At 39.6% G+C, this 72,089-nt stretch overlaps 1 protein-coding gene and 1 pseudogene across 3 annotated transcripts; both read right to left on the bottom strand.

Annotated features, from left to right (window-relative positions):
- Positions 1–35,666: 35,666 nt before the first annotated feature.
- Positions 35,667–47,884, bottom strand: LOC145648130 (cell adhesion molecule CEACAM3-like). Of its 3 annotated transcripts, none has more exons than XM_081695500.1 (6): positions 47,662–47,884; positions 42,861–43,178; positions 39,553–39,911; positions 38,364–38,666; positions 36,364–36,462; positions 35,667–36,233 (listed from the first exon to the last, which is right to left on the bottom strand). In XM_081695500.1, exons 3-6 carry the CDS (start codon positions 39,905–39,907, stop codon positions 36,169–36,171), a joined length of 822 nt encoding a protein of 273 aa, XP_081551626.1. In that variant the 5' UTR covers positions 39,908–39,911; positions 42,861–43,178; positions 47,662–47,884; the 3' UTR covers positions 35,667–36,168. The 3 variants fall into 3 exon arrangements, with proteins under 3 accessions (XP_081551626.1, XP_081551625.1, XP_081551624.1); XM_081695499.1 differs by having other exon boundaries at positions 39,553–39,870; XM_081695498.1 differs by lacking the exon at positions 47,662–47,884 and having other exon boundaries at positions 39,553–39,870; positions 42,861–43,284.
- A 19,774-nt stretch (positions 47,885–67,658) lies between these two features.
- On the bottom strand, positions 67,659–69,923 carry LOC145660312 (alpha-1-antitrypsin homolog; annotated as a pseudogene).
- Between the last annotated feature and the right edge of the window lie 2,166 nt (positions 69,924–72,089).

Raw genomic sequence — 72,089 nt, 5'->3', positions numbered from 1 at the left:
TTCTGGTCTGAGAGATCAAGGTGTCTGACGTCTGTTGTGGTTTCATTTCTCAAGGTTTCACGCAGTGGGCGTCCACCAGATCAGAGTCTAAAGCCCATTTTAGACCAGAAACAGCAACTCTTTCTGCACTGCTGTGGTGGAGCAGTGGTCACACACAAGTTTTTTTGTTTCAAGTCTATTTATTGCTAGAGTTTTCTATGATATGACTTTACCCTTATATAGCGCCTTTCTCAGTACACAAGAGCAATCGGCAGTCAATTGTGCCCAATCTTCAGTCAACTGGAAACCACAGCCCCCCGGGGGACTGCATCATGTACAGGAAGGGGAGAGAGAGGACAACACCCAGGACAGTGCACCATCCACCACTGAGTTCGCAGTCATTAACACCAGGACATTCTAGAGTAACCAATCAACCTAACCTCCATGTTTTTGGCGTGTGGGAGAAAGCACCCAGGAAACAAAGAGGAAACCTACGCAGACATGCAGAAACTCCTGAGACACCAATTCTGAAACGCAGACATGCTAACCACCAAGCCACTGTGCACAGTACTACATAGTGCAGTGTAGGCCCAGACTCAAAACAGCACAACTGGCTACATTTGAACTTGTAGTCCTACTGCAGTGGTAGCACCACCAGATGGCCATAACATTGTTAGAAAGTCAAGGTTCGGTACACAGAAAAACAATCCAAATAACGTTCGGTATGCATAGGACTCTAGAGGCAATACTTCACAGTGTCCTAATGTTCGAGACAGGCTTAAATAATCAAGTACACAGGGGAGTTCAATATTCCGGTAATGACGATCTGACGTGAAGTTCATGATTGGTGGAGCCCTGGGTTGGGTGACAAACAGCCTGCTGGGTGCTGTACTGTGAGGAGGAATCGGGCGAAATGACACATATCGGCTGAATGCTGGAATATAAATAATGACCAAAGCAGATATTAACACACAAAGATGATTTTTCTAATGCAAAGATGGTACAGATAAGTGTGAAAAAGTAATGGAGGGCTAAGACTGGAGAGACAACATTTCACTGAGACATAAGACAATAAGAAATGGCGTCCTTGGAGGGTGACACTCTACTTTGGTGGGGCGGTGTAGCAAGAAAGATAAAAGAAGATCCCAAATGTAAGGTCTGCAGTTGTTCTCGAGGCAACTCCTTTGTTGTAAACCATACTGGTGTCAATAAAGACATCTGTTTTTCTCTACCATCCTGAACATTGCCTGTTTGAGTGCTTTGATGTTTTGCATGACTCATCAGCTCTGTAAACATCTGAGCATCAAAGTTTCACATCCACTATTACCCTCGGTCGTCAGGCATAGTGGGATGAACAGACTACATGATCAAAAAACTGCTAGCTGCAGTTCTATGTGAAATGCATATGACTCCTAGTGCAACCACAAAAGTGGGAAGACCATTTGAGCCAACCAGGCCTCCTGCTAGCTGTTTGGCACACTCTGATTAGGTTGTACCCTCATTAAGAGCCACCAACTCTGCCCCATAAACCAACAGCCAACTGACACTGAGGAAAACATGGACGAGCAATGCAATGCACCACATGCCCCGGTCTGGTTTTGTCTGCATGCACAACTCCCACAACCCACCAATCACAATTTCAATATGTAACCTGTGACGGTCAGGTTGATCAGGGGTGAGGCACCCTGACAGACGTAACACGTGTGTCACAACAAGATTTTCTAAGAGGGGCCTTTATGAAGCTGTTATGTAGGGTGATGCCACCTGAAGGAGATCAGGCTAACCAACCCTGACTAGCTCCCGGCTTGTGGCCTCCCTCTGGTAGCCGTGAACTTGCGTTATAAGCCACACGTTACTTAACCAACATCACCTCAATTATCAACACTGGTGGATGCCACAACTGTTCAATGAACAGGTTGGTATTTCCATGACTTTTCAATGCTAAGCTGCACACCGTTGTCAGCACTCTTCAAATATCCTCTGACAAACGGTTCCATTTAAAAACAGTATAATAGCTATTTTTAAATCATTTATCTTTGCTCTGTTGCCAAGCAGAGATTCTATAGTTGTTTTAGTCACTTTATATTGTTGCCAAGCAGGTTTTCTACGTTTGTTGTGATAGCAGTCTGCCAAAACTACATTCTTCCTCTTTTTTGTCACTCATGCTGTCTATATATTCTAAGCCCTGTGTGAGAATAAGCTGGAGCACTTCTGAGTGCTTGCTGACTCAGTGTCTTGTGTGCAGCTCAGGACTTCTTTCCAGGCATCTGAGGTTCACAAAGATGAAACCGGTCTCCTCACTGAGGGTTGACCATACAAATACTTAACACACTGCATTGCGGGTAATAAGAATGTTCTGAATTTAAAATGCTCCTTAACATCCGTTCAACACTTTTTAAAAGTCTCAGCTAGCCAGTTCTTTAGCTGCTCTAATTGCATGTGCTATTTTCATTAATAAGAAGAAAAGATCCCTTTGAACCGATAGTAAAATGAACTGACCACACATGGTGGTAAAAATATTTGGTGTGTGTGTTGGGGTTAGATGTTTGTCAAAAGTTCATTTGAATATATTTCCTCTCCACTGTAAGTGTAGAACATTCAGTAGACTATGTTTCTAAAGAGTGTTTATGTTACTGTGGGTTACTATGGAGGTCAAGGCCTGTTTGATACTCAAAAAGGATGGCAGAGATCCTCATCCTGGGAATTTTGAACTGTTTCCATCAGGTGTTTTTCACAGACTGCACATTAATTTGGGGAACCAAAAGGTTCATGTGGGAGGGTCTGTTCTACTGACCTGCTCCTAGACTGAACATCACATACCACACACTCTTAAAAGAATCTTCAGAGAAAAAGAAATCGTCCCCACTGACCAGACTCAGGGTTACACAGGCAGAGTTCAGCATCTTAAAGATACTCCAGGAAATAACTCTCTACTCATATCACCCCCCACTGAGGAGGATGGGGGAGTGTCCACCATACCTGTGTAAACACTGCAGTCCACTTCCTCCCACTGTCTGGACTCTGGCTATCAGGTGTTTCCCTCTGACTCATGTTGCCTTTATCACTCCAGGACGGCACTGCCATCCTGTGGGAGAAACTGACTTGGAGAACCGAGATGGATGATGCTTGTCCACAAACTCTACTACACTGTGTAGTAGTGTTATATTCTGTGCAGATGACTTTTTGACTGGGACATATGTATAGAGAATAACATTTTTTTTTTTTAATTTCCATCAGTCATTCAGTATTTTTGTTTAAATCTTTCCAAGAGATGACATGGGGGTTTAATCATGAAGTTTGGGAATTTTCACATTTGTAAACTAATTGCTTTGAGCACAAAGACAAAAACAAACAAAAAAGACTAATTAAGAAAACCAGTCTTTAAACTGGAGTCACTGGAGTGAATGTGACAGAATCCATGCTGCCAGTCAGTTAGTGATTGACTGATTAAAACATGAAGTTGATATTTGGATCACAGCAGAACCTAAAGCCCACAAAACCAAAAAAGAAGCATGGACGCACACGTGTGTGTGTGTGTGTGTGTGTGTGTGTGTGTGTGTGTGTGTGTGTGTGTGTGTGCGCGAGCAAGCATGCATGAATGTGTTAGTGTAGGCGTGAATGTGTGTATGTGTTTGTGTGCATCAGCATTGGCTGTCCTTTCTTCTTGACCAAGTGTGTAGCGACCAAAGAGCTGCATCACAAACAATAAAACAGTGAGGAATAAATAACACAAACAGAAATAAAGAAGTGAGTACAATTCTCACAACTGTAAACTGGTAGCTACATACGCATGTACGGGAGCAGGCATATATTTGTGAGTGTGTGTGTGTGTGGGGGGGGTGGGGGGGGAGGAGTGTAGCACTTTGTACATTTAGTGTGTGTGTAAAATTATGTTTTTTTCTCCAGGTCCTTCAAATGTGGGTCTGGCCATCCTGAAGCAGCCGTATGTGTGTGTATGTATGTGTGTGTATGTTTTTGTTTGTATGAATGTGCATGGGTGTGGGTGCATGTGTTTTTATGTGTGTGTATGTATGTGTGTGCCAATTCCCCCCCAGCTAGACACATCACAGATAGTGATGTCCAACAGATAGTGGCATGTCCAACTGCTGTCAATGAACTGCACTCTACACACATTCTGCTGTCAAACTGCACCACACACACCTTCATGATGTGTGTGGTTATCAGTGGGTGTAAACAGAAACCACAACTCTCTGTCCTGCTTTGGCTCTTTATTTATGAAACAACAATAGATACACAGTGGAAGTGATGCGTACAGCCAAAAGTTTGGCATTTGACTTTAAAAGACATGATTAAGAACAGAAAAAAAATATGATGCTATTTAAAATTCAAATTTCAAAAAATCCTTCAATAGAAATACACACATAAAATGCAGGAAAAAATATTCTTTGGGAAAAATACGATAATGTAATAATAAAACGCAATACATTTTTTACAGACGCAATACATTTTTTACAGACAAGCAAAAATGATGCTTGTTGGAGTCAGAATTTAGTTCTAGATTGTCCTGCCCCTACAAGTCCTACTTTATGCTAGTATCTAATTAGCAATTAGCAAGTAATTAGCACCGGTTCCTCTCTACCGGACCGAACCACAACGCAGATTTCAGTGCCACTTAACGCTGATCAGATGTGTGTGGCAGGTCTGTTAAACAGGTGTGTAGGTCTGTAGCTGGTCTGTTGATTTCTCTTGGTTTTCTTCTCTACTGCAGACTAGCTGTTCCATCTCCACCAGCAGTGTTATAGTGAACTCTGCTCATTTCTGACACTGAAGCAGGTCACATGAACAAGAACAACTCAGTTCATTCAGGATCTGACTCTGCACATGGTAAAATGGATGTTAATGGACACAATGAGAAAACAATCTGATTATAAAAGCTTGCTAATGAGATTTTTACCTTTTTTTTTTTTAATCTTTTGGTGTAATAAACCACAGCCACAATAATGTGGAGGAAGATCACAGTGACCAAAGCAAAGGGGATGTAGGGCAGAGTCTGAGGAGAGACTGTAACAACACAACAAACACTGACCCCAGTCTTACACAGCAGCAGAATACATTTATTTAGCACAGCTGTGAACTGTTTACTCTTCCAAACACTCCCTCTTAAACTAAATGTTAAACTAAATGTCGTTTACTACTATTATTATTATTAGTATTCGTAGTAGTAGTATATAGTGGGGAATCATTTTATGGAGTTGATGGGAGAATATTATTAGACAAATGCATCTTAAATTCAGTGGTAGTTGATGAACAGAATGAATGTGGGGCCTCTGCAAGAATAGAAAATATGATGAGTTGAAAGTACTGAAGGTTCTGTGCTTTCATGCGTTTTACATGTTTACATTTATATTTTGTACTACAAAACTGATGTATGTACAGTTTGTAAAAGCAAAAGTCTTCGGTTCACTGTGTTACTGGTGGTTAATAGGATGGCTAAGTGTGAGGTTACAGGTTCTGTAGGTGCAGTGTGTCCTTCAGTCATTTTCTGTGAGTGAATGAAACAGGGACTGCTGGGTCAAGTCCTCATGGAGTGGATTAGTCTTCACCTGAGCAGAATAGCTGTCCCGGGGGGGGTCTCTCTCTCTCTCTCGCTCTCTCTCTCTCTCTCTCTCTGCAGACATGCTCCCTCATTCCTGGCCTGGCCACCTCCTGTCACATCTCTGTTGTGCTTGGACTGACACGACTTTTCATTGTTACCCTACCAGTCCCAGTGTCTGCCTTTGTCTGTTCCCATTCATATCTTTGTAACTGTCCCAATCCCAGCTGTGGTTCGGGTTGCTGTTATCCCGTCTCCTGTCCTGCCCGTCTCCCGGTCCAGGCCTATGCAGGGTCCTGCTCCTACTCTCAGACGGGCTCCCGTCCATCCCACTGCCCAAGCTGGAACCCAGTCGTCTCCTGTCCAGCCTGCTGTCAGGTCTCTGGTTGTGGTACAAAGTCCTGTTTCCACCCCTCACCCGATGGACTTGCCCCTTTTTTTCCTCCTTTTCCACCTGTCCTTGTCCAGGTTCTCCACACCCTGCTGTGTGACGCCGGGCTCGGGCTCCCTTGTCAACTGTTATGCACGTCAGGAGCCCCGTGTTAAGGAGGGTGTGGGTGCTACTATAACACCCCTCACCACCATCACACAGGAGCCCCGTGTTAAGGGGGGTGTGGGTGCTACTGTAACACCCCTCACCACCATCACACAGGAGCCCCGTGTTAAGGGGGGTGTGGGTGCTACTGTAACACCCCTCACCACCATCACACAGGAGCCCCGTGTTAAGGGGGGTGTGGGTGCTACTGTAACACCCCTCACCACCATCACACAGGAGCCCCGTGTTAAGGGGGGTGTGGGTGCTACTGTAACACCCCTCACCACCATCACACAGGAGCCCCGTGTTAAGGGGGGTGTGGGTGCTACTGTAACACCCCTCACCACCATCACACAGGAGCCCCGTGTTAAGGGGGGTGTGGGTGCTACTGTAACACCCCTCACCACCATCACACAGGAGCCCCGTGTTAAGGAGGGTGTGGGTGCTACTGTAACACCCCTCACCACCATCACACAGGAGCCCCGTGTTAAGGGGGGTGTGGGTGCTACTGTAACACCCCTCACCACCATCACACAGGAGCCCCGTGTTAAGGAGGGTGTGGGTGCTACTGTAACACCCCTCACCACCATCACACAGGAGCCCCGTGTTAAGGGGGGTGTGGGTGCTACTGTAACACCCCTCACCACCATCACACAGGAGCCCCGTGTTAAGGGGGGTGTGGGTGCTACTGTAACACCCCTCACCACCATCACACAGGAGCCCCGTGTTAAGGGGGGTGTGGGTGCTACCGTAATACCCCTCACCACCATCACACAGGAGCCCCGTGTTAAGGGGGGTGTGGGTGCTACCGTAATACCCCTCACCACCATCACACAGGAGCCCCGTGTTAAGGGGGGTGTGGGTGCTACCGTAATACCCCTCACCACCATCACACAGGGGTCCTGTGTTTCCTCTTTCACTTAGCTGGCCATAGGGTCTAGTCTCACCCTCATTATTTCCCATATAAAGCCTGAACCTTTCCAAACACTAATGTCAGTTATTTTGCATTAATCGCATGTATTACTCTGTGTATGCGACGTTCACATGGTATGTTCATGTGTGCTTTCATTTTCATTTAAAACCGCATCAAAGATAAATCACGCTTGCATCCTGCCCCGCACTCGTTAAACCAATGTGTGTTACCTCCATTGGTAGATGATGGACTGAATGTCTTCTAACCTGTTGGAGACGTCATTGTAGTAGTAGGTTTAGTTGAAGCTGTTGGACTTGTTGTGTCAGTGTCCAATGCAGTAAGATTTACAGGTTTATATGGAGCCTCTGCAAGATTAGAAAAGTGTGATCAGTTATAATAAATGAGGGTTCAGGGCTGTTATGTATTTAACATGTTTAGATTTTGTACTACAGAACTGATGTATGTACAGTTTGGCCAAGCAGACTTGAAGAGAAACTGTAATTGGTCTGAAATAATAATAATTGGAAGAAGTAAAAGGGAAGAAGTGAAAAGAAAGATAAATAAATAAATAATAAGGATGTAAAATAATAAATAGTTAATAATAATAAATAGTTAGGTAACTTTTATAAACTGTGTGTGTATGCGTGTGTGTGTGTGTGTGTGTGTGTGTGTGTGTGTATGCATGTGTGTGTGTGTGTGTTTGGGTGGGTTAATCACTGTCCCTCATCTTATGGCAGGCAGATATGCATCACCCAGCTAAAGCGCTGCTTTCCTTCTTTTCGCCCAGTAGGATGGGCAGTTTCAGTGTTAGACAGACACTTAAAGTTGGGGTGGATCGTCTCAGATTTTGTAAAGTAAATTTTCCGTATTTGGATGAATTTTTCACATTCAGTGAGGAAGTGCAGCTCTGTCTCTACAGTGTCATATTTACATTGCTGACAGAGTCTCTGGGCAGCCATGACATTTATATCAGCTGGTCTGGACGGCCAGGCTGTGTTCTCTGAGTCTGGACTTTGTCAACGTGGTTCTGTGTTTAATGTCAGTCACTGTGTACAGGTCGTCTGCTACAGTGTACTGACGTTTTAGGGCCAGATAACGCTGCATTTTGCTTTGTGCTTGTGTTTGTGTTCCAGTGGGTGATGTAGTTTAGTTTGTGAAGTGTAATAATTTGGTTTGGTCTGATTGTACTTCGGACTGGTCCTGATGTGTTAGTGTTAGTGTGTGTTAATGAACAGCACCAGCTGTGAGAGGAGACTCTTCTCTGCTCTTATTTTTCTTTTTTTCTTTTTCTTTCTATCTCTCCCTCTCCCCCTCCCTCCTTTTCTCTCTCTCCCCCTCCCTCCTTCACTCTCCATTTCTCCCTTTCTCTCTCTCTCTCTCTTTTTGGGAGTGAATGAATTAGGGGCTCCTGGGTCGAGTCTCTTCCTCTCTCCCTCCTTCCCTCCCTCCCTCCCTCCCTCTTTCTCTCCTCCCCTCTCTCTCTCCCTCTTTCTCTTTCTCCCCCTCTCTCTAGAGCAAATGAGAACAGTAGTAACTAAATAAGGAAACTAAACAAGTCGTGTGTAATATGGGTATACAACTGACTAGAACCTAAACAGGACAGAAGACAAGAGTCATTAACTACAGGCATGAAATACAAATACAAACAGAAGATGTAACTAGAAACAGACAGAAGTAGAACTGCAGATCCTGCCGCTGGATAGATTTTTTGTTTTATGTAGTACAGTAGTTATTGGTACAGATCAGTCACTATATGCAGTCAACAACATTTCATACATTAAATACACAAGAGGTTGGTTTACCTGTTACTTGGAGTTTGACCTCTATAAGATAATCACTGCTGATGATACACCTGTACTGTCCCCCGTCCTCTTTAGTCAGACCAGATATGAATAGAGAGAAATTTCCTGGAGCAGCAACCAGCTTAATTCTATCAGTGTAACGGTTTGTCTGGTCAGTTGGGTAGATGACATTAGATTCTTCTATAAAACTCCATCTGATGGTTTTTGGCTCGGCCAGCAGTTCAGTGCAGTAACACGGCAGCAGGACAGACCCTCCCACGTATTCACTCAGCACTGTGGGAGGATTCACAACATCCTTGCAGACTAGAGAGAGCAGAAACACTGACATGTTACACTACTGTTATGAAGTAACCTGTACAACCAGTGACATTATTCTTTGAACCATCATATGAAGACAAAACAAATACATTTGGGAAATGTTTAACATCCTTTTGTTACAGAATTTATGCAAGTTTATGCTCTCTGTCACATGCATTAAAATATAAATGGATTAGAAGAATCTTGTAGAGTCAGTGGTTCTAGCCCATCTGGTGTAATACACAGTTAGTGTTAACCATCCTCCAACTCCAGTCATGGTCAGTGTCTGACCACTGAACCACTGCTGGCTGGATATCTTTCACTGGCAGAACACTCTCAACCTACCAGTAGCACTGAATCCAGTAACACTGCTGTACCTGAACCAGTCATACCAGTACAACACCCACTACCAAGCCTCCAGCACTGTACGTGTGCAGAGGACTGACGTGTGCAGAATGGTTCAGTATCCACATATACTGGGACATCTGTGGTCAGAAACTGACCAGTGATGTCCTGGGTGCCGGGTGACACACAAACTGTGTAAGACACCAGGTGGACACAGTCTGTAATTATACCTACACATTCATCACTTATTAGAGGTACTGAAAGTTTTCAGTGAGGGCAGGTGAAATGTATGTTAGTTGTGTTTAACTTTTCTAGACTGGTGACAGAGGATGTCTGGTGACTAATATCTGAGGATAATGTGGTCCACATGATAGATACATAAATATGTAATGGTGTTTCTCTATTTTTAAATGTGCTGTTTTTGAATTTTAGTAAAATGTGAGGTATGTGTGTCTAATAAAGTGTGTGGTGAACGTATTTATATTACATTTATTTGTATGTTTAAAAAGTAAGTTCATGGTGGAGAGCCAGGCTAAATCGACTTACGAGGTTTTCAATGGTATTAGGAATGTGGTTGCTAATAATGTTTTACCTGAAATATAAAGTCTTAGGTATGTGTATTCATTGTCTTTAATATAACACCTGTAGTCTCCCTCATCCTCTTCAGTCAGCTGTGATATGAGTAGAGAGAGATTTCCTGGCGAATGAACAGTACCCAGCAGAACTCTGTTTCTATACTGTTCACTCTCACTGGAGATCACATTCCATGAGTTTCTGTTTGTGTTGCATTTCCTCCAGGTGAAACTCAGGTTTGGTGTGTAGGTCAGTGCAGGAACAAGGCAGCAGTACTGAGTCTCCTGTGTATGCAGTGATTTCGGAGTTCCTGTGATGTTCCAGTATACAGCCTACAGAACCACACCAATAGAAGACATTCGGTATGTGATAATAATGATCAGATGTCGCTTAGCAAGTGAGGCAACTAGTAAAACTAAACAGATGTGAGCACCTCAAACCATGCAGTACCTTCCTGTTCTTGAAACTGGGTGATGAAGCTGAAATGAAACTCCCATATGACTCTGTTGTAAATTACTTTGTACTGAAAGTGATGCGTTTGCCCTGGTCCTGAAATAAAGTGTTCCATTTTGATGTTTATATGATTGTGAATGTCTTAAGTAATGCCACAAAACTAACAGTTAAATAAAGGTCAGAGACAATATATGTAACTCTGATAGCGCATCAGTGTGGAAGCCTTCACTAGAATTCTTTATATTAAGTCAGCAATTGTCACGGAACGCTCCCCTCGCCACTGGTCACGTGGTACGGCCCACCGCCTGCAGTTGAAGTGATTTTTTGTTTTGTAACCACGCCCCCATGATGGCACACACCTGCCCCTGGTTTAATGTTGTGTGTGTCTGTGTGTAGTTAAACCCCTGTTGGTGTGTGCATTAGTGTTGGTCATTGTTTGTGTTGCTAGTCCTACGTGTATTCATGTTAAACGTATATGTTCATGTTGCCGTCATGTTCCTGCCAGTGTTACATGTATTCGTGTTATCTGTTTATGTTGTGTGAGTGCCGTCGTCGTAAGTGTTATGTGTTAATAAATGTGTGTCAAAGTCGAGGGATGTTTCAAATCAAAAAGCTAAAATAAGAACACATTAGTGATTTTGATCCAGCTGGTCCACCTACATTAATGATCTGCACACTGTGCAGTTTTCAGAACGATAATGTAACGCAGAAGCAGACAGGACTTGACGCACATGTGTAAACGAAAGTTCTTCATTTGCAAAACAGGTGGACACAACGGCAAAATTAACCAAATGATGCAAACTAAACACTGATTAAATGGAACACCAAAAAGGGAGAAAAACGATACAGGAACTGTGCAGAAACAATAAAATTGTGATGTAACATTTAATACTAAGGCATCAAAGCTCGTATCGCACTGTGTACCGAAGCCTGTATCAGTTACTATTAGCACTAAAGTGAATAATACCATTAATATTACCACTAAAGTTACTAACAACACGTGACTAATGAAGGTCAAAGCTTCAGATGTCACTGAAGCACAGGATGAGGGTGAGACTGTTTCATAAGTTTGGCACTGTCCTATAACTTGGAAGCTTTATCTTTTTACTAAAAAAAATGGAAATGCGTTAATTATAGAAGGTAAAAGTGAGAGTAAACGTTTCATAACGCCAACCTGTTGTTTTTACATAAAAGGGAAACAATGATTTTACACAAATTATTTCAGAATTTAATTACTAAACATCATTACTGATCATCCATTTTTTTTATGACATATGAAGGCGGTGCAGTGTTGTATTATTTATAGTGCTGCGCCGTTTTGAATCTATGGCTGCTATAATTTCTGAAAACCACCAGGTGTCGCTGTTTTGTCACCAGCTTTCAATTCTCCAAAGCTTCGAGTCCTTCAGCAGTACAATAAGGAAGAACCTCAAACGCTTCACAGGACTTCGTCTGCACATCATTACCAAGAAGGAAGTTAAACAGTAAACACTAGAATAACGAGCAGACTAATAACGTTACCAAACAACAATAAACTCACGGGAGGACGAGACCGCGCACGTTCAAAGACCCACAGCCAAGACGATAAAACAAGGGATATTTATACAAAGATTAACGAATGCAAACTAGACAAAGATGAAAACAGTGACAGGAAAACCAAACGAGGGGTCGGAACAGAAAATCCAAAACAAAGAAGCATGTGTGTTAAAAACCTGAGAAATTCTTACTTGAACTGCACAAGATATTTGTTACAATTAAAGGAGTATTTGACCATCACTGAACTAAACGTTACTGGTAATGTGCACAGATGACAGCACAACAACAAATATAACAGCAGAAAGTCTACAAGTAACTCAGACAACCAAGACTTTGCTAGTGTGGATACCTAAGAAAACCTTAAAGCTGGATTTATCATTTGCAGTTGGATTTGGATCAAAAACAGTGTTTTACCTTTAACGGTGAGTCTGATGTCTTTATATTTCTGGTTTGTAAGATAACACCTGTAGACTCCCTTATCCTCTTCAGTCAGGTGTGATATGAGTAGAGAGAGATTTCCTGGAGAGTGAACAGTACCCAGCTGAACTCTGTTTCTGTACTGTTCACTCACAGTGGAGATCACAGTGTGACTTAAGTCTTGGAATTTCTGCCAGGTGAAACTCTCAGGTTTGGCATGTGGGTCAGTACAGGAGCAGGGCAGCAGTACTGAGTCTCCTGCGTATGCAGTGATGTCGTCTGTCCTCAGATTCCCTACCAACATGCAACCTGCAGAAACACACCAGATAAAGGCCTTCACTATTAAACATGGCTGCACATGTACATGTAAAATGGCTATTATTACATATGACATAATTAATTATTATTATATGACATACTCCATTATTATTATATATGACATACTTAACTATTATATATGACATACTTAATTGCTGCAGGTCCAGTCACCTGATGGTACTGATGGTACCAGCCAACTGATGATGGTACTGGAAATCACTAAGAGATTTCCCAATAGATGTTGGTATGATGTATGCATGACCATCAAGTTATATGATTTAAATGTCTGATTATATTGATTATAGATTGTCTCTGCCTCCCTCTCTCTCTCTCTCTCTCTCTCGCTCTCCCTCCTTCCTTCTCTCCCTCTCCCTTCCCACTAAAGTTATTACCACTAAAGTTACTAATAACATGAGACTAATCTTCTTTGAAGCTTCAAACATCACAGATCACAGGATGAAGTTGAGACTGTTTCATAAGTTTGGCACTGTCCTATAACTTGGAAGCTTTATCTTTTTATTAAAAAATTGGAAATGTGCAAATTATAGAACCCAAAAGGGAGGGTAAATGTTTCATAACGTCAACCTGTTGTCTCCCAGTATAGTTTTGTACTATGTTTTCACATAAAAAGGGAAACAATGATTTTAAACAAATTACTGCAGAATTTAATTACTAAACATCATTACTGATCATCATTTTTTTGATGATGGAGTATTGTATAGTTCATAGTTCTGCGCAGTTTTGAATCAATGGCTGCAGTAATTTCTGAGAACCACCAGGTGTCGTTGTTTTGTCACCAGCTTTCAATGCTCCAAAGCTTCGAATCATTCAGCAGTACAATAAGGAAGAACCCCAAAGGCTTCACAGGACTTCGTCTGCACATCATTACCAAAAAGGAAGTAAAGACACATCTGCAGATAAAAAAACAGCTGCATTCCACAACACACTACACACAACTCCAGCAGTAACGCTGCTACACATCTTATACACTCTACAAAACTACAGTGTACTGAACGCTCCAAAAACTGCAGCGCAGACTACAGTCTGCCTGTGGGAATCACCACACAACTATGACCTGGAACTCTACAACTCTCTCAGTAGAACTCCACTGAAATTCTCCACCCACTAATGTCCACAGTAGAGGGGAAGTGTGTTCAAGTGCAAAATAAATTATTCCTCCCCATCTTTCTCTCTCACATACAGACTAAATATAACAGTGAAACAGTGTCTTATATTTTTCCTTTATTTTATAATTTTCTTTGGTGTCCTCTTACAATGTTTTTGTGGCGTTATCTTCCAAAAAGAGTCATAATTCAGTTTTACACAGCTATTTTCCAACCTCTCTTTATCCCTTGGAATTAAACAGGCAGTTTCTGTTGCTGTGCCTTTAAGATGTAAGATAAATGAGCTCTGTTCTGATTGGCTGCCCTGTATTGTGCTTCATTTAAAAAGCACTAAGAGCTGAAATATGTCTGAGAACTGCAATGTAGGTGTTAGGGGTTAAACTGCTGTAGGCCAAAGAGGCAGAGATAAGTAAATGAGCTGGTTCTCATGACATCAGAGAAACAGTGATTTCAAAACAGGCTATTTTTACAGATTATATTCCATATATGGACTGTAAGAAATGGGAGAGTAAACAATGTGTTTTGAAAATGTAACAATAATTACATATTACTTAAAAATTATTTATTTCAATAAAGTGAGTGACATTCAGTTTTTCATGGTAGGGGCCCAGATATGACTTTGGCAAAACCAATAAGCAGAGTCAGTCTGCACTGTTTGTATTTGGTACCTTTTGTGGTGCTGTGGTTGTTAAGGTGCAGTTCCATCTCTGAATCAGTGTCTCACCTACTTCACCTTCACTCTTGTTGCTACACTTGTATTCCACATCATGTTTGATTTACTGTTTCTTTTCAAGAACACAGAAGGTAAACACACGTGCTACAGTTTACAAACTTGATCCAAATTCATGAACGCTATACAAATTCAGAAAACACTTTTCCAAAATATAGCACACATCATTTTGAATAATGTGATGCAACTTCAGAAAACAGTTCCATTGTGTCGTGACTGAGTTTGCAGCATTTCTGAAGTTGCACTTCATTTCGGAACTGTAGCACATGCGTTTCCATTCTAATGAATTTGCTTTTTTTTTTTAATTTTTGCATTTTCTGCACAATGGGTCTTCACACCCATCATAAAGCTGGACCTGGATACCTCACTTGTCTTGCCAAATGTATTTATTCATCACTAGTCCAACTCTTTATCCTGTAGGTAGTGAGTTCTGCCCCTCCTCAGGTCTCCATGGTAACACAGAGTAGCATCGTCTTGGATATGATGAGCTTGGCAGAATACATGAGATCAGAACTCACTGTAGCCTCTCCCTGAAACCCACCCCCACTCCCCACTTAGTAAAACACACAGAAGCACCAAACCGTTACATCATACACCACACGTAAAGGACTGTACCACATATACAGTCAACCACAATGAGGTGTGACCTCTGTCACAGGCAGCTGGATACAGAAGTGGGTAGTGGACAAGAGCTGCATCATACACAGAATGAACAAGTGAGGAAAAAAATACCACTAACAGAAACAGTGTGTGTTTTGTGTGTGTGTGTGCAGCAGTAGCATGGGATGTCCAAGCCTCCTGACCAATTGATGAACAAATGAGCAATAAATAACACAACCAGAAATAAACAAGTGAGCACATTTCACACGTAGCACCCAGTGCACCCAGATTAGCAATACATATGTGAGGAGGAAGCGGTGCATGCTGGGAATTCTCACATCTGTAAACTGGTAGCTATGACTATGGTGACATCAGAACAACTTGGGACTAAATAAGAAAACAGTCACTGGAGTGAATTTATGCTGCCAGAGTCAGTTAGTGAGTGACTGATTAAACCATGAAGTTTAGAGCTGAATCTCTGTCACTGATGTGGATTTGATGACTTTGACCGTCTTCATGCGTGAGTGAAAGAAGTAAACATGTCGTTCACACACCACTCAGAGGAACAGCACAGCAGAATTTTAAGCTCACGAACCCAAAACGAAGCATGCGCATATGCATGTCTGTGTGTGTGTTATTTATGTATTGCTAAAGTGCACCAAGTTTAGTAATCCATATGTGAGGAGGAAGAAGTGCATGCTGGGAAATTGTACTGTCTTTATGGTTTTAGTTTTTTTCTCATTTGTTCATTTTTTATTTGTAAATTTTTCTAAGCATCTAAGATAAGAGGAACAACATAGGAGAACTCGAAGCCCAAGCACCCAACATGGAGAGAGAGTGTGTGTGTGTCTGTGTGTGTGTGTGTGTATGTGTGTGAGAGAGAGAGAGAACAGGGCAGGGTGGGGGAGGGGGTGTTTTTGCATCTACAAGTATCCCTTTGAATGTACATTTACTGTGTGGGTAAAATTGTCTCTTTCTCCAAGTACTTCAGATGTGGATCTGGCCATCATGCAGGAGCTGTGCATGTTTTTGTTTGTGTGTGTGTGTGTGTGTGTTTGTGTGAGTTATGTATTGTTAAATTGTTAAACAGTGCTCAAAGGAGGAAGAGGTCCTTGCTGGGAAACTGTACTGTTTTTGTGATATTACAGGTTTTTTGCAAGACACAAAAACGGGGGCATGAGACACAATAATTGAAACCACTAACTCACGTAGCCCATTTCCTGACCTGTTATACTAAACCAAAAGCACCTTCTCTGATTTACACTCATTTTGTATATCTAAAACACATTTTTTTTCAATACGCTAAACACAATTCTCTATATTGGACACATCATTCAACAGAAATACGTGTTTCTTATGGAAAACCCTCAAATGCAAATGATGCATCCATTTATCAATTAATCAAACCCAGTACTCATAGGTGAAGACATTTGACAAATTTTACTAATGACACTTAGAAATCAGAACCTGAGCACTATAAAGAGGCCACAGGCTCGATATCTTGGTTGGATATCAATGGAGGTCAGTACTGGAGAGCGAGGATGAGGAAGAGGATGAGGGGGAGGAAGAGCAACCATCACGGATGAGATCTGGGCCACTTTAGTTGACCATGTCGTTAAGCATGGGTTGTGTTTCAGGAAAGCTGAGCAGGACTCTAGCCTAATTGGAGTCACTACACTGTAGGAAGTGTCAGCAAGTACTATAGTCAGTGTCCCTGAGCAGCACGGGGGTAAACCATAATAAACAGGTAAAAAACTGTCTTCACAGTGGGAGACAGCTGTCTGGCTGAAACCCTCTGGGAAGTCCTGATAGCGGAGACCTGCTAATGGAAATGGATTTATTCAGTACCAGTCCAACTCTTTAACCTGCAGCTAGGGAGCTCTGCCCCTCCTCTGGTCTCCACAGTAAAATAGAATAATACCATCTTGTTTGACTGCTAGCTCAATAAGGGATATTATGGGTAGGTCAAAATTCATGAGATCAGAATTCTCTTTAGTCTCTCCCCCAAACCCACCCACACTCCCCACTTGGGCAAACACACAGAAGCACCAAACACATACATCACACACCACATGTACAGGACTGTACCACATACACAATCAACCACAATGAGGTGTGACCTCGGTCACAGGTAGCTGGATACAGAAGTGGGTAGTGGACAAGAGCTGCATCATACACAGAATGAACAAGCGAGGAATAAATAACACAAACAGAAATAAACAAGTGAGCACATTTCACATACCACACCATGATAAAAAAAAAAAACAAATTGTTTTTGTAAATGTACAGAGTTATAGGGCAAAAATGATGCTTGTAAGAGTCACAATACTCTTAATTTCATCAGTTTTAGTAATGTCCCTACAATTCCTATCGTATGCTGGTCTGAAGTAACTAATTAGCAAGTAATTAGCACCGGTTCCTCTCTACCGGACCGAAACACAGCGCAGATTTCAGTGCCACTTAACAAATAAAGTCAACAAAATGACTTCATTCTCCCTTAACCCAGGTGGACAAGATATGTTTGGAGTCCATATTTTTCTCCTTTAGTTTAGAACAAAAGCTGCTAACATTGCTAACAAACACTGGAAGCCAACAGCAACGATAGCTAATAGGATTTGTAAATAAGTCAGATATCGAGCTACATGTCCTCAAACCTCATCCAGGTCGCTTCCCGGTGACGTGTTTCTTCACTTGTCTACACCTGTAGAGAGAAGGTAACACTCACCATCAGCAGCGTGGAGCACAAGGAGCAGATAAACACACACACTACACACAGCTACAGCAGGACTGCTGATACACACCGTACACACTCTTCAATACAGTCTACTGAATGACTTCACAGCTACACTTATAGTGGAGAGGAAGTGTATTCAGATGAAACTCTGACGAACTTTTATTCGCATCTCTCTCACACTCACATTCACTCACACACAGATATATTTGGTACAGCCTCTTGGTACTGTTGCTTTCAGCATCTGCATAACAAAATCCTTTTCTTACCTGCAATAATGTGCTGGTTAAAAGTATGACTGTCTTTATCTCAGTAAAATATACATCAATCTTATAAAAGGAATGCTTGCCTTTTTACTTTTTAGAAATTATATCAGTCTTATCTACCGTTTTTTTTGTTTTGTTTTTTTTTTTAATTCGTGTTTCCATATAATTTAAGTGTAGTATAGGTCCACCTAGTGGATTGCGGTTTTGACAGGATTTTATCAGTGTAAAATGCACTTGGAAAAAATACCTGCCAGTATGTTAAACTGAATACGTTTTGGTTTGAAATTTTAATTACACGTAAACTCATAAGAGTTTACTGAGTTGTGCACCCAGTCACACGTCCACACCGTCACGGAACGCTCCGCCCCCCACGAGTCACGTGTGTTTTGTAACCACGCCCTCCGGGACTGCACACACCTGCGCAGGGTTTACTGTTTGTCTATTTAAACCTGTGAGTATGTGCACCGCTGTTGGTTATTGTCGCTACATGTGTGTTAATTTCGAGCTCTGTAGCCGCAAAGTTAGTTTGTGTAGTCACGTGTTAATGTATATCTGTTCATTGTTTAATGTTAAGTGTAGAGTCATGTTTATTGTGTTGTGTGTGAGTGCTTCCTGTGTCGTATGTGTTTAATGTTAATAAATGTCTTGCACCGTCAAGGAAGTCTGTACGTCCTGCTGCACTCGGGCCAGCAACATTACACACACACACAGGTCTGCAGTGCATGTGTATATTTGCCTTGAGTACCCCCACACACACTCGTCTGTTGTACGTGTGTGTATGTTGTGTGCTGTCCTCCTCTATCCTCTTTAGTGCTGATCTGTGACTGTCTTACTGTACGTGTGATCTCCCTGCAGCAGGAGTGAGACATTACTGACCACATGAAGAACTATCTGACTGCTCCTCAACAAAGCCCAACATACCTAAACACACTGTTTTTAGGACTGTGGGGTGTGAGTGTTTGAGCATGTGAGAACTGAAACCATGACAAATACTTCAGCTCACACACACTTCTCTCTTTCTACTTTTAGTGGTTCATATTTGTCCTCCCTCCCTCCTTTGGTCTGTGGTATTCTGACTTGTTCCTGCATGCAGATTGTCACCAGGCTGAATATTCATGTTCACAGGAGCAAATAAGCACAATGAATTCATGCAGAATCTAAACTCTAAACAATGAATTACAAATTTTCAGTTGTATACATTTCAAGTGCTTGTGTGTGTGTGTTAATCTGATACTAGCGTGTTGTGTTTTATCTCCATGAGCGATCTACAATGGACAGTAAAGTACATTACATCATCTTGTTGTCACACGATACCAACATACACGTCTCCAACTTCCTAACAGACAGATCACAATCAGTACGGGTGGGCAACTGTGTCTCATCCACCCTCACCCTCAGCACTGGAGCTCCCCAGGGTTGTGTCCTAAGCCCCCTGCTCTACTCACTCTACACATAAGACTGCGTGGCCACTTCCAGCTCTACCATCATTGCCAAGTTTGCTGGCGATACCGTCGTCATGGTTCTGATCTCGCACAACAACGAGAGGGCCTACCTGGAGAACTGGTGCCAGGAAAATAGTCTCCTCCTAAACGTCAGCAAGACAAAGGAGCTGCAGCAAGAAGCAGGAATGGCACTACCAGCCTGTTAGGATTAATGGAACCACGGTGGAGAGAGTAGACAGTCCTGGTCCCGCCACACCAACTCCCTGGCAAAGAAGGCTCGTCAGCGTCTTTACCGCCTCAAACATCTAAGCGACTTCAGACCGCCCTCTAAGGTGCTGCGAACCTTCTACACATGCACTATTGAGAGCATTTTTACAGGAAACATCACAGTCTGGTTTGGGAACTGCACCAAGCAGGAGAGACAAGCACTCCAGAGCATGGTGCGTTGAGCAGAGCGGAACTTCATATGGAACTTCTTGACCTACAGACCACCTACTACAAGTGTTGCCAGACCAAGGCCAGGAGGATTGTGAAGGACTGTCCCAACAATAGGCCACCTATCCCAACAATAGGCTCTTCTCTTTGTTGAGGTCAGGGAAGCGCTTTCGCTCCCTGAAGACCAACACGGAGAGACTGAAGAGGAGCTTCTTCTCGCAGGCCATTTGGGCCCTGAATCAGGCCAACTGATGGAACTGAAGGGACTACTCTGTGTATGATGTCCACAAACATCATAAAAAAAAAAAAAAAAAAAAAAAAACTGTGAATTTTAAATTGTAAAAACTGGAAATTGTACATTGTATATATGCATAGTATACATCCTGTCTTCATTCATCATAACATATTTATTTATTCATTAAACCACTCTCCATTACCCTGTATCTCTCCTCAGCCACGGACAGAGCAGTTACATAAAGCATTTCACTGCCAGTTATAGCATGTATGACTATGTACGTGACAAAGAAACTTTGAAATTTGACAGAGTCTGAGGCCTCTGCTACCAGGCCAGTGTTGAGAGGTTATTCCTTAACCCTCACACAGTGACTATGTTTTCACTGGCTTTTCGTCAAGGGAAAAAGGATGTGAGTTTTGCCTGCCACATGCCCAATGTCTCCATCGAGGGTTGGCCAGATAACCTCAGATAACCTCAACCAAAGCCCTAGTACCACGCTATTCCTAATCAGTTCAATAGCAGTGTTTTTATGAGGAACTCCATCCTTAAAAATTATATTGTAGCCTTGCATTATTCAATTCCACAGAAATGTATTTGTATAATGCGCTTCTCAGCAGGTATTATACCAAGGCAACATTACATAAATTAGCTTTAAGAGATCAAGAATCCAGGCTCATCCTCTTCTGTTCGACACGGGATGGTATGCACATTATAGTTCCCTAATTTACACACCCTTGTACGTGGACATGCCTAATAATTTAGTCTCTCTTTCTGCTGAGGTTCACCCATCCCTGATGTCATGATGTTACTGAGCCTACACCCGTCTCATCTGCCATGGCTCCTCCCTCCACCCCCTGATGTCCCCTGCTGTAGCCCAAACAAACAAACAAACAAAGAAAAACCCCACAAAAACCCCACATGCACTCTAGTTTTATATTTTGTCAGTCTTAGTAATGTCCCTACAAGTCCTACTTTATGTTAGTATCTAATTAGCAGTTAGCAGGTAATTAGCACCAGTTTCTCTCTACCGGACCAAACCACAGCGCAGATTTCAGTGCCACTTAACGGGACAGGTCGGCAAAGAATCAAATTTACTTTATTTTCCCTTAACCCGGGTGGACAAGACATGTTTGGAGTCTAAACTAAAGGAGCACATTTTGGTCCTTTAATTTAGAACAAAAGCTGTTAATGTTGCTAACAGACCATGCTTTTACTCAATATATGTACAAAATTTCATTTTAGACATTTATTATATATTTCAATATTACTTTATTCATGTATTGCACTACTGTGAACCACAGAATTTGGTAAACCTATTTCAAACACCAAAACAGTTCCCAATTAGTAAAGGGATTTTTTCACATGAGATGAAAAATGTCCATAATCAATAATATTACTTTATACAGTGATCTATGTCAGATTCTACCTCATTAGGAAGATAGCTGAGATTGTTCTGAACACTATGATATCAAACATGTTATTACCTTTAAGGTGAATTTAGGAATATATGCAGAAACAGACATTGCTCTGAGCCATCAGATGTTTAAATGATGGTGCTACACCAAAATCTGTGACCACTGAATTCTGTCACTATAGAACCTGCAGCACACAGATCACCATTTCTGACAACTGTGACCACACTGTACCGTCATAATAAATAAGTTTAACACCAATCAGAATGTTTTTTAGGGGTTGTGATTTCTGATGGCTGGGTGCTGCTGCTCTCTGCTGATCTAAAAAATTAATTGTGTTTTATTATTACGTTCATGAATTTTTCCCAAGGAATAATTTTTCTGCATTTTATGTGTATATCTCTGTTGAAGGATTTTTTGATATTTGACCTTTAAATAGCAGCATATTTTTTTCTGTTATTAATCATGTCTTTTAAGGTCAAATGCCAACCGTTGTCTGTACGCATCACTTCCACTGTGAGAGTCTATTGTGTTTCATAAGTAAAGAGCCAAAGCAGGACAGAGAGTTGTGGTTTCTGTTTATACCCACTGATAACCAAGAACATCATGAAGGTGTGTGGTGCAGTTTGACAGCAGAATGTGTGTAGAGTGCAGTTCACTGACAGCAGTTGGATGCCACTGTCTGTTGGACATCACTATCTGTGATGTGTCTAGCTGGGGGGAATTGGCACACACACATATACATACAAACACACACACACACACACACACACACACACACACACACACACACACACACACACACACACACACACGAGAAACATGCACCCACACCCATGCACATTCATATACACACACACAAACACACACACACACACACACACACACACACACACACACACACACACACACACACACACACACACAGACACACGGCTGCTTCAGGATGGCCAGACCCACATTGAAGGACCTGGAGAAAAAAGATAATTTTACACACACCCTAAATATACAAAGTGATACACAACTACTACCCCACCCACACACCCACACCCACACTCACAAATACATGCACGCTCCTGTATACGCATATATGCGTATATAGCTACCAGTTGACAGATGTGAAAATTCCCAGCATGCATCTCTTCTTCCTCACATATGCTTCCTCCTCACATATGCTCCTCCAATGCTGATGCACACAAACACATACACACATTCATGCCTATTCTAACACAGTCATGCATGCTTGCACACACACACACACACACACACACACACACACACACACACACACACACGTACGTCCATGCTTCTTTTTTGGTTTTGTGGGCTTTAGGTTCTGTTGTGATCCAGTTATGAACTTTGTGTTTTAATCAATCAATCACTACTGTCTCAGGCAGTATGGTTTCTGTCACATTCACTCCAGTTTAAAGTTTTCTTAAGCAGTCTTAATTTTTTTTTTCTTTTGTCTCTGTTTTCAAAGCAATGAGTTTACAAATGTGAAAATTCCCAGCATGCATGTCTTTCACCTCCCATAAGTATTGCCACAGCAATTGGTCAACAACTCTGAACATGTTTTACTAAAGGCCATCCTTATTCAGTCCTTTTACTGATATCTACATCTCAAGGTGCAAACTTCATGATTAAACCTCCATGTCATCTCTTGGAAAGACTAAAACAAAAACACTGAATGAATGATATAACTTTAAAAAAAAATGTTATTCTCTATACATTTGTCCCAGTCAAAAAGTCATCTGCACAGAATATAACACAAAGAAGTAGGAATTAGACATGTTGAGATGGTACAGTGTAGTAGAGTTTGTGGAGAAGCACCATCCATCTTGGTTCTCCAAGTCAGTTTCTCCCACAGGATGGCAGTGCCGTCCTGGAGTGATAAAGGCAACATGAGTCAGAGGGAAACACCTGATAGCCAGAGTCCAGTCAGTGGGAGGAAGTGGACTGCAGTGTTTACATAGGTATGGTGGACACTCCCCCATCCTCCTCAGTCGGGGGTGATATGAGTAGAGAGATATTTCCTGGAGTATCTTTAAGATGCTGAACTCTGCCTGTGTAACCCTGAGTCTGGTCAGTGAGGTAGATTTCTTCCTCTCTGAAGATCCATTTAAGAGTGTGTGGTATTTGACATTCAGTCCAGGAGCAGGTCAGTAGAACAGACCCTCCCACATGACCCTTTTGGTTCCCCCAGTTAATGTGCAGTCTGTGAAAATCACCTGATGGAAACAGTTCAAATTTCCCAGGATGAGGACCTCTGCCATCCTTTTTGAGTATCAAACAGGCCTTGACCTCCATAGTAACCTACAGTAACATACACACTCTTTAGAAACATAGTCTACTGAATGTCAACAGCAACCCAAGTATAACCTTAGTACATAATGGTCTTCATACATAAGTTAGATCACTACATGTCCACAAAGCTTTCTTAACCTGCTCAAACCTCATCCAGATTGTAGTGACGAGTTTATTCACTTTTCTAGTTCACAGTGAGTCATACTGCACATTGACTAGTCTGTGAGACCTTTATTAAGACCTGGATGCAGTTTGAGCTGGTTGAGAGTCATCTGTGGGCATGTATTTATGAAGGTTAGATTTGGGTTGCTGATGACCTCCAATGTTTGTTAGCAAACTTAAACAGAATTGCACTCAAAATAATTTTGTCTAAGGGGAAAAATAATGTAAATTAGACTTTTCACCTAAATACTCCTTTAAAGGCCTGAGCTGTCTATTAAAATATTTCCCCTCTGGTGCTCTGAAACAGACACTACAGGTAACAGAAGCGTTACTGCATGTCACGTGGTCATCACTAGTTAAAGGCCAGCAGACAACTACTGTTAGCTAGTAGGTAGTGAATAGTCAAATAAAAAAGAAATACAATTAAAAAACTTTAGTCGACTTTAGTTTTTTAGCACTGATTCAGGCACAATTTAGGTACTTGCTCAATTTTAAAAGTATTGTTTTAGCAATGACATCAGAAAAAAACCCAAATGATACACAATCCTACTTGCAGAAAGTACGAAACGTGACATATGCCGTTTATCAGTCATCAGATTCATTTTACAGACTGTTTGTTCACACTTTTTTATATGGTATGTCACGGAGACGTGTATCTGCATGGCTGTTTCTTCTGTGCATGTTGTTCATGGATTCTAATAAAATGACACCTTTTTGATAAACCATTTTGCATGACGCTGATATGACCTGTTAGGATGTTTATCTCCTGTCCCTCTCATCCCTCTAACCTTTCTGGCACTTTTCTACTACTTTGGTTGATTCAGAAGTTACTTCTGAGTGCAGTGAGGTGTCTAAAAAGGCCCAGTAGCATAAAGGTACTGCTATAGAGCAGGTGATCATAATAAAGTTATCATCAAGCATATAGCGTACACACACACACACACACACACACACACACACACACACACACACACACACACACACATGCAATGCTTAACATCTCTAGCTGCAACAGTCATAAGTGAATGACTGCTGAAAAGCCACTGGTAAACTACAGCACATTAGGCAAATAAAACTACTCTGTGAAACTACAGAATATTAAACAATTAACTGCTCTGCTAAACTACAGCATATTAGATGATGTCATACTGTCTGTTATAATTTAGCAATCAGAATCGACTGTGTGCACTGCAGTAAAGACTGTAGTGAAGTTCTCTGTGCACACAAGAATAAGGCCCTTAAAGTTTTTCCATACTTTCAGAAACACATGACCTCTCACCAGTACCTGCATGACTTTCACTGGGTCTTAACGTGCAGAAACTAATCACTAATCCAAGCTCTCACACTGTAGAACAGATCTGTGCACTGAATCAGAGTTCACTGATATTATAACATGGATGTGTGACACTCATCCATGTCTGCTGATCTCTCCTCTGTCCTGTTTGTCCCTCTCTGTTCACCGTCTGTTCACGTCTCTGAACTACAAAATTAACTCAGTGTGAGATGGACAGATATGTATGTATTTATTTATATACAGGTTTTATTATCAAGAGCATCTCACATGTTTATCAGTATGTGTGCTCTCTGGGAAGCAAACCCATGACAGTGTGTTATCAGCACTGTGCACTACCTGTCTACCAGGTGAGCAGAGGTCTGTATTACTGGATAATATTGTATAGAGAACTTCACACTGAGACGTGTTATAATTGTCTGTGAACTTGAATAGGAGTGTGTTTGTGTGTGTGTGTGTGTGTGTGTGTGTGTGTGTGTGTGTGTGTGTGTACCTCTGTATCCAGCAGATGACTCCTCCTAATCCCGTCAACAGCAGTAAACCCCCCACACCAGCTAAGATGACATGACGTGTGTATACTGGAGAATTGTCTGCATTTCCTGCATGTGGGAATGTAGGAAGCAGAATTAAAATATGATGTATTATTTGTCACTTTTAATATTATATTGTATGATTTTCATAACAAGCATTCAATACAAATGTTTTTTTTTGGCACAAAAACAAAGAGGATGGAGCATGAATGAGTCTCTGTGTATCTACAATCTGAAATTACAAATTTTGGCATTATACTTGATTGAGAGTTGACAATATTCATATTGATTATTATTGATAATATTAGTAATTAATTAAAGTTGACATTGTCAATGTCATTAAGACTACATTTGTTGTCGGAAACATCACAGATGAAAAACCTTTAACCATTTTCAGATGTTATTGTAGTAGTAGGTTTAGAATGAAGCTGTTGGACTTGTTTTGTCAGTGTGCGCTGGAGTTCCAGGCATTTGTTAGTCTCTCTCTCTCTCTCTCTGTCTCTCTCTCTCTCTCTCTCTCTCTCTCTCTCTCTCTCTCTCTCCCTCATTCCCGGCTTAGCCGCCCACTTCACCTCCTGTAACATCTCTGTTGTACTGGAACTGACAATCTTTCATTGTTATTCTACCAATCCCAGTGTCTGCCTTTGTCTGTCCCCATTCATATCTTTGTAACTGTCCCAGATCCCAGCTGTGGTTCGGGTTCCTGTTATCCCGTATCCCGTGCTCCTACTCTCTCTCTCCCTCTTTCTCTCCTCCCCTCTCTCTCTAGAGCAAATGAGAACAGTAGTAACTAAATAAGGAAACTAAACAAGTCGTGTGTAATATGGGTATATAACTGACTAGAACCTAAACAGGACAGAAAACAAGAGTCATTAACTACAGGCATGAAATACAAATACAAACAGAAGCTGTAACTAGAAACAGACAGAAGTAGAACTGCAGATCCTGCCGCTGGATAGATTTTTTGTTTTATGTAGTACAGTAGTTATTGGTACAGACCAGTCGCTATATGCACTCAACAACATTTCATACATTAAATATACAAGAGGTTGGTTTACCTGTTACTTGAAGTTTGACCTCTATAAGATGATGACTGCTGATGCTACACCTGTACTGTCCCCCGTCCTCTTTAGTCAGACCAGATATGAATAGAGAGAAATTTCCTGGAGCAGCAACCAGCTTAATTCTATCAGTGTAACGGTGTGTCTGGTCAGTTGGGTAGATGAAATTACATTCTTCTATAAAACTCCATCTGACGGTTTTTGGCTCGGCCAGCAGTTCAGTGCAGTAACAGGGCAGCAGGACAGACCCTCCCACGTATCCACTCAGCACTATGGGAGGATTCACAACATCCTTACAGACTAGAGAGAGCAGAAACACTGACACGTTTCACTACTGTTATGAAGTAACCTGTACAACCAGTGACATTCATCTGTGAACCATCATATTAAGACAAAACAAATCCATTTGTGAAATGTTTAGCATCCTTTTGTTACAGAATTTATGCAAGTTTATGCTCTCTGTCACATGCATTAAAATATAAATGGCTTAGAAAAACCATGTAGAGTCAGTGGTTCTAACCCATCTGGTTTAATACAAAGTTAGTGTTAACCACCCTCCGACTCCAATCATGGTCAATGTCTGACCACTGAACCACTCCTGGCTGGATATCTTTCACTGGCAGAACACTCTCAACCTACCAGTAGCACTGAATCCAGTAACACTGCTGTACCTGAACCACTCATACCAGTACAACACCCACTACCAAGCCTCCAGCACTGTAGTGGGATTGACGTGTGGAGAATGGTTCAGTATCCACATATAATGGGACATCTGTGGTCAGAAACTGACCAGTGATATCCTGCGTGCAGGGTGACACACAAACTGTGTAAGACACCAGGTGGACACAGTCTGTAATTATACCTACACATTCACTTATTAGAGGTACTGAAAGTGTTCAGTGAGGGCAGGTGAAATGTATGTTAGTTGTGTTTAACTCTTCTAGACTGGTGACAGAGGGTGTCTGGTGACTAATATCTGAGGATAATGTGGTCCACATGTTAGATACATAAATATGTAATCCTGTTTCTCTATTTGTAAATGTCCTGTTTAGTGTCCTGTTAGTAATATGTGATCTTGTTTCTTATAAAGTGTGTGGTGAATGTATTTATATTACATTTATTTGTAAAGTTCATGGTAGACATGTGCCAGGTGAAATCTACTTGTGAGATTTTAATTTGTCTGTGTTTCTGAATAATATTTTACCTGAAACATAAAGATTGATGTCTTTGTGTTTATTCCCTTTAGATTGACACCTGTAGTCTCCCTCATCCTCTTCAGTCAGGTGTGATATGAGTAGAGAGAGATTTCCTGGAGAGTGGGCAGTACCCAGCTGAACTCTGTTTCTATACTGTTCACTCTCACTGGAGATCTCAGTATAACTGGAGTTTTGGTGTTTCTCCCAGGTGAAACTCTCAGGTCTGCTGTGTGGTTCAGTGCAGGAAAAGGGCAGCTGTACTGAGTCTTCTGCGTATGCAGTGATCAGTGTGATTTTTGATGTTCCAGTGTACAGCCTGCAGAAACACACCCTCACTATCAATCCCCCCCTGTGCATGTACCAAAATTTGAATTTCATCTTTGGTTTTCTTTTTAACATGGCTTAACTGTCTGAAGCACACAGTGATTTGCTTTAAACATATTACTGTAAGTAGAAAGCGTAATTCTCTTTAGCGTAATTACACACTTGTAAGTTGCACTGAAATGTTACTTCCTACAACTACTAGAGTGATTGTTCAGAGTAACATTTACTATACAACCATGTACTGATTATTTACTTTACTCTGATTATTATGCTCTAGTTTGAGCACTGAATCAGATATACATGGATTATATGTAATTAGATATAACAGCACCACAATGATATATTGAGTTCAAGGTTTGGTTTATGACTGAAAGCAGCCTAATAACCAAATCTTAAATTCTACCTTACATGTTCAGATAATATATAATAGAAATATCTCCCTTGGGCTTGTACGTGCTCGTTCTCTCTCTCTCTCTCTCTCTCTCTCTCTCTCTCTCTCTCTCTCTCTCTCTCTCTCTCTCTCTCTCTCGTAACATTTACAAAGTACTGTTGCATCTCTGTAACATGTTATTTATTTAGTTTCATTATAATATCTATTCTATTCTAATGTATAACCAATTGTCTTGTATTATGCTAATTAATAAATTGAGTTCTTAACATCATCTGTGAGCATCTGGACTCCATCGGTATGATTACAAATACTACATGAAGAGCTGAGCTTCATATGAGTTCAATGTAGCAAAGGGTTAAGAGGGGAAAATCCACTGCACTGGTGGACTGAGAGTGATGGGAGGTGTAGTCTGGGGCAGCAAGCATGACAGTATTGAATGCAGATATTTAAGTACTGACTGCAGTGAAGAACCATCAATATTTTTATAGAGTGCTGACACCAGTTTCCTGTAAAGTATCCAATCTCTGCACTGCAAGTTTAGTAGATCAAATCCTATGTTAGGCTGTCTGAACCTCTGACAAAGCAGGATGTATTAAGATTGAAAATTTTAGAAAGGTGGTTATGCATATTCTCATAACACGTTAGGCTATACAGTAGAGCATTTTCTTCAGAATATAAATTGAAATTACAGGCATAATTTGGAATCAGATACATTTTGTAGTTTTATGTGCATTAAACCTTTGCCTGCACCTCTGCTGTTGGTTGTAGGTAAGTGGGACAGGGGTAAATAATTACAGTAACAGAAGCTCCAAATGTCACTTGTAATATCAAATTGACATCAACATTAACTAAATCAACTTTTATGAGGGTTTATTTAGGCCTATTTGCAACTTGTCATAGAAAAGTCTTACTTATTTTAGATGATTTACACCAAAAATCTAAAATAAGAACACATTAGTGATTTTGATCCAGCTGGTCCACCTACATTAATGTTCTGCACACTGTGCCGTTTTCAGAACGACACATGTGTAAACGAAAGTTATTTATTTCTACAACATGTAGACAGAACGTCAGAAGTAAGAAAATTATACAAACTAAACACTAACTAAACGCAACACCAAAAAAGAGACGAACAAGCTTCACAAGAACTGTGCAGAAAAAATAAATAAATCATGTAACGTTTGATCCTACGACATCGAAGCTCATATCACACAGTGTCCCGAAGATTGTATCAGTTACTGTTACCACTAATATTGCCACTGAAGTTACTAATAACATGTGACTAATGATGATGGAAACTTCAAACGTAAATGAAGCACAGGAGGAGGGTGAGACTGTTTCATAAGTTTGGCACTGTCCTATAACTTGTAAGCTATATCTCTTTACTAAAAAATGTGAAATGTGGAAAATATAGTATCCAAAAGGGAGAATAAACGTTTCTTAACGTCAACCCGTTGTCTCCCTGTACAGTTTGCAACATTTTACTGTTATGTTTTCACATAAAAAAGGGAAAATTATTTTAAACAAATTATTGCAGAACTTTAATGTCTAAACATAATTATTGATCATCATCAAATAAATCATTTTTTAATGGCATATGAAGGCGGTGGAGTGTTGTATTTCACACTTTTTAATTTATGCCTGCTATAATTTCTGAGAACCACCAGGTGTCGCTGTTTTATCACCAGCTTTCAATGCTCCAATTCTTCGAATCCTTCAGCAGTACAATAAGGAAGAACCTCAAACGCTTCACAGGACTTCCTATGCACATCATTACCAAAAAGGAAGTAAAGACACATTTGCAGATAAAAAGACACCTGCATTCCACAACACACTACACACAGCTACAGCAGTAACGCTGCTACACATCTTATACACTCTACAAAACTACAGTGTACTGAATACTCTGAAAACTGCAGCCCAGACTACAATCTGTCTGTGGGAATCACCACACAACTATGACCTGGAACTCTACAACTCTCTCAGTAGAACTCCACTGAAATTCACCACCCACTAAAATCCACAGTAGAGGGGAAGTGTGTTCAAGTGCAAAATAAATTATTCCTCCACTTCTTTCTCTCTCACATACAGACTAAATCTAACAGTGAAACAGTGTCTTTCTAGTGTCATCACTTCCTCCTGAGCTGCCCAGTGTTCAGTCCCCATCCTCAGTAAAGTGATCCTGCAGTAAGAAGTAGTGCTACACAGTGATCCCCCTCAGCACTGTTTGGTCACATCATTTCACTCCTGCACTTAGTGATCAGAGGGCCAAACTGAATGTGTAGCTTAGCAAATATTAGACAGATCAGACAGGAAGAGCTCTAGACTACATGCTGATCAAAATAAACATTGATCATTTAATCATTTAAACATGAGGTCTGATAACATTCATATTATTCATAAAGGACAGGTGGAATGCAGCAGTCTATGATCATGTTGTAGTTTGTCATATTATTATGAAAAAACTACTTAATTGAAGCTGTGAAATCCACCCACTGACACAGAACCACTAAAGGAGTCATCAAAGTAAAGACCACTTTGGATGTAGACAGTACAATGTCATCACAACCCAACAGTTATCACAGGAAGTAGAAACATTTTTTCTTACATTTTCTCTTTGTTACTTTGTTCTTTTTGTTTTTAAAGCTGTCAAAATCTGTTTAACAACTGTTTGATGATGGTGAATATCTATAAAGTATCTAACTGAGGCTGTAGGCTAGTGTGCACTGCACTGTCACAACAACAACAACAACAAAATAAAATAAAAACTAAAAAGACAAAAAGCCACAAAAAGCAAAAATAGTAATAAATAAATATATAAATATAAGAACTAAGAACAGCAATAGAGAGAGTGGGCTTCCTTGCCTAGTACCTCTATACACATTTTATGATGTTATTACATTAGTACTGACTGTGGCCTTAGGTGTGGTGTTAAAGATTTTACGCAATGTGAGGAAAAAACTGAACATTATTGGCCAGTCCGACTGCTCACTCCGAACGTGTACATCGCTACAAGGACTATTGGAACAGAGTAGTGTTTGTCGTTAGTAGTGGTATCGTCACATATTCACAATGGAAAATAAAGAGCACTTTGGTGCAACCTTGCCTCTCCCTTCCTCTGAACTGCCACCGTCACAGTATTAGGTTAAGTAGTCTACCATGTTAATGGTTGAGTGTCTCCTTTGATGAAACCAGTTTGATCAGTGATGGAATAATATGTTCTAATCTAATGGCTAATGCTTTGCTAGTTTTTTTTTTTTTTTCCATTTTTTATTTCAATGTTTCCAAGAGATTATATAGAGGTTTATTTAGAGAAGGGGTTTGTACAGAGAGATGTAGATTTCATTAAAAGGACCAAATAAGGACGGACTTTAGTAAAATGTGTTCAGAGTTGTAGACCAGTACCACAGACCAAACATCTTTCATCTCCAAGGCAGCCTGACTGCTGTCCAAGGTGCTGAAACTGCACCCTTTAGCCAAGTTCAGAACCTGTGCTGTACACAGCTGCCCTGTATATGGCTGCCCAGTGGGACCCAGACAGGAACCCCTGGTGCTTCCTCAGCTGTAGCTGTAGCCACTCACTTTCCCACCTCACCAAATACACCAAATGGTCTTTAGAGGGGGCGCATATCCTACAATTTTCCTTTGTTTTATAGTTTGCTTTGGTGTACTCTTAGAATGTTTGTGTGGCTTAATCTTCAGCAAAAGTCAGTTAATAATTCAGTTTTACACAGCTATTTTCTAACCTCTATTTATCCCCTGGAATTAAACAGGCCATTTCTGTTGCTGTGCTTTTAAGATGTAAGATAAATGAGCTCTGTTCTGATTGGCTGCCCTGTATTGTGCTTCATTTAAAAAGCACTAAGAGCTGAAATATGTCTGAGAACTGCAATGTAGGTGTTGGGGGTTAAACTGCTGTAGGCCAAAGAGGCAGAGATAAGTAAATGAGCTGGTTCTCATGACATCAGAGAAACAGTGATTTCAAAACAGGCTATTTTTACAGATTAGATTTCATATATGGACTGTAAGGAATGGGAGAATAAACAATGTGTTTTGAAAATTTAACAATATTTACATATTACTTACATTTTTCATTTTAATATAGTGAGTGAAATTCAGTTTTCCATGATAGGGGCCCTTTAAGGATATGAAACCAGATTTGACTTTGGCAAAACCAATAAGCAGAGTCAATCTTCTCTGTTTGTATTTGATACCTTTTGCCTTTATCACTCCAGGACGGCACTGCCATCCTGTGGGAGAAACTGACTTGGAGAACCGAGATGGATGATGCTTGTCCACAAACCCTACTATACTGTACAGTCTCAACATGCCTAATTACTACTTCCTTGTGTGATATTCTGTGCAGATGACTTTTTGGCCGGGACAGATGTATAGAGAATAACTCTTTTTTTTAAAAATTTCCATCAGTCATTCAGTGTTTTTGTTTCAGTCTTTCCAAGAGATGACATAGGGGTTTAATCATGAAGTTTTCACCTTGAGATGTAGATATCAGTAAAAGGACTGAATAAGAATGGACTTTAGTAGAACATGTTCAGAGTTGTTGACCAATTGCTGTGGCAATATGTATGGGAGGTGAAATATATGCATGCTGGGAATTTTCACATTTGTAAACTCATTGCTTTGACCACAGAGACAAAAAAAAAGACTAATTAAGAAAACTGTCTTTAAACTGGAGTCACTGGAGTGAATGTGACAGAATCCATGCTGCCAGAGTCAGTTAGTTGATTGAATGATTAAAACATGAAGTCGATATCTGGATCACAGCAGAACCTAAAGCCCACAAAACCAAAAAAGAAGCATGGACATGTGTGTCTGTGTCTGTGTCTGTGTGTGTTTGTGTGTGTGTGTGTGTGTGTGTGTGTGTGTGTGTGTGTGTGTGTGTGTGTGTGTGTGCGCACGCGTGCAAGCATGCATGAATGTGTTAGTGTAGGCATGAATGTGTGTATGTGTTTGTGTGCATCAGCACTGGCTGTCCAGTCTTCTTGACCAAGTGTGTAGTGACCAAAGAGCTGCATCACAAACAATAAAAGTGAGGAATAAATAACACAAACAGAAATAAAGAAGTGAGTACAATTCTCACATCTGTAAACTGGTGGCTATATACACATATACGGGAGCAGGCATATATTTGTGAGTGTGGGTGTGTGTGTGGGCTGGTAGTAGGTGTGTATCACTTTGTACATTTAATGTGTGTGAAAAATTATGTATTTTTCTCCAGGTCCTTCAAATGTGGGTCTGGCCATCCTGAAGCAGCCGTGTGTGTGTGTGTGTGTGTGTGTGTGTGTGTGTGTGTGTGTGTGTGTGTGTGTGTGTGTATGTTTTTGTTTGTATGAATGTGCATGGATGTGGGTGCATATGTTTTTATGTGTGTGTATGTATGTGTGTGTTTACATGTATGTGTGCATGCCAATTCCCCCCCAGCTAGACACATCACAGACAGTGACGTCCAACAGATAGTGGCATGTCCAACTGCTGTCAGTGAACTGCACTCTACACACATTCTGCTGTCAAACTGCACCACACACACTTTCATGATGTAGTTGTTTATCAGTGGATGTAAACAGAAACTACAACTCTGTCCTGCTTTGGCTCTTTATTTATGAAACAGCAATAGACTCACTGCATACAGACAATGGATGGCATTTGACTTTAAAAGGTATGATTAATAACAGAAAAAATATGCTGCTATTTAAAGGTCAAATATAAAAAAAAAATCCTTCAATAGAGATAAAAACATAAAATGCAGAAAAATTATTCCTTGGAAAAAATACCATAATGTAATAATAAAACGCAATACATTTTTTACAGACTCATAGAGCAAAATGATGCTTGTAGGAGTCAGAATTTAGTTCTAGATTGACAATATTTAAATTGACATTTAAATTGACATTTACAGCATTTAACATGTTGATTTAGCAGTTAGCCTCCTCAAGTGTACCAAAAACAAACAAACAAAAACCCCACAAGTTCTCTGGTTCTATATTTTGTCAGTCTTAGTCCTGCCCCTACAAGTCCTACTTTATGCTAGTATCTAATTAGCAATTAGCAAGTAATTAGCACCGGTTCCTCTCTACCGGACCGAACTACAGCACATTATTTCAGTGCCACTTAATGGGACAGGTCGGTGAAGAATCATATTTACTTTATTTTCCCTTAACCCGGGTAGACAAGACATGGTTGGAGTAAATTAAAGGAGCACATTTTGATCCTTTAGTTTAGAACAAAAGATGCTAATGTTGCTAACAGACCATGCTTTTACTCAATAAATGTACACAATGTGATTTTAGACATTTATTAGACATTTTAATATTACTTTATTCATTTATTTCACTATTGTGGTAAACCTATTTCAATCACCAAAACAGGTTCACAAGAGTAAAGGTATTTTTTCTCATGAGATGAAAAATTTCCATATTCCATACATTGCTTTATGCAGTGATCCACATCAAATTCTACCTCAACAGGAAGATAGCTGAGATTGTTCTGAACACCGTGATATCAAACATGTAAGTACCTTTAAGGTGAATTTAAGAAAATAAGCAGAACAGACATTGCTCTGAGCCTTCCGATGGTTAAATGTCAGTGGTACGACAAAATCTGTGAGCACCGAATTCTGTCACTATAGAGCCTCAACACACAGATCACCATTTCTGACGGCTGTTGTAAGAATATGTGACTACACTGTACTGTCATAAAAAATGAGTTAAACACCAAACATGTATTTTAGGTGTTGTGATTTCTGATGGCTGGGTGCCGCTACTCTCTATTGATCCCAGATATAAATACCTTTGTGTAAATGAATGTATGAGGATGACAACACCTGTAGAGAGAAGGTAACACTCACCATCAGCAGCGTGGAGCACAAGGAGGAGATAAACACACAGCTGCATTCTTACTGAGTTTCACACACACACACACACACACACACACACACACACACACACACACACACACACAGCAGGACTGCTGCTACACACCGTACATACTCTTCAAAACTACAGTCTAGTGAATAACCTGACAGCTACACTTACAGTGGAGAGGAACTGTATTCAAATGAAGATATTCTGATAAATCTCTAACGCACAAACTTGGTCAGGTCAGTGGGTACAGCTGATCAGATGTGTGTGGCAGGTCTGTTAAACAGGTGTGTAGGTCTGAAGCTGGTCTGTTGATTTCTCTTGGTTTTCTTCTCTACTGCAGACTAGCTGTTCCATCTCCACCAGCAGTGTTATAGTGAACTCTGCTCATTTCTGACACTGAAGCAGGTCACATGAACAAGAACAACTCAGTTCATTCAGGATCTGACTCTGCACATGCTAAAATGGATGTTAATAGACACAATGAGAAAACAATCTGATTATAACAGCTTGCTAATGAGATTTTTACCTTTGTTTCTCTTGGTGTAATAAACCACAGCCACGATAATGTGGAGGAAGATAACAGCGACCAAAGCAAAGGGGATGTAGGGCAGAGTCTGAGGAGAGACTGTAACAACACAACAAACACTGACCCCAGTCTTACACAGCAGCAGAATATATTTATTTAACACAGCTGTGAACTGTTTCCTCTTCCAAACACTCCCTCTTAAACTAAATGTTAAACTATACTACATGTCATTTACTACTATTATTATTATTATCATTAGTAGTAGTATTCGTAGTAGCAGTATATAGTGGGTTAACTGGAGAATATTATTAAACAAAAGCATCTTAAATTCAGTGGTAGTTGATGAACAGAATGAATGTGGGGCCTCTACAAGAATAGAAAGTATGATGAGTTGAAAGTACTGAAGGTTCTGTGCTTTCATGCATTTTACATGTTTACATTTATATTTTGTACTACAGAACTGATAAATGTACAGTTTGTAAAAGCAAAAGTCTTCGGTTCGCTGTGTTACTGGTGGTTAATAGGATGGCTAAGTGTGAGGTTACAGGTTCTATAGGTGCAGTGTGTGCTTCAGTCATTTTCTGTGAGTGAATGAATAAGGGGCTCCTGAGTCGAGTCTCTCTGTGTCTCTCTCTCTCTCTCTCTCTCTCTCTCTCTCTCTCTCTCTCTCAGTTCATTTCAGTTCAGTAAGCTTTACTGGCATGACCATATACAACTATAGTATTGCCAAAGCAGAATTACAACATGAACATTACACAACATTACAACCTTTGCAATTATGGAAATTAAGAATTCTGTTATGATAAAGAACTTGAAGAGAAACTGTAATTGGTCTGAGATAATAATAATTGGAAGAAGTAAAAGGGAAGAAGTGAAAAGATAGGGAAATAAATAAATTATAAGAATGGAAAATAATAAATAGTTAATAATAATAAATAGTTAGGTAACTTTTATAAACTGGGTAATATAGTCTGTTTGTGTGTGTGTGTGTGTGTGTGTGTGTGTGTGTGTGTGTGTGTGTGTGTGTTTGGGTGGGTTAATCACTGTCCCTCATCTTATGGCAGGCAGATATGTATCACCCAGCTAAAGCGCTGCTTTCCTTCTTTTCGCCCAGTAGGATGGGCAGTTTGTCAGTGTTAGACAGACACTTAAAGTTGGGGTGGATCGTCTCAGATTTTGTATAGTAAATTTGCCATATTTGGATGAATTTTTCACATTCAGTGAGGAAGTGCAGCTCTATCTCTACAGTGTCATATTTACATTGCTGACAGAGTCTCTGTTCTCTGGGCAGCCATGACATTTATATCGGCTGGTCTGGACGGCCAGGCTGTGTTCTCTGAGTCTGGACTTTGTCAACGTGGTTCTGTGTTTAATGTCAGTCACTGTGTACAGGTCGTCTGCTACCGTGTACTGATGTTTTAGGGCCAGATAACGCTGCATTTTGCTTTGTGCTTGTGTTTGTGTTCCAGTGGGTGATGTAGTTTAGTTTGTGAAGTGTAATAATTTGATTTGGTCTGATTGTACTTCAGACTGGTCCTGATGTGTTAGTGTTAGTGTGTGTTAATGAACAGCACCAGCTGTGAGAGGAGACTCTTCCCTCTGCTCTTTTTTCCTTCTCTCCCTCTCCCTCCCTCTCTTTTTCTCTCTCTCCCTCTTTCTCTCCTCCCCTCTCTCTCTCCCTCTTTCTCTTTCTCCCCCTCTCTCTAGAGCAAATGAGAACAGTAGTAACTAAATAAGGAAACTAAACAAGTCGTGTGTAATATGGGTATATAACTGACTAGAACCTAAACAGGACAGAAGACAAGAGTCATTAACTACAGGCATGAAATACAAATACAAACAGAAGCTGTAACTAGAAACAGACAGAAGTAGAACTGCAGATCCTGCCGCTGGATAGATTTTTTGTTTTATGTAGTGCAGTAGTTAGTTATTGGTACAGATCAGTCACTATATGCAGTCAACAACATTTCATACATTAAATACACAAGAGGTTGGTTTACCTGTTACTTGAAGTTGCACATCTATAAGATGATAACTGCTGATGCTACACCTGTACTGTCCCCAGTCCTCTTTAGTCAGACCAGATATGAATAGAGAGAAATTTCTTGGAGCAGGAACTAGCTGAATTCTATCAGTGTAACGGTTTGTCTGGTCAATTGGGTAGATGACATCAGATTCATTTATAAAACTCCATCTGACAGTCTTTGGCTCAGCCAGCAGTTCGGTGCAGTAACAGGGCAGCAGGACAGACCCTCCCACGTATCCACTCAGCACTGTGGGAGGCTTCACAACATCCTTACAGACTAGATAGAGCAGAAACACTGACATGTTACACTACTGTTATGAAGTAACCTGTACAACCAGTGACATTCATCTGTGACCCATCATATGAAGACAAAACAAATCCATTTGTGAAATGTTTAACATCCTTTTATGCAAGTTTATGCTCTCTGTCACATGCATTAAAATATAAATGGATTAGAAAAATCTTGTAGAGTCAGTGGTTCTAGCCCATCTGGTGTAACACACAGTTAGTGTTAACCATCTTCCAACTCCAGTCATGGTCAGTGTCTGACCACTGAACCACTGTTGGCTGGATATCTTTCACTGTCAGAACACTCTCAACCTACCAGTAGCACTGAATCCAGTAACACTGCTGTACCTGAACCACTCATACCAGTACAACACCCACTACCAAGCCTCCAGCACTGTAGTGGGACTGTTGTGTGGAGAATGGTTCAGTATCCACATATACTGGGACATCTGTGGTCAGAAACTGACCAGTGATGTCCTGGGTGCAGGGTGACACACAAACTGTGTAAGACACCAGGTGGACACAGTCTGTAATTATACCTACACATTCACTTATTAGAGGTACTGAAAGTGTTCAGTGAGGGCAGGTGAAATGTATGTCAGTTGTGTTTAACTCTTCTAGACTGGTGACAGAGGGTGTCTGGTGACTAATATCTGAGGATAATGTGGTCCACATGATAGATACATAAATATGTAATGGTGTTTCTCTATTTTTAAATGTCCTGTTTTTGAATTTCAGTCATAAGTGGTGAATGTATTTATATTACATTTAATTGTATGTTTAAAAAGAAAAGTTCATTCTGGAAAATGAACCAAGCTAAATCTACTTATGTGATTTTCTTTGCATTAGGACTGTGTTTACTAATAATATTTTACCTGAAACATAAAGTTTGATGTCTTTGTGTTTATTCCCTTTAGTTAGACATCTGTAGTCTCCCTCATCCTCTTCAGTCAGGTGTGATATGAGTAGAGAGAGATTTCCTGGAGAGTGAGCAGTATTCAGCTGAACTCTGCTTCTGTACTGTTCACTCTCACTGGAGATCACATCCCATGTGTTTCTGTTTGGGTTGTATTTCTTCCAGGTGAAACTCTCAGGTCCGTTGTGTAGTTCGATGCAGCTGCAGGGTAGCAGTACTGAGTCTCCTGTGTGTGCAGTGATGAGTTTTAGCTCCCTGTTGTGTTCCAGTACACAACCTGTAGAAACACACCCCACTGTCAGACTCCACCACATGTGCCTGTAAGATTAATACATATTTACTTTATTATTATATGATTTTTGGCATTGTCCTAATGACATTTTTATCCTTATAACCCTGATAGTTAGAAGGCGTAACTGAATAATTCAGTTTCTCCATTTAGGTAACAATTTGAGGTATGTTTGTTTGTTGGTAAGCAGAAATATAACACATTTTTAATATTTGATCAAAATCTGCATTTCAATTTTACTAACACTTTCCTTAAAACTGGTCTTCATAAATCCTTCGTAACAGCTCATGCAAACCTACATATGACTTTATAAAGGCTGATTCTGACAGACATTAACTGTTATATAGGCTTCTCTTGGTAACATAATACTATCGGTTGATTAATTTATATAACACCTCAGTCAGGTGAGTTAAAATAACATATGTTAAGATAACAAACCTTTATAACTACTGTAGTAATAAGGTTTGCACATTTGTAACTCAGACAGGTCCATCATGTGATATTAATATTGAGACTTGGTGGTGAGGCTGAAATGAAACTCCCATATGACTCTTTTGTAAATTACTCTGTATTCAAAGTGATATGTTGCCTATTTTGCCCTGGTCCTTAAAAAACTGTTCAATTTTGCTCTTCATAAGATGTTTATGTATGTCTAAGGTAACGGCATAACATTAATAGACAGGGAAAGGTCAGAGACAACATGTATAACTGTGAAGCCTTCACTACAATTCTTTATATCAAGCCAGCCATCCACTGCCACATACAACACGATACTGATCACATTCTTCAAGTGCTCGTGTGTTCAGTTTTCCACCTCATCTCACTTGGTATGTGTGTGTGTCTAGTTGTGTCTATACAGGCAAAGGTCTGAGTAGGAACCATTCTAACAGAAATGGGACCTTATAGAGATGATCCAGTTAGATTCCCATTCTAATTACATTCCCATCACATTCCTATTAAGACTTAAGCGTCGGTCACATCTAACTGCCACCTTGCTAATGTTTTCACATGGGTGGAGCAAAATCAGGTGACTATGTGCCTTGATAGTGTTCTTGGAGGGAAATTTGGAGGAAACAGTCATTCAGAAAACAACTATCACTATCTGACTTGTTAGTCTGGTTTTTGAGACATTGTGTTAATAATGAGTATAAAGATAACAGCTATTTTTTTCTTTCAGAAAGAAGCAAGTAAAGCCCAGTCCTCTAGTTTTCCTCTAGTAAATTTAAACTAGATTAACTTGACACAAACATTGATCTAAATCATAGATCCATATATTATAGATTAGTGGGTGCAACATGAACTTACTCACTACCGCAAGCAAATTCCCGCAGTTTTCGCATTTTCATCCATGCTCATTCAAGTCAAAGGGTTTATTTGCCAGGCAGATTTTACTTGCATTCGGTGTGACCGCTGCTTTTTTACCGCAGATTCAGAGTCCGATGCCACCTTCAAATTTAGCCTAAATAAGATGCCTTAGCAGGCAGCATATTTCAGGGGGTGAACAGTGACCACACTTAATCAACAGTCTAGGATTTAGAAACATATTAGTTATGGCTTCCATAGACATTCCAGAAAATTATAAAACAATAAATTTAAAGCCTCATGTCAACCAGCTACAAGATTAAGCAAAAAAAAAATTAAAAATGCTGGGGCAGAGCTGGTGGACTGAGGAGGTACATTTGGAGAAATTTGGATACATTTGGTACATTTGGAGATGAACATGCTTCATAAGAACTGTGCAGATATATATATATATATATATATATATATATATATATATATATATATATATATATATTTTTTTTTTTTTTTTTCTGATGGAACCTTTGATACTAAGGCACCAAAGCTCATATCACAGTGTACCGAAGCTTTTATCAGTTACTATTACCACTAATATTACCACTAATGTTTCTATTACCACTAATATTACCACTAATGTTACTAATAACATGTGACTACTGATGGTGGAAGCTTCAAACATCACTGAAGCACAGGATGAGGATGAGACTGTTTCATAAGTTTGGTACTGTCCTATAACTTGGAAGTCAAAAGGGAGAATAAACATTTCATAACGCCAACCTGTTGTTTTTACATAAAAGGGAAACAATGATTTTAAACAAATTATTGCAGAATTTAATTACTAAACATCATTACTGATCATCCATTTTTTTAATGGCATATGAAGGCGGTGCAGTGTTGTATTATTCATAGTGCTGCGCAGTTTTTAATCTTTTGCTGCTATAATTTCTGAAAACCACCAGGTGTCGCTGTTTTGTCACCAGCTTTCAACGCTACAATGATTCGAATCCTTCAGCAGTACAATAAGGAAGAACCTCAAACGCTTCACAGGACTTCGTCTGCACATCATTACCAAGAAGGAAGTTAAACAGTAAACACTAGAATAACGAGCAGGCTAATAACGTTACCAAACAACAATAAACTCATGGGAGGACGAGAGAGCGCACATTCAGATACCCACAACCAAGAAGATAAAACAAGGGATATTTATACAAAGACTAACGAATGCAAACTAGACAAAGATGAAAACAGTGACAGAAAAACCAAACGAGGGGTCGAAACAGAAAAACCAAAACAAAGAAGCACCGGACACGAGCGAACAGAACCAGGAAGAACACCTAAACAAAGCACGCGGGAAAGCGTGACGTCAGGGAGGAGGTGACGGTGAAAGATGAGCTGAAACCTGCATAGGTGACGATTTACAGGCCATGTGTGTTAAAACCTGAGACATTCTTACTTGAACTACACAAGACATTTGTTACAATTAAAGGAGTATTTGACCATCACTGAACTAAACGTTACTGGTAATGTGCACAGATGACAGCACAACAACAAATATAACAGCAGAAAGACTACAAGTAACTCAGACAACCAAGACTTTGCTAGTGTGGATACATAAGAAAACCTTAAAGCTGGATTTATCATTTGCAGTTGGATTTGGATCAAAAACAATGTTTTACCTTTAATGGTGAGTCTGATGTATTTATATTTCTTCTTTGTAAGATAACAGCTGTAGGCTCCCTCATCCTCTTCAGTCAGGTGTGATATGAGTAGAGAGAGATTTCCTGGAGAGTGAGCAGTACCCATCTGAACTCTATTTCTGTACTGTTCACTCTCACTGGTGATCACATCCCATGTTTGTCTTCTTGTGTTGTGTTTCCTCCAGGTGAAACTCTCAGGTTTGGCGTGTGGGTCAGTACAGGAGCAGGGCAGCAGTACTGAGTCTCCTGTGTATGCAGTGACGTCGTCTGTCTTCTGATTCTCTGCCAAACTGCAGCCTGCAGAAACACACGAGATAAAGGCCTTCACTATTAAACATGGCTGCACATGTACATGTAAAATGGTTATTATTACATATGGCATAATTAATTATTATTATTATTATATATGACATACTCCATTATTATTATATATGACATACTTAACTATTATATATGACATACTTAACTATTATATATGACATACTTAGTTGCTCCAGGTCCAGTCACCTGATGGTACTGATGGTACCAGCCAACTGATGATGGTACTGGAAATCACTAAGATATTTCCCAATAGATGTTGGTATGATGGATGCATGACCATCAAGTTATAAGATGTAAATGTCTGATTATACTGATTATAGATTGTCTCCCTCCCTCCCTCCCCTCCCTCCATCTCTCTCCACTCCCTCCCTCCTTCTCTCCCTCTCCCCTCCCACTAAAGTTACTCATAACGTGACTAATCTTGTTTGAATCTTCAAACATCACAGATAGACAGGATGAGGTTGAGACTGCTTCATAAGTTTGGCACTGTCCTATAACTTGGAAGCTTTATCTTTTTACTAAAAAATTGGAAATGTGCAAATTATAGAAGCCAAAAGGGAGAGTAAATGTTTCATAACGTCACCCTGTTGTCTGACAGTATAGTTTTGTAGTGCGTTTTCACATAAAAAGGTAAACAATGATTTTAAACAAATTATTGCAAAATTTAATTACTAAACATCATTACTGATCATCATTTTTTTAATGAAATATGAAGGCGGTGGAGTGTTGTATTGTGCAGTTTTGAATCTATGGCTGCTATAATTTCTGAAAACCACCAGGTGTCGCTTTTTGTCACCAGCTTTCAATGCTCCAAAGCTTCGAATCCTTCAGCAGTACAATAAGGAAGAACCTCAAACGCTTCACAAGACTTCGTCTGCACATCATTACCAAAAAGGAAGTAAAAAACATCTGCAGATGAAAACACACCTGCATTCCACAACACACTACACACAGCTACAGCAGTAACACTGCTACACATCTTATACACTCTACAAAACTACAGTGTACTGAACACTGAAAACTGTAGCCCAGACTACAGTCTGTCTAGTGAAACCACCACACAACTATGACCTGGAACTCTACAACTCTCTCAGTAGAACTCCACTGAAATTCACCACCCACTAATGTCCACAGTAGAGGGGACGTGTGTTCAAGTGCAAAATAAATTATTCCTCCACTTCTTTCTCTCTCACATACAGACTAAATCTAACAGTGAAACAGTGTCTTTCTAGTGTCATCACTTCCTCCTGAGCTGCCCAGTGTTCAGTCCCCATCCTCAGTAAAGTGATCCTGCAGTAAGAAGTAGTGCTACACAGTGATCCCCCTCAGCACTGTTTGGTCACATCATTTCACTCCTGCACTTAGTGATCAGAGGGCCAAACTGAATGTGTAGCTTAGCAAATATTAGACAGATCAGACAGGAAGATCTCTAGACTACATGCTGATCAAAATAAACATTGATCATTTAATCAGGTAAACATGAGCATTGTCTGATAGCATTCATATTATTCATAAAGTACAGGTGGACTGCAGCAGTCTATGATCATGTTGTAGTTTTCATACTATTAAGAAAAAACTACTTAAGAGAAGCTGTGAAATCCACAAACTGACACAGAACCACTAAAGGAGTCACCAAAGTAAAGACCACTTTGGCTGTAGACAGTACAATGTCATCACAACCCAACAGTTATCACAGGAGGTAGAAACATTTTCTCACCTTTTCTCTGTTACTTTGTTCTTTTTGTTGTTAAAGCTGTCAAAAGCTGTTTAACAACTGTTTGATGATGGTGGATATCTATAAAGTAACTAATTGAGGCTGTAGGCTAGTGTGCACTGCGCTGTAACAACAACAACAACAAAATAAAATAAAAACTGTAAAAAGACAAAACCCCCAGCATGGGCTGTCTAAGCCTCCTGGCCAATCGATGAACAAATGAGGAATAAATAACTCAAACAGAAATAAACAAGTGAGCACATTTCACACGTAGCACCGAGTGCAACCAGATTAGCAATACATATGTGAGAAGGAAGATGTGCATACTGTGAAACTGTACTGTCTTTATGGTTTTAGTTTTTTCTTATTTGTTCATTTTTTTATTTGTAATTTTTCTAAGCCTCTAAGATAAGAGGAACAACATAGGAGAACTTGAAGCCCAAACACCCAACAAGAAGAGAGAGAGAGAGAGAGTGTGTGTGTGTGTGTGTGTGTGTGTGTAGCAGCATGGGCTGTCCAAGCCTCCTGACCAATTGATGAACAAATGAGGAATAAATAACACAAACAGAAATAAACAAGTGAGCACATGTCACACGTAGCACCCAGTGCACCCAGATTAGCAATACATATGTGAGGAGGAAGCGGTGCATGCTGGGAATTCTCACATCTGTAAACTGGTAGCCATGACTATGGTGACATCAGAATAACGTAGGAATAAATAAGAAAACAGTCTTTAAACTGGAGTCATTGGAATTTATGCTGCCAGAGTCAGTTAATGATTGACTGATTAAACCATTAAGTTCAGAGCTGAATCTCTGTCACTGATGAGGATTTGGAGACTGTTTGACAGTCTTCATGGGTGAGTGAAAGAAGTAAACATGTCGTTCACACAACACTAAGAGGAACAGCACAGCAGAATTTTAAGCTCACGGACCCAAAAAGGAAGCAATCGCATATGCATGTCTGTGTGTGTGTGTGTGTGTGTGTGTGTGTGTGTGTGTGTGTGTGTGTTATTTATGTATTGCTAAACTGCACCAAGGAGGAAGAAGTGCATGCTAGGAAACTGTACTGTCTTTATGGTTTTATTTTTTTCTTATTTGTTCATTTTTTATTTGTAATTTTTTCTAAGCCTCTATAAGATAAGAGGAAAAACATAGGAGAACTTGAAGCCCAAACACCAAACAAGAAGAGAGAGAGAGAGAGCAGGGCGGGGGAGGGGGTGTTTTTGCATCTACAAGTATCACTTTGAATGTACATTTACTGTGTGTGTAAAATTGTCTTTCTCCAAGTCCTTCAGATGTGGGTCTGGCCATCCTGCAGCAGCTGTGCATGTTTTTGTGTGTGTGTGTGTGTGTGTGTGTGTGCGCGCGTTTGTGCGCATGAGAGAGAGTGTGTTAGTTATGTATTGTTAAATTGTTAAACAGTGCTACAGGTTTGCTAGGAGGAAGAGGTGCTTGCTGGGAAACTGGACTGTCTTTGTAATATTACAGTTTTTTGCAAGACACAAAAACAGGGACATGTGACACAATAATTGAAACCACTAACTCATGTAGCCCATCTCCTGACCTGTTATACTAAACCAAAAGCACCTTTCCTTATTTACACTCATTTTGTATTTCTAAAACACATTTTTCAATACATTAAACACAATTCTCTATATTGGACACATCATTCAACAGCACAGATTTCAGTGCCACTTAACGGGACAAGTCGGCGAAGAAACAAATTTACTTTACTCTCCCTTAACCCGGGTGGACAAGACATGTTTGGAGTCCGTATTTTGCTCCTTTAGAACAAAAGCTGCTAACATTGCTAACAAACATTGGAAGCCAACAGCAACGATAGCTAATAGGATTTGTAAATAAGTCAGATAGCGAGCTACATGTCCTCAAACCTCATCCAGGTCGCTTCCCGGTGACGTGTTTCTTCACTTGTCTAGTTCACAGTGAGTTATACGACACACCGACTAGTCTGGGAGACATTTATTAACACTTGGATGCTGTTTGACCGGCTTGAGAGAAGTTTGTGGACATGTATTTACGAAAACAATATTTTAGTTGCTGTTAACTTCCAGTGTTTGTTAGCAACGTTAGCATTTATCATCTTTTGTTCTAAACTAGAGGCAAAATTTATTGGTCAATAGACCGAATCTGGGGTAAGTGGTTAGCTGCTGCTCTCTGCTGATCCCAGATATAAATACCTTTGTGCAAATGAATGTATAAGGATGACAACACCTGTAGAGAGAAGGTAACACTCACCATCAGCAGCGTGGAGCACAAGGAGCAGATAAACACACACCTGCATTCTTACTGTGTTACACACACTATACACAGCTAAAGCAGGACTGCTGATACACACCGTACACACTCTTCAATACAGTCTACTGAATGACTTCACAAGAACACATAGTGGAGAGGAAGTGTATTCAGATGAAACTTTGACCAAATAACCTCAACACAACACACACACCAAATATAGAGATGCGGTAGGTTTTGTAAGTTGTCATGTGGTATGTCCTCTTTCTTCTTTATCAGTCAGTGATCTATCAGATATTCTCACATTGTCAGTGAGGACGGTCTCATTCTTAGTTAAGTGGCTCCGTCCTTTGTCACAGAGAAACGATGTAGAAGCTCAGGGGGTGAGACCCAACATAAGCTCCCTCACTGCTGTTTGGTGATTTCATTTCACTACGACACCCAAAGTACTTTAAAGGCTTATTAATGAAAATAGTGTAACGCTTCCTACCTGGAGTGAGGAACAGGTGCTACGGGGTAACCACGATGCATGGATTTAACATGGAGTGACACACACACTGGTGTGCGTAATACGAAAGACTTTTATTCTCTCCTGGACCACATCAAGCCAGGTCACACGGCTATCATCATTCTACTTATATGTAAAGGAAACAGTAAAAAGCACCGTACAGCGTTACCAAAGAAAAAGGAGTGTTGAGAGGGTGAGCAGAAAGGTGACGGTTTTCTCTCTCTCTCTCTCTCTCTCTCTCTCTCTCTCTCTCTCTCTCTCTCTCTCTCTCTGTCTGTTACTCAATCTACATAATCATAAAGCTCCCTCTTAAAGGCGCAGTACAACTGTGTCTGTTACAACAGCATGTGGAATTACAGCAGCCACAAAACTGGCTACCTGAGACTTTCAAAAAGTTTGAACAGATATTTAAAGGAGCATTTAATTTCAGAGCATTATTTTTACCCACAATGCAGTGCATGAAACATAAGTCAGGTTGAATTTTAATTGCACATTTTCATCTTGGTTCAGTTTCAAATTTGATGTGGAATTTGTTTGCAGAAGTAACGTGTTTGTTGGCCAAAAAACTGGTCCTCACTCTGTAAGAATGTCACTCCACCACTAGAGATGTGAACTCTACACACACCACAAATGTACTGTTGCTTTCAGCTTCTGCGTGTGGGTTTTATATATATATATATATATATATATATATATCTATCCACCTGATAAAAAGAACTGCCAAATCTTTATCGAATTTATCAACTTTTACAATACATTTTCAGATCATATCTAAAGCTGCACTATGTAGAATGTATGTTGTCCACTACACTATCTGACAGAAACCTTGGCCTCACCATTAAGAAACAATGTCATTGTGAGGACTTACTGTGCCCTGGGCCTATGAGGCACTGTGTTTACCATCCCCTCTGCCCTGGTGGCACAATGTTTACCATGCCCTGGGCCCTGGGTGGTGCTGTGTTAATGTGCACAAACTCAGGCATCTGAATGGTAATAAAGGTTTTCAGTGAGACCTGAATGGGTCTTCATTTGTTTTGACAAAACAATCATAGCAGTCTCTAACACATCAATCAGGGGCAGGGGAGTTATAATATCAGGGGTGTTGGTGATATTTGTCATTGTTTCATACACATATTACTTAAGTCATGGAAAATATGTAATTCTAAAACAGACATGGCAATGTGACAAATATACATTAACCTCCAAACTCTCTGACTGACCTGTGACTCATTTATAAATCAATTTGGAGTTCTTTCAAATCAAAGTTTATTTATATAATGCTTTTTTACAACAGATGCTGTCACAAAACAGCTTTACAAATGTCCAAGTCCAAGCTACCAGTGAGCAAGCGAAGGGCAACAATTGCTAGACAAATCTCCCAAGAGGAAGAAGTAAGAGGAAGAAACTTTGAGATGAACCAAGACTCAAAAGGGGGGCCCATCCTCCTTTGGCTGACAATGGTCACCACAATAATAACAATTTAAAAAGAAAAATGAATTTAATAAGTGAAAAAATAAGCAATTAATGTCTAGTCCAACTTTCTAGAGGTCCTGTTCTTGTCCCGATGTGTTGTCTTGTATGTTGATTCACTATGATGATCTGATCACAGCAGTTGGTGCAACATCCAGGCCCCTCTGAGTCTGTCAGGGTTCAAAATCAGATTTATCACCTCTGGTTTGGTGTCAGATAAAGTAATAAGAATTACAGTAACACTGCTTCTAAGGCAGTAACTAGAGGAGCCATAATTGTAAAAATACGTATACAGTTCTGCTTTGTCTGTTTGAGCAGTGACTGAGTCAGAAATCAGACTTCAGAATGCTATAGTGATATTTGTCATTGTTTCATACACATATTACTTAAGTCATGAGAACTATGTAATTCTAAAACAGACATGGCAATGTGACAAATGTACATTAACCTCCATACTCTCTGACTGACCTGTGACTCCATTTAAAGAATGTACAATGTATGGTAGCTAGGTCTGACATTGAGGATTTTAGAGGGGATCTAATGTTTTTTAATGTTGGTGCATTAGAGAGTAAGAATTTTAGTTCTTTTTTCAAATGTATTTGATCTTATATGACAATGTCTGTACTGGATCTGAAAATCCCCTTGTCCTGTAACAGATAACTTTATTATATATCTCTAGGATTAGGTAAAACCATGCATATTAAATGTAATATGTTTTAAACCATTTTATTCTTAGATTTAGTGCTTAGATTTTTGCCAAGGCCCAATCCCCTCTCATTTTTCCTCCTACCCCTTGTTTTCAAGTGTCATCTTGCCCCTTGGGACTGAGTTACAAAGGGTAGTGGTTGAAATCTTCCCCCTTGCTTCTGCATCCATTTATCAATGATTCACAAGGGAGAAATTTCACACTCAATTTGGAGTGTGACTCTGAAAACCTTCAGTTTGGAGGGCCATTTAGCACTAACAGTGCACCCTAGCCCTCTATCGGACACCCAACCCTTACTTATGAACACCGCATATGGAGGCCCAGGGTTAACTGGTAGGGTCAAGGGGTGAAATGTGATTGGGCCCAAGTGAATGTGTATGAGGCAGAGGAACATGGGAAATAATGATGTTTCTCTGGACCACAGTGACTGGATTTAGGACATCTGTGCTAGCTGAGCTGTTTTTAAAAAGAAACACGTGGTCTGAGCGAGCTGTTAGTCGTGCTTTCAGTCCTTGCTGTTTTAACCAGCAGTTTTTAGTATTAAGTGTAACGGCTCATAGCAAAGGCAGAGTCTAATTATAACTGATCACCCAGGCTCTGTTTAACTGATGTTTGCTGTATTTATGTATTTTATGTTTATAAAGTGTCATGGCTACACTATAAGTAGCTTATGCAGATTTTGTCCATCAGTAGACTGGCTGTGTTACATGGCTGCTTTAACGGTAAGGTGTCAACAAGGAGGCTTTTTGAGCCTTCTGGTGGTTTCTCAAGCCTCCTCTTTCTTCCCCCCACACTGAAACCACAACATGCATGTCTAGTTCACAGAGGCCCTGTGGGCTCTGTGAAACTACACAATGAAAAAACAGACTTCAGGTGTACTCAGGACTCACAAGACACCACATTACTGTAGTGAAGTCCTTGTGGACTTCAGTGAAGTACTGCTGAGAGAATTCTGGACTGATCTCTGGAGTCAGTGTGTGTCCACAGTGGTAGTGGAGTTCTGGGTGTAGAGTTGTCAGTGTGTGCTGGTGTTTCCATAGTGACAATTGTGCTGAGTTTGTGTCTTCTCTTCACTGAAGGTGAGTGTGAAATTCTCTTTTAATGCTGAATTGCATGAAATTGTACATTTATTTGTTAATATAAAAATGTTATTTAAGCAAGCTGACTTTTTTCGGGTAGAACTGGAAAAATGTTTTACATAACAAATAATTATTAAATATTTCTGCATATCTTATGATTCCATCTTATGAAGTCTGTGTACTTTTTAATATAGTTAAAATATAATTGTCCTATATTTCCAGGTATACGTTTCTATAGGCTACACTGTAGTAAAGAGTAGAAGACAATTACATGTTATTGCTTTAGTACGTCTTTGTCTCCATGTGCTTTTGTATGTTTTAGTTTGCAGCTCCTCCCCTGCTCTGCCCCTTGACATGTGTCTCATGTGAGTTTTGTCTCTTACCCCTCCCAGTAATTGTTCCCAGATATTCCCTGTTTGTCTCCTGCTGTATAAATACACTAATGCTAATGTCTGCAGTCATGGTAGTGTATGACCCTACTTTCATGTAAATACTTGTGTCATGAAATAACTCAGCTCAGTGAATACATCAAATATAACATACAGGCTCCACTTTTACAGCAGTGTTCTTAATCTATTAGTGGTGTGAGAAAAATATGGTTTGTGGTAGAAAAGTATTAGATATGTGTATGCATTTTAATGTGGTCTGAGAGCTCAGGATGTCTGACGTCTGCTGCGGTTTCATTTCTCACAGTTCCAAGCAGTGGGCAGTGGGTACCAGATCAGAGTCTAAAGCCCATTTTAGACCAGAAGTGACAACCGTGTTGCTTCTGCCCCTCTGCAGCTGAACTGTGGTCACACACTCACAAGCTCAGTTTCCTTCTAGTCTATTTCTTGCCTTATGCCATGACAGGCTTATCAGTGGTTTCTAGCTAGAAATAGTACAAAATACTACTTTTATTCGGTAAAGTGTAGTTTAATAATCAAAACAGCACAACTCTGACTGCTGGGTCTATTCTAATGTGAAATTGGGATAAAGGATGATGTTTTAAACAAAGACTAAAACTATAACTAGGCTCCAGTGTGTTCTCAATGGCAGGTCTAGTTTGAATTTAATTTAGTACAAAACAGGTTTAGTATGAGTAGGACTGGTATGGTTACTGATAATTTGGGTAATATTGTGTACTGTGAGGAGAGATGTCAGTACTTCACTGAGAAAAGGGACTGCTCATGTACTACCCAAACCATGTCCATGTTCAAAGGCTGATTAATAGAGTTTATCAAAGTTCAAATAGCTTCTTATTGTGAGTAATGCAGGTTTTTGTTGTTTATTTTTGACTCATTTAGTAAATCCAGAAATGCATATTACTCACAAAAAATCTTAAAGAACTTTTTTGCATAAGCAATGGTCCACAACAAATTATTGTGATGTGGAAACTGAAAAAGCAAACAAAAAGCAGGTCCTCTCACTATCTAGAAATTCTTGAATGTGTGTGTGTGTGTGTGTGTGTGTGTGTGTGTTTGCATGCTTATAGTCTCTGGAGACATAAAGCAGACAGCATTCTGTAGTGACAGTGCATAATAGTTCAAAGTATATTTACCAATAAAACAAATTTGATACAATGAATAAAATATTAAGTACACAGGACATCATAAGACAGTGCAAACCTAAAATATATCAAGCCATGAAAAAATAATGCAAAAATTTGTATGTGCACAAGCTTTGAAGTGATTAACTCTATAAACTGCATTTTAAAACTATAAACTTAGAAGGAGGAGTTTGAGAATAAGAGTGAGGGGATAATATGTCTGTTTGTTTCTCTCCTCTACATCAGACTCTACCCCCTTTGCTTTATAATGAGCATGTGTGTCTCCTATATGGTTTCACAGATGCAGCATCATGGTCAATGTGGGGTTGTGGGATACATCACAAAGGAAGAAACAACCAGAGTCCTCACAGGTCAAAGGACATGATGGCACTGAGTGTGGTTTAGTATGTCTCCGTAAAGCTGGTGATGTGAACTTGAAAAGAAACATAAGAGCTCTGGCCAAGTTCATTTGTTCCCAGTTCCTCTCTGCTGGGTGGACATTAGGGTCTGGAGTACTGAAGTAATGCTGTGAGAGTTCTGGAGTCAGTGTGTGTCCACAGTGGTAGTGGAGATCTGGGTGTAGAGTTGTCAGTGTGTGCTGGGAAGTCAGTGGTGTTTCCATAGAGACAAGGATGCTCAGTTTGTGTTTTCTCTTTACTGTACTTCCTCTCACTAAAGGTGAGTGACATGAAACTGTACATATATGTGCTAATCTAAAAATGTTATTAAAGTGAGTTGAATCATTCAAGATTTATTTGGCCAAATTAGAATCATAACCTGGCTGGTCTTAGAATGAAAAATATGATTAAAAGGTCCAGAATGCAAACAGACTATATCTTTGCATGAAGTAAAGTTTATTAATCAAAAATAAATCAAAAAGTCAAAAGATGTTATTTCAGAAAATGAAAAGACAGGTTGGGGAAATTGAAGGGAAAAAAGAAATACAAAATAAATTGGTAAAAAGAGCTGGGAAAAGTTAAAGGGTAGGGCTAATTTTGTTGGAGCGCCTGGCACATGACAAGGTGCTTTTTATAGCCTGCCATGCTCGTCTGAAGAAGATGCGTACTCTCTTCAACTTCTTGCATTCTGAGCCTTTATATTTGAAATAAAAGTAGAATTTTTAAACTGGTGTCCATGGAATGAATGTATGTAAACACTGATTATTGATGTGGTGCTTTGATGCTACTCACCAGCTGGGGTGTTCTCCACTTTGACTGCCTCTGTAATAGATTCTGCTACTCCACCCAGATCCTCTCTTACATCTACAGATGTTTTTTTTTTTTCCCAACAATCAATACAAATGCAATTACATAATAAAGTACAGGCACATATTTAAAGTGAACAAAGATCATATCCTACTGTGTGTTCTTAATGGAAAGCTAGATTTATGCAAGAAAGTACATCTGCACCTTCTACATGGGTGCTGTGGTCCAAAGAGCAAATCTCTCCCGTTGACTCTGTGATCGTAAAGTGTTCAGCAGTTCTGCTCCGGATGGTACGAACCTCCTTACAGTCCTCCCGTTTCTTGGGTGAGAAATGAGAAATAATCAGTGATGAATTGTAAAGGAAATGAATCATCCATTGACCCCACCTGGGCAGTGGAAACTCCACTAATGGACAGCATATTTTGGATTGCTATCTGTACAAGTCAGGAAAGTGTGAAGGCTAAATAAATAAAACTGTGGATACAGTCTATATAAATCATTAAAATTATAGTATAAAATGATCTAGACACTTACACTTTCTCCCAGAGTGGCCGAGTAATGCTGCTTAAACCCAGCAATGGTAGCAGGGTCTTTATGACTCTTGTATCTTCTGGTAATGATATTAGTAATGAAGTTGTCCCTTGGCATCTAGAAAGGACAGAAGAAAGCTCTATTGTATTGAACGATAATAAAGCCATTTTATTTCTTTTAAAAAGTGAACAGTTTGTATGTGTTTTTTGACAACTAAAAAAAAAAATTCAAATTAAAGATTTATTCCTAAGAAGTAATTGAATTTGAACTGAAAATTAGGCTTTGATTACAACACAATTTTCTATAAAACAAGGCTTATTTTACATGCATTTGTGCACAGGATTACTTTTGTAGCCTAGTTTCATAACTCTATGGAAATGAGAAATCAAAGCTTATAGATTTTATTGTTTTATATAGTTATATAACAGAACAAATGGCCACCCGTAGCTCAATTTCTTCTACAAATGTTAATACATGTGAAACAAAGTTTGCCTGTTGTCCGACAGTGCATAATGGCCACACTCGTGGTCTTACAGAGGCTTTTCTAAAACAAGCGCAGAAGTCACTTTCCCTTGTCTCAGTCAACGCATTTCATCTAATGGAGTTCAGTTACGCGAATATTTTCAGCTACTTCCCCTTTTATCCATCAACGTTTCCTTTTAGTTAGTTCATTCTTTGCTCACTTATGCCGCAATATAATATATTTGTGCGGTCCGTTAAATTAACCAGCTGTGAGGGCCCGGGTGCCGGAGGTCCCACAAACTCGCTTGACGTTGACAGACGTTTATTAGACGAACACGAATAACGAACACAGTGGCGCTCACACGAAACAGGCAAGATGAACATGAGCAACGTTGAACACAGCTTACAAACATAAAGTGCACCACGTACGTGAACATTAGCGAACACAGACCGACAGGGACGCACACACCAACCGGGGTTTAAACACACACAGACATTAGGAGAATAACCCGGTGCAGGTGTGTGTGACTACATAGTCGTGGTTTCACACAAGACCATGAACTCCCACTGCAGGCGGCGGGCCGTACCACGTGACTAGTGGGGCGGGGAGCTCACTATCAGCCCACTAATTAGTTCTCTATCATTAAAATTTATGTTCTCATTTTAAATTCGCATATTGGCTACTTGTTTATAATACGATTCCGTTATCAAATATTTAGTATCTACCTTTGTAGATAAAATTAAATTCTACGTACGTTTCGTTTTCGTTCCTCAGTACCTCTTATGCGTGAAGAATTGTTTGTAGTCTCTGTTGATGTTTTGTCTAAAATGATCGTCATCGGCAAATCCACTCAATAAACTGATCTGGGGTCAGAAATAGAATGACACACATTATGACATAATGGAGCGCTAAATTCTGTTCAGTGGCTGTTTAGAACAATGGCAGAAGTGCAGCTGAAATGACATTATAGTCTCATATTATAAATCACATTTTAAAATCATTTCTTTCTCTTTACGCTATCATTTTGTTACCAGGCTCAGATTAAAAAATCTAAATAAATAAAGTAAATATAACCTATACATGTAAACTATATATTAATTAATTAGTAATCATTCCACATAGGTACAATTCACTCGCTCTGTATTCGTTATAATCCAAAGTCATTTGAACACTCATTAAGGATCAAAATGCAACCTAAACAACAAGAACAACAATAATATATTCTTAAGAAATTATACAATTTTAACTGAAAATTAGGCTAATTGATCACAATACAATGTTCAACAAAACAAGGCTTATCTTTACTTGGGTGTTTCAGTACCAAGGCTACGCAGTTATGCTAACACTTTCTTGCATAATATATGCTTATATTATGAAATTGAGCAACTAGACAAACAGAATTAAATGCTCCGTTCATTACTGATTCAAATGGTTTATTATTTTTAAAAAATATATTTTTTAAAAGTGCAGGATGGTAGCCCCAAAATAACCTGCACATGGTTTTACAGGGGCTATTCCAACATGTGCTTTATCACACAACGTTTTGATCACATCTTCACAAAGGTTAATTACTGCTGAAAAGAAATAAGGTTAGCATACATTTTTTTATTTTCTTATAGCCTATAAAGAACACCCAACCAAACAACCTAGCTACAAAGAGACAAGGATAAAAATGTCATTACATGTATTATATAGGCATACAGATTTGAAATTAATGTGGTAAATGCAGACATACATAGACAAACATAATTAAATGTCCATTCATTACCGCTTCAAATGGTTTATTATTTTTTAAAAGTGCAGGATTGTAGCCCCAAAATATATCCTATATGAAGTGACCTGCATTAAGAAATTAATTGTTGATGTCACTAACTAGGTCCGGGGATTAGGCTGGCCACTCCGTAACTTTAATTTTGTTGGTCTGGCACCAAGATGCTGCTCGCTTACTGGTGTGTTTGGGGTCATTCTCTTGTTGAAACATCCATTTCAAGGGCATTTCCTCTTCAGCATAAGGCAACATGACCTCTTCAAGTATTTTGATATATGCAAACTGATCCATGATCCCTGGTATGCGATAAATAGGCCCGACACCATAATAAGAGAAACATCCCCATATCATGATGCGTGCACCACCATGCTTCACTGTCTTCAGAGTGTACTGTGGCTTGAATTCAGTGTTTGGGGGTCATCTGACAAACTGTCTGTGGCTCTTGGATCTAAAAAAAACAATCTTACTTTCATCAGTCCACAAAACGTTTCTTCATTTCTCTTTAGGCTAGTCCATGTGTTCTTTGGCAAATTGTAACCTCTTCAGCACATGTCTTTTTTTTAACAATGGGACTTTGTGGGGGCTTCTTGCTGATAGATTAGCTTCACACAGGCATCTTCTAATTGTCACAGTACTTACAGGTAACTTCAGACTGTCTTTGATCACCCTGGAGCTGATCATTGGCTGAATCTTTGACATTCTGGCTATTCTTCAATCCAATGGTAGTCTTCCGTTTTCTTCCACATCTCTCTGGTTTTGTTTTCTATTTTAAAGCATTGGGGATCATTTTAGCTGAGCAGCTTATCATTTTCTGCACTTCTTTATACGTTTTCCCCTCTCCAATAAAAGTTTTAATCAAAGTACACAGTTCTTCTGAACAATGTCTGGAACAACCCATTTTTCTCAGATTTTCAGAGAGAAATGCATGTACAACATGTGTTGGCTTCATCTTTAAATAAAGGCCACCTGATTGACATCTGTTTTTTCACAGAAGGAACAACCTCACTAATTGAACTCCACACTGTTATTATTTTGAACACGCCCGTTTCAATTAATTATTCAATTACACAAACTCAGGAGCATGCATATCATGAATGTTGGGTCTGATGGTTTTCTATGACTCTTATATACCATGCAGTAATATAATTTATACTAAAAACAGTGATTGATCTGATTAGTCATGTTGGACTGCTATTATTTTGAACACAACTGTGTATATATATATATATATATATAATACCAAGTGTTGCTTGTTGACATTTATTTTGAATTTGTCTTATTTTCTGTTAAGTTGCCGTGTACTCATTTATAGTTTTATTAAAACTCCTCAGGAACTGCAGTGTCTCATTTATAGCTTTACAATGTAATATAACTGAATTTTAATTGAACCTAAATAAAAATTAATTGAACAGTTGTTCATCTATACAGTGCAGGCTATACAACTCTAGGTAGGAGGCTAGGCAGGACGCATGAACAAGCCGACAAAAGTTACGTTTATTAACACCAGACAACGTAGCACATAGGCTAATACATGGTCAATCACCGACAACATCCACTACTAAACAGGAAAGTTATATACAAGAGCAGGTGTGAAACATGGGGATGGCATGGCCATATGAATGAACACACACGCACACACACACACACACACACACACATGTCTGGGAGGAGGGGCCGTACTGTGAAAATTTACACATCATTTTTTATTTCATTAAAGCCAAAAGCACTACTACTAAATAAATTACATGCAAAAAAGCTAATAATTCACAGAAGTATTCAAATTACCTTTCAGCAGATTAACCCCTAATGAGGCATTTACAGTGATGAAACAAATAAAATACTTGCTATTTACTGACTACCATACATGTTTTTGTATGTTTGTTTTTTGTCCATTTGCTTGATTGCATTTGTGTGTGTGTGTGTGTGTGTGTGTGTGTGTGTGTGTGTGTGTGTGCTTAACTTGAATTTAATTTGATGCTGGCATATTCTGTATAATCTGCATTATCCATTGGAGTGGACGCTGGTTTGGTTTTCTGACTGTGTACTACAGTGGAGTAAGTGACATCATCCTGTAGGAATAACACATTAACAATTGTTACATAACAAACATGTTTACAAAACACACATTCAGTATGATACACACCTGTTCTTTTGCTGTTTTGCATTTCAATTCTGGATTTACAGTTGCATATAGGACACTCGAATCTTCCTGTAGAAACACAAAAATGGAAAATTAGCAAACTTGTGTAAACACTAAAACACACTTTCACAAAAATACTGTATATAGGAGTCTATACATGCACACAAATGCACAAGTCAAATGCACCAAATACTTTTATGCACCTGTGACCATCATGCAAAAGGCAACAACAATATCCTATATATGGTCTGAAATCACTGGTACATGTCCAGAACATGTCTCCGTTTTCATATGAATGAAGTGATAAGAGCTGTGCTCCATAAGGACACAGGTGAAGTGAAACACAGGTAGAATTTAGTGGTAAATAATCCTTGTCCAAAGAAGGACAATATAACCAGCCTTAATACCTACAGGTCATAAGCTTTAACATCAGTAGTCATGAAATGCTTCAAGAAGTTGGGTCTATCTTACCTCTTACTTAAGTCTATCTTACTTAGACTTCAGCTCGGCTTTCAACACAATTGAGAGTGGAACCCTGTGTCTGTTCAGGGCATTTTCATCTACCTGTCAGATAGAAAGTAGCTTGTGTGCCTGGAACCTTATCTGTCAGAGCCCCTATCCATCAGCACTGGGGTTCCTCAAGGCTGGACACTCTCAGTCCTCCTCTTCTCCTGCTACACCAACAAGTGCATTTCCAGCTATCATCAAGCAAATGACCCTAACAGGACTCGTTAGCAACACTGACGGGACTGCTAGTGGAGTCAAGTGGCTCGTCTGGCTTTGTGGTGCACTGAAAACAACTTGGAGGTCAACATGCAAAAAGCAGTAGAGATGGAAGATTCATTTCTGAAATAAGACAACTGTCCATCTCCCTTTGTAACTCAGTACAATAAGTGATGTGGAGTCTGAGCTTTCTACACACCACCATCTCCACTGATTTCAAACTGGAGATCACAACAGCCATCATCAAAAACGTTCATCAGTGTATCAGGAGCTGCTTTGTATCAGAAACTCACCATGGACCCCACACAACTAGGGAACCCCACACACTATCTGTATAAAACCCCCTGCTCAGGTATTTGTTACTGCTTCAACAAAACTTGAATTTCAGAACCTGTGTTTTCCCAAAGATGGTTTTCCTTTAAAAAAACATGAAAATAGTGCTGTATATGATATATGTGATCCCTTATTTGAACTGTATTGTACTAATTGTATTATATCATCTGAACCCCCAGGATTCACATACAAAGTAGCACTCACTTGAACAGGTGAACAAAGCACAGCAGAACAATCCTGTAAAAACACACACACACACAGCATGGAAGATTTGACCTTGAAGGACATGTGCCAGTAATGATGTGGAGGTTGTTTTTCTTATGTTACAGTGGTGTGTGTGTGTGTATGTGTACCTTTGTATCTCCAGCACAAGACCCCCACGAGACCCAGCAGCAGGAGGAGGACAGCTCCCACAGCAGTAGTCATGAGGATATATAATAGATCACCAGCAGGGTTTTGGACATCTGAAGGCAAACGTTATACAAATGTTATGTGTATTTGTGTGCGTGTTAGTGTTTATGTTTTTACACAGCATGCATTTTAATTGCTTTTTAAGATATTAGGAGACCATGTTGATATGCAGTAAATGCATGTTACCGTCAGTCAGAGTCTTTGCACTGTCAGTAGTGGAAGCGTCAGCTGGAGCCTTTGCACTTGTTTTGCCATCAAATCTTGATGTAAATTCTGTTGTTGAGATTCCTGGAGAGGGAGATGTGTTTGTTAGCATAAGATAGTGTACTGCTTTAGTACTACTTGTGTTTGCAAGTTTGGCTACAGTACTGACCCATTATAAATGTGTATAGGAACATTCAGGGTGGTTTACATTCGTGACACTAGTAGACATGTGATTGTACCTGAGGGGGGGCAAGTGAACAAGCTCATCAGCGCATGTTTAAAAGTTTATTTAAAAACTAATTTTTATAATGAAGTGTTGACTTTCCAAGTAATGGTGTTATATTATAGAGTTAGCACTAATGCATTGGAATTATCCCTCTTGAGCGTTGTGATACGGCCACAAAACAAATCAAATTATGTCAAAATAAAATTCCCAATGAAGTATTAGAAGTATTTAAAATATATATTTTAAATTTGTTTTGTATGTTGACCAAAAAGCTGTCAATGTGGGTGTATAGCCTGTAATTAGACTTCTGTGGTTGGGAAATATAGTTTTGCACTGTCACTTTATTGACTGTCATAGTAAGGGCACATGAAGAAAAATGCCATTTTCAGGTAAAACATGTCTTTGGACAATTGGGAATACATCTAATTTTGGATGAGATGAGTCAAAAACAGATCACTTCTGTCATTTTGGATAAAGCCTTTAGTCAAACTACAAATATACATTTCATATTTACCCTGGACTTGTTTTAGCTGTCCTTTTGCAAACAAACACCTACCAAGTATCACGTCGACCGAACTCCAAGCACACTACAACACCCAACATGCCATTTGTCGCAAGGTCAAGGACTCATCCAATCATACACATTCATTCAGATCCTCATCACCAGAATATTGACAGCACCTGTTTTCTACTTCCCACCTGTATATAAACCTCATTAGACCTCACCAGAATTCTGCGATATTGCCACTAGTTTCGACTGTGCATACCGAGAGTTATTTCCTTGATTGCTTTCCCGTGTTTCGATTGTGTTTTTTGTTCTCCAGACTACTGATTTTTTCCTACCCCTTTTGTATAGTTTGATTGGTTTGTTATTGCTCTTTGGTTGTTGGACTCGGACAGTTTACCTGTATGATTTGGATTACCCCTGCCTTGGCTTTCCTTGTTTTGACCCTGGCCTGTTCATCCATCAAAAGTTGAAACAAAATAAATCTCTCTCTACATCCGCGAGCATCTGGCCTTACCTGTCCCATCACACCAAGCCACATCAGTGAGAAAACACTACCCAAGTGACCTGTAGCATTCATACTATGTCCAGTATATCAGCCTTTGATGGTCTAAGAGTGCTCTTTAGGTGTAACAGGTGCTACAGGTATAATGTAACACTAGTTTGCTAAAGTTCAGTTTATTTATGAGATTATCAATGCACTAAGAATATGGATCTAAGTTACTTACCTTTAAAAGTGAGTTTGATGTATAGTTGTTCATATTCCTTATGTATACAATCGTAATCTCCCTCATCTTCAACTGTCAGGTGTAATATGAGTAGGGAGAGATTTCCTGGAGCGTGAGCAGTACCTAGCTGAACTCTGTTTCTGTACTGTTCACTCTCACTGGAGATCACATCCCATGTTCTTCTTTTTGGGTGGTATTTCTTCCAGGTGAAACTCTCAGGTTTGGCAAGCAAGTCTATGCAGCTGCAGGGTAGCAGTACTGAGTCTCCTGTGTGTGCAGTGATGTGTTTTGTCTCCCTGTTGTGTTCCAATACGCAACCTGTAGAAACACACCTTACTGTCAGACTCCTCCACATTTGCTTGTTAGATTAATAAATATTTACTTTAAATATGATATGATTTTTAGCATTGTTCTAATGACATTCACTATCCTTATAACAATGATAGTTATAACTGAGCAATTTGGTTGCTCCATTTATGTAACAATTTGAGCTTTGCTTGTTAATGCAGTTCACTTCATATAGGATACTGTAAGGGTTGGCACCAGGCCAAGGCCCCTCCGGCCACCAGAGGGAGGCCTCAAGTCAACCACACCACTAATCAGGTTTAACACCCAACAGCTGGGTTAGACCTAATAAAAGCCCCATGACCCAGTCATTCAGAGCTGGTTGTTTGCTAAATATTTGAGCCAAGCTCCTAGCTGGTAACTTCCTGCTACACCTCACTTCTTATCTGTGAGGGTGTTTGTGTTTTTACACCTTCCCTCTCGAGTCTGTCTCTCTCCCAAGGCTTCCCTTAGCCATTCAAGTTGTTCCCTGTTTTCTGGTCTTGTTTGGGAAATTTTAGTTTGGTTTTCCTCAGTGCATCGGGGTTGCCATTTCTTCCCGTTACGTCCTTTGTTCTCCCTTTTTCCATGCTCGGCATGGTGTTTAGTTTTTTTCCTTTTGTTTTACCTGATCCAAGATCTAACTGTTTTGGACAGGGGCTATCCCTTGTTAGAGGGTGGTTGCTCACCCAATAGGCTATTGGTGTCATCAGTTAGATGACCTGGGTTCAAGCCTGCCTTATATATATATGTTCTTGAACTGTTTTACAGATAATCTTTCCTACAAAGGGCCATACTGATAGATACTTTGTTTCCCAGCATTCATACGTGACTCTACACTGGATCCTACTTTTCAAAGCCCTATTAATATGATCAGTTAATTATTCATGTTGTATTTATGACCTGATTATATATAATCTTGCATTCAGAATGTGATTGTGTTTATTTTTGATGAGGTGTGATGTTTGGTTGTTAGATTGTAGATTGTGTTGTGGTGTTTTTTCATGGTGCTTTTATTACCCAGTTTGATTTATTTATTTTTTTAACTACCCTTCAGGAATTTCTGCTCAAGCTTACTGTGGCCTGCACAGTGTTGTATTCCCAAAGCTTGAGGAGCTGAAGACAGAGCTGGTAGCTGTGAAAGAAACACACCACCTAATGGTGGCAGGTTATGGTGAAACTGATGAAGACACTGAAGAGCCATATGAGGATGTCACCACAGATGCTTCAACATATGATGAATTCTAGACTCCATCCTGTCCACTGCATTTACCACATTAATTTCAAATCTGTATGCCTATATAATACATGTAATGACGTTTTTATCCTTGTCTCTTTGTAGCTAGGTTGTTTGGTTGGGTGTTCTTTATAGGCTATAAGAAAATAAAAAAATGTATGCTAACCTTATTTCTTTTCAGCAGTAATTAACCTTTGTGAAGATGTGATCAAAACATTGTGTGATAAAGCACATGCTGGAATAGCCCCTGTAAAACCATGTGCAGGTTATTTTGGGGCTACCATCCTGCACTTTTAAAAAATATATTTTTTAAAAATAATAAACCATTTGAATCAGTAATGAACGGAGCATTTAATTCTGTTTGTCTAGTTGCTCAATTTCATAATATAAGCATATATTATGCAAGAAAGTGTTTGCATAACTGCGTAGCCTTAGTACTGAAACACCAGAGTAAAGATAAGCCGTTTTGTTGAACATTGTATTGTGATTAATAAGCCTAATTTTCAGTTAAAATTGTATAATTTCTTAAGAATTTATTATTATAGTTGTTGTTTAGGTTGCATTTTGATCCTTAATGAGTGTTCAAATGACTTTGGATTATAACGAATACAGAGTGAGTGAACTGTACCTATGTGGAATGATTACTAATTAATTAATATTAATATAATTAATTAAATTAGTTTACATGTATAGGTTATATTTACTTTATTTATTTAGATTTTTTAATCTGAACCTGATAACAAAATGATGGCATAAAGAGGGGGAAATGATTTTAAAATGTGATAGTGTGATTTCTGATATGAGACTATAATGTCATTTCAGCTGCACTTTTTTCATTGTTCTAAACAACCACTGAACAGAATTTAGCGCTCGATTATGTCAGAATTTGTGTCATTCTATTTCTGACCCCAGATCAGTTTACTGAGTGGATTTGCCGATGACGATCATTTTAGACAAAACATCAACAGAGACTACAAACAATTCTTCACGCATAAGAGGTACTGAGAAACGAAAACAAAACGTAAGTAGAATTTAGTTTTATCTACAAAGGCAGATACTAAATATTTGATAACGGAATCGTATTATAAACAAGTAGCCAATATGCGAATTTAAAAAGAGAACACACATTTTAATGATAGAGAACTTTTGACTGAACGGAGAACTAATTAGTGGGCTGATAGTGAGCTCCCCGCCCCACTAGTCACGTGGTACGGCCCGCCGCCTGCAGTGGGAGTTCATGGTCTTGTGTGAAACCACGACTATGTAGTCACACACACCTGCACCGGGTTATTCTCCTAATGTCTGTGTGTGTTTATCCCCCTGTCGGTCTGTGTTCTCGCTAATGTTCACGTACGTGGTGCATTTTATGGTTTGTAAGCTGTGTCGGACAACAGGCAAACTTTGTTTCACATGTATTAACATTTGTAGAAGAAATTGAGCTACGGGTGGCCATTTGTTCTGTTATATAACTATATAAAACAATAAAATCTATAAGCTTTGATTTCTCATTCCCATAGAGTTATGAAACTAGGCTACAAAAGTAATCCTGTGCACAAATGCATGTAAAATAAGCCTTGTTTTATAGAAAATTGTGTTGTAATCAAAGCCTAATTTTCAGTTCAAATTCAATTACTTCTTAGGAATAAATCTTTAATTTTAATTAATTTTTTTTTTAGTTGTCAAAAAACACAAACAAACTGTTAACTTTTAAAAAAAAAAAAAATGGCTTTATTATCTTTCAATACAATAGAGCTTTCTTCTGTCCTTTCTATATGCCAAGGGACAACTTCATTACTAATATCATTACCAGAAGACACAAGAGTCATAGAGACCCTGCTACCATTGCTGGGTTTAAGCAGCATTACTCGGCCAAACTGGGAGAAAGTGTAAGTGTCTACATCATTTTATACTATAATTTTAATGATTTATATAGACTGCATCCACAGTTTTATTTATTTAGCCTTCACACTTTCCTGACTTATACAGATGGTAGTCCAAAATATGCTGTCCATTAGTGGAGTTTCCACTGCCCAGGGGTGGTCAATGGATGATTCATTTCCTTTACAATTCATCACTGATTATTTCTCATTTCTCACCCAAGAAACAGGAGGACTGTAAGGAGGTTCATACCATCCAGAGCAGAACTGCTGAACACTTTATGATCACAGAGTCAACGGAAGAGATTTGCTCTTTGGACCACAGCGCCCATGTAGAAGGTGCAGATGTACTTTCTTGCATAAATCTAGCTTTTCATTAAGAACACACAGTAGGACATGATGTTTGTTCACTTTAAATATGTGCCTGTACTTTATTATGTAATTGCATTTGTATTGATTTTTGGGAAAAATAAATTGTAGATGTAAGAGAGGATCTGGGTGGAGTAGCGGAATCTATTACAGAGGCAGTCAAAGTGGAGAACACCCCAGCTGGTGAGTAGCATCAAAGCACCACATCAATAATCAGAGTTTACATACATCCACTCCATGGACACCAGTTTAAAAATTCTACTTTTATTTCAAATATAAAGGCTCAGAATGCAAGAGGTTGAAGAGAGTACGCATCTTCTTCAGACGAGGATGGCAGGCTATAAAAAGCACCTTGTCCTGTGCCAAGCGCTCCAACAAAATTAGCCCTACTCTTTAACTTTTCCCAGCTCTTTTTACCAATTTATTTTGTATTTCTTTTTTCCCTTCATTTTCCCCAACCTGTCTTTTCATTTTCTGAAATAACATCTTTTGACTTTTTGATTTATTTTTGATTAATAAACTTTACTTCATGCAAAGATTTTGTCTGTTTGCATTCTGGACCTTTTAATCATATTTTTCATTCTAAGACCAACCAGGTTATAATTCTAATTCAGCCAAATAAATCTTGAATGATTCAACTCACTTTAATAACATTTTTAGATTATCACATATATGTACAGTTTCATGTCACTCAGCATTAAGAGAGAATTTCACACTCACGTTTAGTGAGAGGAAGTACAGTAAAGAGAAAACATAAACTGAGCATCTCAGTTTATGTAATTCCTTATCTCAATGGAAACACCATTGACCTCCCAGCACACACTGACAACTGTGTTCATGAGTAGGGGTTGGGTCTCTGATAGAGGGCTAGGGTGAGGTCTTAGAGCTAAATGGCCCTCCAAACTGAGGGATTCAGAGTCTCACTTCAAATTGTGCATTAGGAGAAATTTCTCAGAATCCCTTGTGAATCATTGATAAATGGATGCAGAAGCAAGGGGGTAGATTTCAACCACTAGCCTTTGTAACTCAGTCGCAAGGAGCAAGATGACACTTGAAAACAAGGGGTAGGAGGAAAAATCAGAGGGGATTGGTCCTTGGCAAAAATATAAGCACTAAATCTAAGAATAAAATGGTTTAAAACATATTACTTTTAATACATATGGTTTTAGCTAATCCTAGAGATATATAATAAAGTTAAGATATCTGTTACAGGACAAGGAGGTTTTCAGATCCAGTACAGACATTAAGTCATATAAGATCAAATAAATTTGAAAAAAGAACAAAATTATTTACTCTATAATGCACCATCTTAAAAAAAATGAGATCCCCTCTAAAATCCTCAATGTCAGACCTAGCTACCATACATTGTACATTCTTTAAATTGAGAACAGCATTTTGAAGTCTGATTTCTGACTCAGTTACTGTTCAAATGGACAAATTAACACAAATTACATCAAATATGGCCCATCCAGTTACTGGCTTAGACACAGCGTTAGTGTAATTCTTATTACTTTATCTGACACCAAATCAAAGGTGATAAATCTGATTTTGAACCCTGACAGACTCAGAGGGGCCTGGATGTTGCACCAACTGCTGTGATCAGATCATCATAGTGAATCAACATACAAGACAACGCACTGGGAAATAACTCAAAACTGATTTATAAATGAGTCACAGGACTGTTAGAGAGTTTGGAGCTTAATGTACGTCTGTCACATCGCTATGTCTGTTTTAGAATTACATAGTTCCATATGACTTAAGTAATATTTGTATGAAACACTGATATATATGACCAACATCCCTAATGTTATAACTGCCCCTGATTTGTGTGCTACAGACTGCCATGATTGGTTTGTCAAAACAAATGAAGACTCATTCAAATATCACTCAACAACTTTATTTCCATTCAGATGCCTGGGTTTGTGTACATCTGTATTCACTGTGCCATCAGAAATAATCCAACAGTCTGTTACTTTTTCTCATATCTGGTGTAAGGGAACTGGACTAAGTCTGAAAGGAGCATTTAATTTTAAGTTTAATTATAGCTAAATGAAGTCCCTTCTATATGTAGCTCACTAAACTAGCACAACATTTAGCCTTTCATTGCTCCGAGATAATACAGAGACATGACTATATTTGTTGCTAATTGATATGAGAGATATCAGTAGCACTCCCATCGTACTGCTGACTAGACTGTGTGGGAGACGTCTACCACTACACAGTGGGGTCGGTTATCTTTCCCATGAACAGGATACTCCTGGTGTTCTTCTCCACAATGAAGACTAGGAACGGTCTGTTGACTTCTGTTTTGAAAATAAATGACAAGGGCATGAATTCAAGAGTAGTTGCAGCTGTAGCCTGAGTGCCCTGCTCATCCACGCTGAGGACGGCCTTGTGCAGGACCTGTGGGGAAGGACCAATCTGGGCAGTCATTGAATGACACTTTAATGTATGTAAGCAGTAGATGCATTAACTTCTGAACAGTCCTTGGTGGACAACAGATGGAATTTGCCTGCTGCATCTCACCAGTGTGTTGACTGGATGTAAAAGCATTGTGCAGTGTGTTGATTGTAAAGTGTCCTTGGGTACTTGAAAGGCACTATACAAATGTAACTTCATATTGTGTCATATCAAGAGAGACAAACCTAGAAATTCACTTTTTTTTTTTTTTTTATTTGAGGCTCAGAGTGCAGTCAAAATTCTACTGGATATTTAAGATGGGCAGTCTATTAACAATATCTCCCACACTCATAATGTGACACTCTAGACATGACAGCATTTCTCCACATACCTTGGAAACTGCCACCTTGGCCCCCTTACTGATTCCAGAGAAGTCTGCACTGTCTGAGAATGCATCAACCATTCCCATGTCCTTCAGAGTGTCCCCAAGACAGGAGGAAGCAGACACTGAGAACTTGGGCATATACAAGTCCAAAGTGCTGGAGAACAGACATGGTCAGTCAGGCAAACGCACTCTTACATGGAATAGCATGGGCAAAATATTTATTTAATACATTTTTGTCATTGGTAACCTTGTCAGAGAGTAAAGGTTTTACTTTGTGGTACTACTTAATATGTATAAATGAAAGTATATTTTAAAAAGCATTTCATGATACATTACATTTTGTGGACTTTGTCCTTCCAGTACTTGAGGTGATCCTAGCTGATGTGTTTCTCCAACTCCTCCATTTTTCCATGGTCAGGCAGGACGATCATCATGGAGGCGTTTCCATTATATGGCAGCATGATAACGGACGTAAAGTTGCCCTGGTCATAGTAGAAGTCATATTCACCATTTCTGTTCATCATATCCACAGGCACTGTGGTGTTCTCATCCACATGAAAGTCACCTTTGCTGGTGTGCTCCACTTTAAAAGCCTCTTGCCATTTACCTGAGAGAATGAAATACAAAACTGGTTACTGCAGTTCAGGTGAAATACATGAAAAATTATTTAATCTCTAGTGGGTTCTACTTGTCTCCTTTTACCTTTGAAATACACATAGTTGATGAGCATCATCACAGTGGCAGCATCCAGACTCTTGACCAGATCAGTGATCATGTCCTTGGTCTTTTTGGCAATTAACTTGTTGATCTCCTGCACAGCGACTTCAGGTGTGGAAAAGTCCACACTGATGGCTTCACCTTTGTAGAAGTGCTGGATATCTTTCAGAAACTTGTCTTCAGGCTTGAAGCCTTTTTGTACAGCTGCAGCTCCTCCTATTTCCAACAGTAGGGCATCCTGGCTGTGGTCCAGCATGTGGAGAAGGTGCTCATAGCCTTCATTGACCTGATCAGCTGTGAGAGCACTGTAGTCCAGAGTGCTGAAGATTTGTGAGTGGGTATTGCTCTTGGCCCCCAGGGCCAGCATGGATAGAACCATGGAGATACTCAGAGGAGAGAAGAAGATATTCTTGCCCTGGGTGTCAGGATGGCTGGCCAGCTTCTTGTAGAGGGAGAAGGCAAAGTCTGCGTTGTGGGGTGAGAGTTTGTGGCAGGGTTTGTCTTCTCCATTCTGGTGGGGGTGGGCTGCATCCTTGCCATGATGGAGATGTTGGTGGTGATCTGCTGAATGGTCTTGATCATGATCCTGCTCCTTGATGCCTACAGTCCAGTCCACTGACAGTATGAGGACAACAATCAAACAGCACTGGACCTTTCCCCACATTTTAACACCTGCAGAAGCACTGCACAGATTTGAAATGTATCACATGCAGGTTCATTTAAACACAACTATTACATTAGAAAATAGTCAACACATGGATTTTCATAAGAGAGGTATATACGTGATAGCCTGCATGGAGACTACTTCTGAGTCTAGTCTTTAATTCAGTTTTTACATTTTTAAAGATGTAATAGATCACTGTTGAAGTGTTTGCCATTTAGTTGAAACAAGATCTGAGGAAAAAATTATTTGTATCTCCAGAATATCAGTCATCTTACAGTACATTTACTTACCATCCACGTCCTGTCAGCAGTAAACTATTGGGATTGAGTTCATACATTTTATAGTCTGTTTGGTGTAATCTGAGGTCAGTCCTTTAAACATTAACCACTGAGGGGCTGTTTCAAATAGAGCAGGAACATTGCACAGCATTTATCCTTTAGTTAACATTACTGATGCCAAAACCCTGTATGCTGGCATTGTTAGCTCTGGTATTGATTCCTGTTAGGCTGTGTAGTCTCATTCCAAACTCAGCTGCTGCGGTCTTCGAATACACTAACTGATCTGTGTACATAAGTGCAGTTCTTTTTATCAGCTATACAGGATGGCAGTCTTTTTTTCATATTAGCTAACATGTACTTAGTACTTTCAGAGCTCTTTTTATTCTCGGTACCACTGACCTCTCTGAGAACCTTCACACAACTTGAACGATTCCTCGCCATCGCAGCCAGTTTTGGAAGCTTTTGAAAGTGCACATTTAGCCACACAGCATGTTTCAGTCTCAGGTGTATGCATTTTTATTTTATTTATTTACCTCCTATTTCAATTTAAGCTTGTATCATTAGCTCTGCTGTCATCATTTACCATCAGGGTCAGCTGCAAGCTCCATCTCTGAGCCTTTATGTGGTTTAAATGCACAGAGTTAGCCACACTGCTAGCAATAATATCTGACTAAATTAGCTTAGCATTTCTCATCATGACGGTTGAGCAGATTGTGAAACATTTTATGTTTGCCTTTAAAAGTGGGGAAAAAAGCTTATTTGAATCTATATTAGGACATTCCCCTGATTATACGATCAGATTTTCTGTTTTATTAACTCCAAACATCTTTCACTGGTTAATGCTGGTTATTGTTTTTCTTCTTGAATAAAGAGCATAGATCTTGCTGCATTTCTAGAATCATCCAAGGCAGATGCATGACGCACCAAGCCCTCCACTGAGTCACCAATGTAAAGAGAAAGATCGCAACTCTACGGATCCACCTCGTTTGACACGAGGAATTCCTGATACGCCCAACGTAACTTAGCGTGTAAATCATACAGAAGGTTAGAGTGAAAATAATAAGACATCTTAAATGACATCACATTAATATTAATCCAGATGGGGTGTAAAGGGAGAGGTGTTTTACAAGGGATTGGTTGTCCGCATGTATTTTTTTTTTTCACTGGGAGATTTGCATCTCCTCACATCCCTCTTCAAATCAAGCCCAGAATATAGTTCTGGCTTTCAAAATATGACTAAACACATGCCAACCCATTATGTTTTACTGCCTCCTCAACCAGAGCAGTCTAGATCCAGGGCTGTTAAAATATATTGTGGATTTAATTTTAAAATTGAGAACAGCATTGTACACGCAGTGAAGTTTCATTTTCATTTCAGTTCCAACTCACATAGAATTAAACCCCTTATATGTTTTATTTAGCACAAAATTCTATTGATAAGGATATGAGGCTTGTCTCTTCAGTGCCTGACATGCCAGTATTACTGAGATTTCTTATGATCATGTTCTTAGCTAACCTACATACAAAGAGTCAAATGTTCAAATGTTGTGTCCAGTGTTCAGTTGATCCCAAAATTAGCTAAAGAGTATTTGTACTTTTTCTGCTATCTTAAAAAGATCAGGCAAGCAGACCTAAGCTTGTGAGATTTTTTTTAATTGACTTTGGTTTGGCACAAGTTCAGGACAAGTTCAATAACCTGTTTTGTGAAACCTGATTTGGTCTGAGAGTTGGCACCGACTATTGTGGACCGTCCTTCATGGTCAGCCAGCATGCATGAAGAGCAAACAAACTGGAAGCTTGTGTCATTACATTTGTCTCCTTGCCATGTCTGTTTTGTACATTTTCCAGTTCCACAGGACTCAGTGATACATGTAGGAAATGATTGATTAAGAATTTGAGCAGGAATGCTAATGTTACATGTGACTCTACTTTACATATTACAGACTGTAATAATTATCAAATCATCATTTATTCAGTGGAACACAGCATTAACTGTGGTGAAAACAGCTGCTGCAGTGTCTTGCTCATCAATATCGAGGACCTCCCAGTAGAGCTGAGGAGTGCCTGGTGGAGCTGATGCCTACCTGTTGGAGTTAAATTCTGCCTGGTGGAGATATGGTGTACCTGGTGAAGATGAGG

The sequence above is a fragment of the Electrophorus electricus genome, chromosome 2 (assembly GCF_041902795.1).
Source record: "Electrophorus electricus isolate QZ-2024a chromosome 2, ASM4190279v1, whole genome shotgun sequence".
NCBI lineage: Eukaryota > Metazoa > Chordata > Actinopteri > Gymnotiformes > Gymnotidae > Electrophorus > Electrophorus electricus.
Note: the sequence above shows the minus strand (reverse complement) of the source record. Positions and strands in the feature narration are given on the sequence as shown.

What these genes read in the sequence shown, in the direction of transcription:
- LOC145648130 (XM_081695498.1), bottom strand. Translation starts at nt 43,263, where the DNA reads ATGCCATATGTAATAATAACCATTTTACATGTACATGTGCAGCCATGT. An exon ending in CATCAGACTCACCATTAAAG is followed by an intron (nt 39,871 to 42,860) that starts GTAAAACATTGT and finishes GTGTTTCTACAG; the next exon opens with GTTGTGTACTGGAACACAAC. An exon ending in TTACACCAAGAGAAACAAAG is followed by an intron (nt 36,234 to 36,363) that starts GTAAAAATCTCA and finishes GACCTGCTTCAG; the next exon opens with TGTCAGAAATGAGCAGAGTT.